The sequence below is a fragment of the Dasypus novemcinctus genome, chromosome 10 (assembly GCF_030445035.2).
Source record: "Dasypus novemcinctus isolate mDasNov1 chromosome 10, mDasNov1.1.hap2, whole genome shotgun sequence".
NCBI classification, from domain to species: domain Eukaryota; kingdom Metazoa; phylum Chordata; class Mammalia; order Cingulata; family Dasypodidae; genus Dasypus; species Dasypus novemcinctus.
Window position 1 is genome coordinate 22,478,011 of NC_080682.1, and position 72,089 is coordinate 22,550,099.

Sequence of the window (72,089 nt, forward strand, 5' to 3'; positions counted from 1 at the left end):
ATCATTTGCAAGCTTCTTTAGAGTGGAGGTCATGTCTTTATACCAGCATTGCCTTTATTAGTTGCTCAATAATTTAGCTTTAGAGACCCTTTGCATCTAAGAAGAGTCTATTGCACCCTAACTTTCAATGCTGCATCTCTTATGGCACTGTAAGACTGACTACCATGTGAATTCACAAAATTCTCCACGGAGATTATACTGTATCCCTACTTCCCATGGTTCCTATCCCAGGGGAAGGAGGATATAAAATCACATGTCTGGTGCCTCTTTAAATAACACACAACCTAGGATTGAAAATGGGGTTTCTGCTTATTCTTGAACTCTCTGGGTTGTCCTGCCTCATAGGCTGGGGCTGACCAAGCCTGACCACCTATCTCATGCACAATCTAATTATACCTCTGTGGCCCACGTCTCATTCTACCATTCTAAGAACAATCTAACAAGAAAGAATTCCCCATGTTCCTACAGGACTTTCAAGTATTCTGCTAGGGTTTTTATATTCTGTATTCCTTAGTGCCATGTGATCTCTTTGTGCCATGTGATCTTTTTTCCAACCCCAGTCCACACTCACACTAGACAAATCTCAATCTGATTTAATTTATAAAAGTCTGTTCCCATAAAACAACCAATTCACACTTAAGATGAGAGTTTATTTATCAAATTAATCTTCATTGTATGCACGTTATAGTTCAGACTTGTGTTGATAAGAACCTACTGTATTCTCCCTCTAGGGTACCAAAAAGAAATAAAACAAAAACAAAAGGTAAAACTTTTAAACAAAATAATGCATAATAATTCAATTTTCTGAATTGCATGAGAGGAAACAACACATCTTTTAAGTATTTGTTTCCCTTAGCATACACCACAGATTATATGAAACTTCATTGTACTGAGATGCAAATTAAAGTAAGCATCTCTTCAAAGCAGTATAGATCATTTAAATTATAAAAGTCAGAATCTAGGCTATATAAGTTGATACCTATTTCTTATTCTGAAGTGTAAGGAAGAATGTTATAGTAGATTAATCATCTATATATTCCAGGCATTGGACTCAGCAATTCACATTCATTTTTAAATTTTATCTCCAGAGTCATCCTTGAGGCAGGCATTAAAATTGCCACTTAGAAATGAAAAAGTGGAGATACAGAAAGATATAGTGAAATACCCAGAGCTGCATAATCAGTGAGTCACAGAACCAGGAGTTCAATTAAGACTGCCCTGCCTCTTTCCATCTCCCCATGCCTTTTTCACTGAGACTTCTCTCCATAACTCAGGCCACATAGTTTCTTATTGTACACATAGCCCTTGTTGATGGTGGGGCCAGAGGTTGAGCAAATCAGATATTTTGTAGAGTCTTTCAATTCCCTTCAAGAAGATCAAAATACTAGCTACCACAGGGGACAGAAGAAGGATGTTTAATGGTGATTGGGAATGTGGGACTGAAAATTCATTCTCCACTGGGTCCAGGTTTCCCAAAGGTGAAGGAGAGATATATGAAAAATAAGGTGATCTTCTTAGTTCAGAAGGAAGAAATTAGTCAACTACAATGAAATGACATCAGGGATACAGTGCCCAGAGACTAAAGAACAAGATATATATCTTATTAATAATAAGTCAGGATGTTTCCTCAAGAGCCCAGTATAGAGACCTTATAATTAGAAATAACTCTGGGCAAAATTACAGTTGCACTACAGGAACCTACTCTATAGTTTGAAGTGTATTTTATCCGGCTGTAACAAATTGGTCTACTTAGCATTAAAGAAAAGTAAAAGAAAGAAGACATCTCCAGTGCATGCAGAGATGCAGAATAATTTTCTTAAACCTGGGAAAATGTAAAGGGTTTCATTTGTAAAATGCACGACTTCCTCTAAGGTCCATTCTAACTAAGGTAACTGTTTAACCTGCAAGAATTAGACACAGTGTGTTCTCGGAAAAAGTGAATTTTTTCTGTTTTTGCTTTTTTTGTGGAGAATACAGGCATTGAACAGGAACAAGCAAAAGGAACAAAGAGAACTCAAGTATTTAAAAAAGGTAAGGAAAAGGTATAAAGAGTGATGTCCATTTAACTTCCTGACACAAAGAAAAATATCACAATTTTGTTAATTTACCTAACCTCCCATCGACCCAAAGGTCCAAGAGCACTGGGTGGTTAAAAATATATATTGAATGAAAGCTCAGACCATTTTTAATCTTACAAGATTTGTGAGACATTAGGAGTAAGATGAGCAGCAGTAAAAAATGTTAAGCCTTTTTGAAGCATATCTCCAGAAATTACACGACTATTTTCAGGAACTCACAGAAAATGAAAACTCATGTCAAGAATTTCTGCAGTAGAGGGTTCATTGCAAACTCAGTAGAAGAAGATATATTGCAAAGAGGCAGGGATTATCTTTGCCAGAAGAGAGGGGGGATGAAAACCCGTAATTGACAGCACCAGCTTCATTAATAATGCTGATGAGGCAATGTGAGTTCTAGAAAAGACAATTTTCATCAACCGTGATCATGTTTTCATTCCAGGAGATATACAGCTGTATTTTCTGTGACAAAATATAGTCTAGAGTATCACTGGAGCTCTGAGAATTAGAATATCAAGTGCTCTGTGTATTAATTCTCTCATACTTTAATTGAGGGTGTCATTCAAAATGATCTCAAATGTTAAGAGACTTGAAGTATATTTCCTGGGAATGAATTCAGATTAACTTTGGGACTTTAGGAAAGTTAATTGTTTTAACTTCTTATTTTAGTAACACCTGTATGACTCAGAATTTCCTATACTATTTTCAAAGGTAAAATTCAGTAGTATTAATTACATTCACAATATTGTGCAACTTTTCCATCACCTCAAGTAGAAACTCTGCACCCATTAAGCAATAACTCCTCAACCCTTGATAGTCTGTAACCTACTTTATATCTCTACGAATTTACTTATTCAAGGTATTTCATATAGCAAGTTAATATTTGGTACTTCGCATTTCCTATCAGCCAAGAAGGGATAAAGCGCTGTCTATCCCACAGGATTCAAATAAAATAATGCAAGCAAAATAATCATCAGACTGTCTGGGGAGCATAAGAAATACTCCACACATTTTAGTACATTTCAGTGTTTCTTTTTACTCATTGCTACCTTTCCTTTTGTGTCTAGCACATGTCTGAAGGATTCTGTCCTTTTTACTATTTCTTATTGTATAATACTCTCAGGGAAACTTTCTGGTTGGGGATGAGAGAAGAATTTATTTTACTTCTTTTTCATTTCTTCTAGCAATGATATTCTTTGTGAAGTTTGAATATCAAAATAAAGTACAGGAGGTAGCTTGTATATCCATGCCAGTGAAATTCAGGGAGGGTGTTTTAGGTTCCTATTGGGTTCCAGCAAATAACATGCAATGCGTTTGCTTAAATAAAGGGAATTTATTAGCTTGCAGTTTTAATACAAGGAAAATATCTAAATTAAGGAACCATCAAGATCATGCTTTCTTCCTGAAGACTGGCTGCCTGAGATTACAAGGCACGGCACATGGTGACATCTGTTGGTCTTTCCTCTATCTTCCTTTTTTCCTTGACTCAGCTTCTTCTTATGGCTTTCTCTCTGTGTGTCTGAACTTTATTCTCACATAAAGGACTCCTCTAATAGAATTAAGACCTATCCTGGTTGAGGCGGAACACACTTTACCTGATTAAAAGATCTGAATTACATTGGGTCCACACCCACAGGAATGGAATAAATTTCAGAACATGTTTCCTTGGGGACATGTAGTTTCAAATCATCACAGAGAGAGAGACATTGTGGTGTTGAAGAACAGCATCAAGAGATTTTTTGGGGGGAATGTAGAATTGTGTGGCCACTATGAAAAGTAGTATGGTGGTTCCTTGAACTGTTAAATATAGAATTACCATCTGTCACAGCAATTTTTCTCCTAGGTATGTATCAAAAGATATTGAAAGCAGGTCTCAAACATGTACACGATGTGTTTTGCCATGAGAAGGCAAACATGGCATTTTGATGCATGCTATAACATGGATGAACATTGAAAACATGATGCTAAATCTGACCAAGTCATAGAAGAAGACTCTAAGATTTCACATATATGAAATATTTAAAAATAGCAATTTCATAGAGACACAACATAGATTTGAGGTTATCAGGGATGCATAAGAGGAAAGGGGTAGTTGTTACTTGGTGAATATAAGGTGTTTACAAATTTTGGAAATCCACAGGATTTTACTGTTTTGTATTTTTTTCTATATATTTTGATGGTGGTTAGGTAGGATGGACTTAGAAACATGATTCTACCTTTACCTTGGCCTTCAGTTTTTACAGATTTTTTTTAATCCCCTAGGCTACTCAGTTCCTCCCATTGCTTGACACTATTAACTTTGTTAAATTTTAATATTTTTATTAATTCTCTTAGTACTGCAGAGAAATACTCAGTGACCTGAATTCACACCCTCATTTTTCTTCAGAACTCTCATCTAAAAGGGTATCTTAACGTATCATTTAAATTATTTTTCATATATGATTATGAGAGTCATATCTTAAGGATAAGACTTCATCATTATTCAGTAAATGATTAACATCAGAAGGGATGCAGTTTGTGGAGAATTGATATTAAGTACTTGCTCAAGAAAATTAGTCAGTACTCAGATATAGGGCTTGTCACTTTAACATCAAATTCAGCACTCTTTTAACTTTATGCTGTAGAATATTTAAGTGCATATATCAGTATAAATTGGCTTATAGAACCATCATGTATTCATCTGAACAAATGTCATGTTCTATCTTTCCTCTTACCCCAGCTCAAATGATCAAATATATGAAAGAGTCTCAAGGCAGGAATCAAACTGAAGTGGCAGAATTTATTCTCTTAGGACTCTCAGACAACCCAGATATACAAGTTATCCTTTTTGGATTGTTTCTGTCAATCTATATGGCAACCATGGTGGGTAATTTGGGAATGATCATTTTGATTATGATTTATCCCTCTCTCCACACCCCCATGTACTACTTTCTCAGCAGCCTTTCCTTTGTTGATGCCTCTTACTCCTCTTCTGTGACTCCTAAGATGCTGGTGAACCTCGTGGTTGAAGATAAGGCCATTTCTTTCAGTGGATGTGCTGCCCAGTTCTACTTTTTTGGCTCCTTCCTGGGCACTGAATGCTTCCTGTTGGCCATGATGTCATATGACCGCTATGCAGCCATTTGGAACCCGCTGCTCTACCCAGTTCTCATGTCTGGGAGAATTTGTTTTTTGCTAGTGGCTACCTCCTTCCTGGCAGGCTTTGGAAATGCAGCCATCCACACAGGGATGACTTTCAGTTTGTCCTTTTGTGGCTCTAATAGGATCAACCATTTCTACTGTGACACTCCACCTCTGCTCAAACTTTCTTGCTCTGACACCCACATCAATGGCATTGTCATCATGGCTTTCTCCAGTTTTAATGTCATCAGCTGTGTTATGATTGTTCTCGCTTCCTACTTATGCATTCTCATTGCCATCTTGAGGATGCCCACATTAGAGGGGAGGCACAAAGCCTTCTCTACCTGTGCCTCCCACCTCATAGCTGTCACTATATTCTTTGGGACAATTCTCTTCATGTACTTGCGCCCTACATCTAGCTACTCAATGGAGCAGGACAAGGTTGTCTCTGTCTTTTATACAGTGGTCATCCCTATGTTAAATCCTCTTATCTACAGTTTGAAAAATAAGGATGTGAAAGGAGCCCTAAAGAAAATCTTACAGAAACACATACCATAAGGCCATGCTACTTGTCATCCTGTTATGTAGAAGAAAAGACCATTTTTAATTAATTTTATCATTACTGCTTAGTCCCCAGGCATCTTAAACACATACACATGGGCCTAACTGATGAATCAACAGAGTAGGTGGAACAGAGTCTAATAAATCATTAAAACATTTGGAATTTGGCTGACCTGGGTTTAAGACACAACTTCAATATTTAGCTCTATCAGATTCAGTTATATTATATATAAATTGGTGTCTTTGGTTGGGCTCCAGACAAACAGATTCTGAGACAGACATTTGTATGCATGAAGTTTTTTGGAGAGTGTACAGAGGAAAAACACCTATAAAAGAGTGAGGGAAGCAGCACTGGGCAAAAAATGTTGAACTGTGATGAATTTGCAACAGAGGATTCAGGTCAGCCCATGTTGGGCTCTGGAGCTGGTGCAGTCCTTCAAAGAGTCTCAAATTGTGAATAAAGGATCAGTTATTTGTACCTCCACAGTGGCCAGGTTCGAATGTGGGCTCCCTTCTTTGAGGGAGCATAATCTTTGGCAAGGCAATTCCTTTCAGTACTAGCAATTCCCAAAGAGGAATTCAGCTGTGAACCATTAGCTGTTGATATACCTGGTAGCTGTGGAAATAACTAATTCAATCCTGCAATCCTGGAAAGCAAATCTGGTCAGTGTACTATTAATAGAAACAACACTTATTACACTCATATGGATGCATCAAAAAGCATCAGAAAAGATACACGAAAGCATCTTATCAAGCATTATAATCCTATGAAAACCATGGCAATATTGGAGGAATAACTCATTGGCTTTGTGAATTGAACTTTAAGTTTTTATCTTTCCTCCTCTGATGGTTGCACGTAGTTGAATGAATGAACTGAGACACAAGTTCTGGTTGAAATGACAAGGATCATATTTTAAATGGAACTCTGAACTTTGGAAGCAAAAGCTGGTCAATGCTGAAACATTTAGTTTAATTCTATGGTCAGTTGTTTCCGGGCAATGGAATACTCATGAACTTCTCTGGATATCTAAGTTACCCTTCAGACTATAAATACCTCACTGGAGAAAGTGTAGTTCAATTACCTCAATGAAAAGCAAAAGGCATATTTTAATTGTGGAATTTTAGCATATTTCAGAACTTAGACTTTTTAGTTGCTTTGCCGACACTAAATATCAAGAGAAAGACTGCATCCTAATAAGACAGAATTCCCTTGAATTCAGAAGCAGCCATTTATACTCTTTGCTAAATTAATTTACTATCTTAATTTTGTTGATTTCCCAATGCTAATTCCTTGATAAATAAATCTATAAATTTCACTGTTGAAAAGAAGAAAACTTGTGTTCCTCTAGAAACTAATAAATAAAATACAATTAAACTAATAAAGAAATCTTCCTATTTTCCAAAGAATATTTCTTAAGGTAAGATGTTATCATTTATCTTAAAGTGTTCAGACATATAGAGTTTCTGAGAGGACTCAAAAAACTTTCAAGCAATTGATATTACACATCTTAAATTGAATATGTCTGAAACACTGCTTTTAATGTTACTGAATAAATTGTGAACACAGATTCTATTTTAAGATGAAAGATGTGGCAGTTTGAGATTATTTATGAATCCCCAAAACAGAAAGATTATGCCTAAAAACTAATCTTTTCCTCTGGGTGTGATACCCTTTGAATGCTTTAGACTCAGCTGATGTCTCTTGATTACATTTCCTGTCAAGATTAGGGCTTTGATTTGACCACATCAGTAGGGTGTAACTCAGGCTGAGTCTCCACTTCCTTTGTGGGCTGATAAAACCAACACCCACTCAAGAAGAGAGAGAGATCTCTGTCATGTTTGATCCTGGGGCCCTTGGGGGACATAAGCCATTTGCCTGATAGTTTGCACTGCAGGAGAACAGAGCAGCTAAGCAGGTGAGAAGGCCCAGATAGAAACGAGCCCTATGCCAGAGACTAATTCAGAAGTCCTGAGAAACCAGGTAGAGACTGCCCACCAACTTGCTTCAAAACATAGCAGTTGACTTTGGTAAGAAAGTACCTTTTATGGTATGTTGAGCTGGACTTTCCATGGCCTTTGGGACTGTAAACTTTTACCCCAAATAAATACCCTTTATAAAAGCCAACAGATTTCTGGTACTCTCTATCAGTACTCCTTTGGCAGACTAAAGCAGAAGGGAGTTAGAATCATAAGAAACAGAAAAAGAATTTTATAGAATATTTAGCATGTGTATATTTATACATACATGAATATATGCATATATTTATTCCTGAATATTTGTATATGCACATAAATAGGTGAGTGTGAAAAGCAAGAATATTTAATCAATTTTATGTATTGTGTCAAAACACTTGGGGAAATGTAATGTCTATTTGTCTAATGAAAAAGTGTTAGATAAACTAATTATAAGATAGCACAAATTGAAATTGCATAAATTGAAAACTGATCTACACTTTCAGTCTTCATCTTGTGCTTTAGTTGTGGTAGTTTTGTGACATTGCAATAGTTATTTAAGATTTCTGAGGACAAATTTTCATTTATACAGCACAGGGGATTCTATCTCAGTTCTTGTGTGTTGTGAATAATCCACAAAGGATGATAAATTAAATGTCCACTTGCAATGCCAGGCATGTGGGAGTACTCTAAATATTCTCTGAATCTGAATCTAAATTATAGAAATGAGTGTTAGAAAAAATAAACTGACGGCCTCCCTCCTTAAAACACGCACAGACACATGCATACTCCCATACATCACATATAGGATCATCTATATCATATAGAATAGTATTCCAATTATGCAAAATTATGTTCATATGCATATATAAAAGAATGTATTTGAGCATGTATATATACACATAAAGTGGAGCATGAAAAGAATGACTACCAAATTTTAAATATGGTTATTTTGTGGGGTGGAATTTTAGTTAATTTTCAAGTTAGGAATATGAGTTAAATCACTATTTGTTTTATCATTATTATTATTATTCCTGGAATAAAGAAAATGCTCTAAAATTATTGAATAATAAATGCAGAAGTATGTGATTATACCAAATACTGTTGATTATACACTTTGGATGGATTTATGTTTTATTATATGTATCCATAAAATTTATTTGTTAAAAAAGATGATTATTTGCTGATGGCTCAGGTTATAGTTAGCATTTTTTAGCAATGAAGTATTTTTAAATAAAAATATTTATATTGGGAAAAACTACATCTAAGATTATTATATTGGGGAAAAATACACTTAATGTAAATAATGGACAATAGAGGTGACTATTTTAATAATCAGCAACTGTAACAAAGGTAACTACAAGGAAAAATAGTAAATTATTTTTTACAAGTGCTGACATCAGCAGTAACAAATATTCCATACCAATGCAAGGTGTTGGTGGTAGAGTGGTGTATGGAAATCCTGTATTTCATGCAAGACTGGTTTGTAAAGTCACAATTTCAAAAGGGGGGGGGAAGGAACTTTAGGTCATATGCATTACTAAAATAAAAATTTAAAGATAAAATATAAGACTGTACAATACAATGATCCTTATAGTAGACAATGGACTATAATACAAGTATAAGAATGCTCATTCATGAATTATAACCAATGTATGACAATAGCACAAGGTGTTAAAAATTGGGTGGTATAAGGTGAAAAATGCACCTAATGTGAACTATGGGTGATAGTTAATTGTACTATTTTAATAATCATTCATCAGTTGTAACAAAGTAACTACTGTTTAAAAAAAATACAATATAAAAAAGTGTTGTCAACTATTCTACACCAGTGCAAGTTGTTGTTGATGTGGTGGAGAATGGGAATACTGTGTGTTTATGCATGACTGTTCTGTAAAACCACAGCTTCTGTAATCAAAAAATAAAAAGACTGTTACATCAATTTAAGTGAAAGATGATGTTGGCATGGGTCACAGTGGAGGATCTGAGATGCTGTTGGTTTATATTTTAAAAATGTAGCCAACAGAATTATCTAATGAGTTGGATATGGAGTATGTGAGAAAGTGAAGAGATAAAAGTTTCTCCAATATTTATTTGTTTGTTTGTTTGTTTGATTGTTTTCATCTCTGCAAAAGAAAACGTAAATTTGTCATTGAATTGAAGTGGGGCATGATATAGGTATAGCAGAAGTTGGGGATGATGAGGAGGTCAGTTTTGGTCATGTTGAATTTCTATTTGATACCTTTTAGAGTTGTGAGTAATCAATCAAATACATGAGTCTAGAGTTTGGGAAAGCAGTCATGACTGGAGATATAAATTTAGGAGTTTTAAATAAATAGATGGTATTTAAAGTCAGGGACTAATAAGATCATCAAGAGAAAGACTGGAAATGAGAAAAAGAAGAGGATAAAAGAATATGCTTTGAGGTACTCCAACATGAAAATGAGACAGTAAAAAAGGAATAGGCAAACAAGACTGGTAGAAGAAAAACTCAGTGCAATGTCTTGGAAGAAAAGAGAAGAAAGCCTTTTAAAGAGAAGTAAACAATCAAGCTGCCATATACCACTGAGAGGTCAAGAAAGATGAGAGTAGACTACTGGATTAAAATGTAGAGATGATTGGTAACTTCAACAAGTGCAACTTGAATGTAGTGATAAGTTGAAAACTTTATTGGAATGGAATTGGAAAGTCAAATTGGATAGAGCAAATATGTTCAACTGTTTCATACACTTTATTGCCAAAGGGAACAAAAAGGAATGGAATGCTACAAGGCAAGGGCGATTGGATGAACACACGTTTTCTTTACCTAAAATGGATAAAAAGCAACATGCTGGTATGCTAATTGGAATGATCCAATCCAAATAATATAACGTTGTTCAAAATAGTTGGCGAGAAAGAAGAGAAGAGGAAGGATAGGAGGAGGAGAGAAGTGAGGAAAAGGAAGGGAAGAAAAGGGAAAAGGAAGGGAAAGACAGAAAGGAAAAGACAGAGACAGTAGAGGAGAGAAAAGGAGGGATTTGGAGGGGAGTGGAAGAGGAGAGAAAAGTTGAGAGGTAGGGTAATGTATAAATAATCTAAGGTCTCTTCATCAAAGACCTTTCAAGGAATTTGGCTGTTTTTTATTGGCAATGAAGAATTTTAAACAGCAGGATGAAAGGATCAGAGTTACAATTTATAAAGCAAATTATATTATTCAGGCTCAGATTGTGAGGGAAAGGCAGCATGACCCCTGATGTAAGAAAATGCACACATACACCAAATGTACATACAGACTCCTTTTTTTTTTAGCATATGGTCTTTTTTTTAAAAGATACATAAATCACAAAAAAATGTTACATTAAAATATAAGAGGTGCTCACATACCCCACACCCCAAACCCCCACTCCTCCCACATCCACAATCTCCCTCATCATTGTGGCACATTCATTGCATTTTGTGAATACATTTTGGAGCACTGCCTCACCACATGGATTATAGTCTACATTTTAGTGTGCACTCTCCCCCAGTACATTCAGTGGGTCATGGCAGGATATCAAATGTCCAGCATCTGTCCCTGCAATATCATTTAGGACAACTCCAAGTCCCAAAAATGCCCGTGCATCTCATCTCTACTTCCCTTTCCCTGCCCTCAGGAACTAAGTTGGCCGCTTTCTTCAGATCAATGCTACAATTTCTGGAGTTCGGTTCCTTGCCAGTGGGCCCTTTCTGGGAATTTGTGTTCCTGAGTGTGATGGAGTTGGACTGAGATGTGAACTTTCTACACTTTTGCTGAACTCATGGTTGGTGCTAGGGTTGGTGTATTCCCAGGAGACTTCAATCTCTGGACTGGCCATGTGCCAGCTGAACCATGAGCCTTAGCAGAGTTGCAATTCCTACTCTCCAGTTTGTTGGACTTGCACAGGTCGGCTAACATGGAAGTGAAGATGGTCAACCACCACACCAGGGAACTGAGAGTCCCTACAACTCCAAGCAGGAGAATCGTATCCATCAACCATGGATCTAAGACCTCTCTCAGTATAGAGGTGTAGCAGACATCACCAATCCAGGGTCCACAGGATGGAAGAATAAAATATGGATTAGAATGAACTTACTGGTATTCTATTATAGAACTATTGTGACTAATAATGGAATAAATCGTAGCAGATTCCTTTTTAAATAAAATGGGTTGCTCTGTTTTTTTAAGAAAATTTTTCTTCTTCTGAAAGAAAATAAACAAGTTCAATACACATGTTCTCATTTAAAGCATGGATTGAACTACTTGCTATTCCTTATGTTTTGGGTATACTTTTCCTTGGTTTCTTTGCTATTCCAGCAAATGGATCCTCCATTCTGAAACAAAGGTGTGAGAAACGATGCAACAATGACTGAATTAATTTTCTTGGGATTCAGGGACCATCCAGAGGTACAGTGTCTCTTTTTAGCGTGTTTTTGGTCATCTATATGATCAATATGGTTGGAAATCTCAGCCTGATCCCATCAATTAATCAAATTTGATTATCTTTTCTGGATAACTTGGCCCTAGTCGACTTCTCATTCTCTCCTATCAATGTCCCTATTTAGCTGGTAAATTTCTGGGTCATTTCACTTAATGAATGGCCCACTTAATTCTCCTTGTTTGTTTCCATTGCTGGCATTGAGGGCTTCCTGTTGATTGTGATGGCCTATGAACTTTTCATGGCCATCAACAAGCTGCTCCTCTACACAGTCATGGTGTCTCTTGAAATCTATAACCTCCTTGTGTTGGTTACATATCTTGCAGGTTTTATGAATGCTAACCTTCACACTGGCTTCACCTTCCAGCTATCTTTCTGTTGCTCTAATGTCATCAACCCTTTTTTTCTCTGAGACTTTGTCCCTCCTGAAACTCCATTGTTCTGACACACATGAAAATGAGATTGTGAATTTTGCTTTTACTAGTTTTAATGAACTTAACTGTCTCCTGACTATTCTCATTTTTTAATCTCTACATTCTTATTATCATCTTTATGATTCATTCTTCTAGGGCAATTGTATTCATGTACCTGCACCCCAACTCCAGATACTTGATAGACCAAGGCAAAGTGGCATTTATATTTTATACTGTGGTAATCCCCAAATTGAATCCTCTCATCTATAGTCTGAGCACCAAGAAGGTCATACTTCTAAAGGTAAAAATTTTAAAACAACTTCTTTTTATTCTTGTACTTATAATCATCAAAATATGGAATTTTAGGACTCATACTTAGAAGTATGACCCTGTCTCCATTCTTTACAAGGTTTTTTTCTGGTAGTACAGGTCTACCAAATGTCCTAGATATATTGGGGCATGTAGTTGGTCTGTATAAATCCTGTTATTCCACAGAACCTAAATACCAGAAAATAACCAAAAATCATATTTCAACACTTTGTTCATAGGGGTTGTAGAAGTTTGATATAGTTATGAATTCCAAAAATTGGTGGTGGACTATGTTTGTAAACTGGTCCGTACCTGGGCATGATTAAATTATGATTAGGGCTCTGATTGGGCCATGTCATTAGGGTGTTGAATCGCCATTCCTTGGTGAGGGAAGTAACTTAAGCTTTACGACCTGGTATCCATAAGTTCCTGCCCCAAATAAACACCCTTTATAAAAACCAACTGATTTCTGGTATTATGCAGTCCAGTATAAAATTAGCTGGAAGAGAGAATAACACAGAATCCAGAGGACTTTCTCCAATCTCCTCCCAGTCTGATGGCTCCTTGATTGAATGGTGGTGAAACTGTCAGAACAGAGGGATGAATTTCCCCAGGGCACTAATACAAATCTTAGAGACTGTTCCATGCCCCAGTGAACCAGAGGCAATTATCAAAATTTAATTTTGGTGGTGGTCGTGCTTATGTCAAGTGCTTCTAACCTGGGCAATTAGTCTAGATTGCCTGGGGAATAATGGGAAAAAACTATGGGTAAATCTAGAGGATGACAGAGGAAGAAAATCAAGGGTTTTGTAAAGGAAGTTTCAGGAATTTAGAAAAGACGTATTCTTCACAATTCATGAGATAAAAAGTGTCTAGTTGTTTGACCATTGCATGCCAAACAGAGTAAGCATGAATACTTGAAGAGCTAGAGCAAGATCAATGTACTTTTCCTAATATCTTGGTAAATATCCACTCTTATCTGTTTTTGGGGTACCACAATTTCACTGGCACATGTTTAAGATTTTCATTTTATTGGATTGATATTTTCTTGGCTGGGCTATCGCCCCAAATAACTTAGAAATTTTTTCCAGAGACTGACCACTGACGTGGAAACATAAATTGTTTCCAACTGATTGGTAGTGGATAAAATATATTAGTCATGACACTACTATATCCCTTAGAAATACAAAAAAAATTATCCAAATAGAAAGTAGTCAAATAAAATTACTTAAAGGAATAATCTTCCTTTTGGTTACAGCTTATGGGTTTGTTTGTTTTTTTGTGTGTGTGAGAAATGAAGCTCAAATCTATAATTTTATCCTCCTTTACTTTGCATTTTACATCATATAGTTTTCCTGCCCTCCTTTATTGCTTCCCCACTGGTTGCTGTACATTCTTTTTTGGGAAAACTTCTCAACCTTCAAAACACAGCACAAATATTATCTCCTCTATGATTGTTCAACTTGGGAAGTCCAAGGGAGCATCAGGGAAATCACACTAACTGGTTCTATAGGTATGGTAAACCTAAGGAATTTCTTAGTCATGGAAAAAATCATAACAATATTGTGTAATGCCTCCTTACATCAACTGAGACCTCCTTGGAAAGATCAACCTTTTTATATCTACCTTTATATACCCATGCTTTATGTTAGATGATCAATAAAAATTTTTAAATTAAGAAAGAATAATTCTTATTGAAGGCATGGGGAGATGGTAGATGGAACAAAGTGTTCCACGAGCACAATTTTGAAAAGTAAATGTTAGAAATGAATGTCCTCTTATATAGGGTTGTGTGAACTGTTGGATGTTTTATTCTTTTTAATGCTAGATGACTTATGATTTTTAAAAAGTAAATGCTTTAATATACATGATATTTCAATATCCTATATCTTCATTTTACATAACGTAAATATACTTTCAACAATTTTCAACAGGTCTTTTTCACTGAATGGACAAAAAGATGATTCAAACTAATGTAGGTATGGAATTAGGACTCAGTGCCAGACACCAGCTCCTTCTCTCTCTTCTTCTTACTATCTCTTTTCTTTTCATTTCCTCTTTCCTATTTTTGAGAGAGCCTAACAGAGCCCTACAAAAGCCACAGCCTTCCCAGTAAATCCAAGGGTCTGCATTCTGAGGAGCAATTTCACAGGTTTAAGAATAAGTAGGGAAAATACACTTCACTGAAAAAATCCATCCAGAAATCAAAAAAAACAAAAGCTCCAGAATGGGAGCAGAAGCAGTATCTACAGTTGCAACATTATGCTATGTAAAATGTCCAGACCCATCAAAAAATTATGAGACATGCAAAAAACAGGAAAGTATGACCCATTCACTGGGGGAAAGGATGGGGCAAACAGAAACTGCCTGAGAGATGGACAACATTAAAAATTCAAAAGAAAAACTTTAGAGTAGCTATCATAACTATGTTTGAAGAAAAAAGAAGCCATAATGAAAGAAATAAAGGAAACAAATGTTTACAAGTTCTCATCAAATCTAGAATACTGTTAAAGACATATAAACAATAAAATAAAGAGAACCAAAAAGAAATTCTGGAGTCAAAAAGCACAATTACTGAAGTAACAAAATTCATTGATAGGCTCAGAATATATTTGAATTGGCAGAATAAAGACTTATTGATGAATACAGAATATGCAAATTGAAAAACAATGAGATAAAGGCAGAAAAATGAACATATCCTCAGATAAATATTAGACGTGAGCAAGCACACCAACATATGCAGAATGGGATTACCAGAAGAGAAAGTTGCAAGGGAGCAGAAATAAGAAATAATGAGGAGCAGAAAAGATGTGGCTAAAACATTTGAGCTCCTGCTTCTCACATGGGAGGTCCTGGGTTCGGTCCCTGGGTGCCTCCTAAAAACAAACAAATAAAAATAAACAATAGGCAAACAAACAGAAAAAACCTACTCAGGGTAGCTGATGTGGCTCAGAGGTTGAGTTCCAGCTTCCCACATGCGAGGTCCTGGTTCAATCCCTAGCCCCAGTACCTTTAAAAAAAAAAAGAAAAAGAAAAAGAGGAGAATCTATTTTTCTCCAAAATAGTTATAGATTTCACTTCTAAATTTAGGCTTATGATATTATTCATATTACCATTGGAGTATTGAAGCATGGTGTAATATAGGCATTAATGTTGATTTTTTCCTTTACAGATACACAATTGTTCTTGCAGCACTATTCATTAAGATATTTTTGTGCCTCTGTTCAATTGATAACTGATTATATATAAATAGATCTGCATCTGAGCTCTCTATTCTGAACCATTAATCAATTCATTTTCCCTTAGGCCTATCCATTGTTTTGATTCTGTATCTTCATAGTAATTCTTGAAATTAGTTAGTGTAGGTCCTCCAACTTTGTTCTTCTTTTTCAAAATGTCTTTGGCTACTTTAGGTCTTTTCTATACTACATTTTAGAATCAGGTTGCTAATTTTTGAAAAAAAAAAACCTAAAATTTTGATTGGGATGGTTTGAAGCTATAGATAAGTTTAGGAAGAAGTATAATCTTAATAATATTGAATATTTCAATCTACAAGTATGGAATACATAGCCAATATTTATGCATTCTTTAATTTATTTTTATAGGGGTTTTTGGTTTTCAGTATTAGCTCTTGTAAATTTTATTATATTTATTTCTAAGTAGTTTATGCTTTTGATGCTATTTTAAATGTTTTTTAAAATTGTTGCTATTAGTTGATATTTGCCTTTTATAGTTATATGAGATTTACATATGGCTTTGTAATAATCTGACCTTACTAAGTACAGACTTAATTTATATCTTGTAGATTTTTTATTGGGTACTCTAGGTAAACTATCTTGGCAACAATGAATAGTAATATTTTATTTTTTCCTTCCCAAGATATATACCTTTTTTTTTTTTTTTTTTTGCTTTATAACACAAGCTAAGATTCTGGTTCAATGCTGACCTTGCAATTACTTTTAAAAGAAGCCAGTTAAATACACCAAAAAATAGGTAAAGATGTAACAAGGCTAGTAGGGTATAGCCAACTATGTGACCATTGTGTCATCTCTGTAACTAAAGCCAGTAGGTGTCCTTCTAGCAACACACATCAGCCATTGCAAGTGATGTAATTTGATATTAACTAAGGAATGCAATGTCTTCATTCATAAACTCACCAGAGCCCACTGGAGGCTTGTTAACAAAAATAAAATGAGAATGTATAAAATTATTATTTGCGTTAGGTACCTATACATATGTAAACTCTGGACATTCTAATGTTATTCATTTCTATATAAATAAATTACATCACTTTCTTACATGTGGACTTCAAATCATTTCATTAAAATGAAAAATCTGGATTCACTGCCCCTCTAGATGTGAAATACCAAATGCACTAATTTTGCCTACTTATTCAGTTACTATTAAGCCTGTCTTTCTTGTTGGAAAAGTAAGTGTATAAGTTGATATTATATTGTTTTGTGTTTATGTGTTAAAGTACATCAGAAAATAATTAAATTAAAAAAATAAATGCTCAGGATAATTTTTCTTCAAACCATAGGCTATCTCCCTGTTTAATGGAGAATGAAATCTTCAAGTATTTGCTTATTATGCAAAACAAGGAGCCTCCACATTAAGAGTCTCAACAATAAGGGTCACCAACTCTAAAATCCTACAAGGAATTTCCATTTTGCAGAAATATTTCCTACATAAATATTTTATTTTTCATTTTTATTACTTTATTTGTGTAAAATACCAGAAAGAATAGAGAAACATTGAGATAGAGCAATCTTTCCCACTCAGTTTGAGAATACTTTTGCGACTACACTGAAATCTCCAATTTCAGGGGTTGGTAAAAGGTAATTTTTTTTTTAAGGTACTGGGGCCAGAGATTGAACCTCTGATCTCCTATGTGGGAAGCCGGCTGTCAATCACTGAGTCACATGAGCTCCCTTGAGTTGGTTTCTTCATTTGTTTACTTGTTGTTTTTTTGTTTTGCTTTTAGGAGGTATCCAGGGACAGAACCTGGAACCTCCCCTGTGGAAAGCAGGCACTCAATCGCTTGAGCCACATCCACTCCCAACAGTACATTTTAATATTGTCATATAACTTCATCTCTGACTGATTTCTCACAACCTAACCCATCATTTGGAGGCCTGCCAAAATGAGGGAAGCCCCTATCCGCTCCCCCGCATCCCCCGCCACCGTCTTGGTCAGACTACACTTTGATTCATTCATTTCATTGACTGAGAATTGACTTAGTACTATCAGTGCCCTCGAAGACACCAGAAGTAATAGTGTCTCTTTGTCCTTTACACTCTAACAAATGCAGAGCCAACGATTATTCAATTATTCCTTATTCTCCTTCTAGCTCTCCTCCTAAGTCATCGATTTTATGAATGAAACTAGCACTAGGATCTGGATTTGATTAAAAGCATGCTGGTAAAATTAATGCTATAGGGCAGTCTAATTCAGTGTAAATCCGTGATGTTCATCCTAAAAAGGACTTTCAGATTTGACCAGTATTTATCTTTCCTTCCACTGATGGTGTTACTCTCCTGCTGTAAACACTATGTCAGTCCCTTCCTCTCCTCAAATCTCTTACCAACCCCACTGCCTTACCTCTCTCATTCCTTAAATGACCTCTTGTCAGTGTTGAGAGAGAAAAAATTGAAGACTTCTGGTGGGAATTCTCTCATATCTACTAGAATAAATATATGACATACCTACACATATTTTCCTTCTTTCATCCTATTGAAAGTGCTGCCTAATTTCTTTATCTATGTTAAAGATCCATGTATTCAAGTACCGAGCAGAATACACAAATATTAAGAAGGGATTTTAGCCTCAAAGGAGAATCTAGCCCCTTAAAACATCAAATTAAAGTTATGCCCTTGAGGAACAAAGAATATTTTAATTGGTTCTTTAGAATTATTCTTAAAATACTTTAGGGAATATACATAAAAAATACATTATAAACCCACTGACCTTCAACTGGTAAAATTTGAGTAAGTCAAATTTTATAGGTAGGTCAATTATTTCTATATTTCTATGCTAAAAAGTACAGATTGTTCTTTTGCATGGAGATTAGTGTTACACCAATGTAGAAAAAGAAAGATTATTTTCATCAATTGCACTTGATTTTTCTGATCATGTATTAATAACTTATTGTATTAGCAAAAATCAATTATTATATTCAAGTTTTTTTTGTTGATGATGTGACAACTAAATAAAAAGTGACCTATGGGACAATTCTCAAAGAGTAATTATAGCTGCATCTTACTTTCACATTGAATGACAAGAGATGCTAGAGCTGGAATCTAAGGGAGAATTTTAATTTTATCTGTGCTTTCCTAAAGAAGCAATTTTATGAGTGCGTGACTGATGCAAAAATTTGCGAACAAAAAATCACAACAATCTTCCCAGATACTTGCATGGAGTATTTACTGTTAAAATATTGCCTCTCAGAAAGCCCTTTTCTGAATGTCTTCAAACATCCTTAACTACACTCTTATCCAAACCTTGAGTGTAAATGAATAAATGAGTGACTCAATTTACAGAGACAAGAGGACAAAATAACCATATTTTAAGAGACAAATTTATATAATGCAATGATTTTTAAATGATATTAGTATGGGGAACAATGGTTTTTAAGTGAAAAGGCTATACTGAACATTTATCTATTATGCTAATTTGTATCTTATAAACAGGATGTCAGAGCTGAAGGGTCCTCAGAGATCACCCTCTTCCTTTGTCCCTTTAAATGATGCAAAACACATGCTGCTTTTAATATCAGATTACCTTTTCCTTTAGACATTTTTTCACATGAAATTTGAAAAAAAAATTAACATATATGGAGTTCTCCAAGAAGACATCAAATTCTGTGAATGTATGGATGCATGCAAGTGGATGTGTGGATGCATATGGCATATATGTGTTTGCATACCAGGGTGCGTGTATGAAAGAGAGAGGGATAAAGAGTGAGTTTGATACAATTTCTTCCATTGCTATAGTCACAATAGCTCTATAGTAGAATACTAGTAAATCCACTCTAATCCATATTTTATTTCTCCACCCTGTGGACCCTGGGATGGCGATGCCCACTCCACCGCTAAATTGAGAGAAAGAGAGGGAAAAACAGAGGCAGAAATACAGATAAAACAGAGATAGTAGGTGAAAATGTTTTGTGTAGATATTCTAATGTACACGTTGAAGAGAGAGCAGAATTAATCCATGGCTGAAGAGATCGGATGAGACGATGGTAAAATGGTTGGGGTGAAATAAGGATTGGATGGAAATCTCACAGTCCTGCTATTTTCAGTTTTCAAAGGATGAGAAAATGTCCCAATCAAATCACACTACAGTGACTGAATTCACTCCGTTGGGACTCACAGACGACCCAGTGCTGGAGAAGATCCTGTTTGGAGTGTTTCTGGCCATCTACCTAATCACACTGGCGGGGAATCTGTGCATGATTGTGTTGATCAGGACCAGTTCCCGCCTCCACACTCCCATGTATTTCTTCTTGGGCCACCTCTCCTTTGTAGACCTTTGCTACTCCTCCAATATTACTCCAAATATGCTGTACAATTTCCTCTCAGACCAAAAGACCATCTCTTATGCTGGATGCTTCACACAGTGTTTGCTTTTCATTGCCCTGGGGATCACTGAGTTTTACATCCTTGTTTCAATGGCACTGGATCGTTATGTAGCCATTTGCAACCCTCTCCATTACAGCACCAGAATGTCCAAGAACACTTGTATATTTTTAGTCACGGTCCCTTATACGCATGGCTTCCTGAACGGACTCTCTCAGACACTGTTGACTTTTCACTTATCCTTCTATGGTTCCCTTGAAATCAATCATTTCTATTGTGCTGATCCTCCTCTTCTAATGTTGGCCTGCTCTGACACCTCTGTCAAAGAGATGGCAATGTTTATAGTTGCTGCCTTTACTCTCTCAAGTTCTCTCGTCACCATTCTCCTGTCGTACCCTTTTCATTTTTGCAGCTATCTTGAGGATGCGCTCTGCTGAAAGCAGGCACAAAACCTTATCTACTTGTGGTTCTCATCTGGCAACAGTAAGCATATTTTATGGAACTCTCTTCTGCATGTACTTAAGACCCCCAACTAAGAAGTCTGTAGAGGAGTCCAAAATAATTGCAGTCTTTTTTACTTTTTTGAGCCCAATGCTGAACCCATTGATATATAGCTTAAGGAATAAGGATGTGATCCATGCCATACAACAAGTGATCAAGGGAAATCTCTTACATAAAATTGCAATTTAGTAGTCTTTCATTTGAGGTGACAAAGTGCTGTTATATGTTATACATTATCGGACTACCTATTACGCTAAGGTCATGATTTGCTTATTATCATAAACTCTGTTTGATCTTTTTATATAATTTCTTTTCAAAATTAGCAACTTCAAGAGAGACTGGCTTAATAAAAAACTTTAGTATTTAAATTTGAAATGTGTTCTTTGGCCTAGGTCCTCAGGAAATTAATTAGTTTGTATCCATTAATTGTGATCATTAATGATAATTTAATATCCTTACTTAGGGGTAAATTTTATAACTACCTTAACTTAATGCCTAATGAGAACATTGGAAATCTAGACTGATACCCAAGGTATAGTGACTAGTTCTACACTTTTTAAAATGATGAAATAATTTGTACTCCAATGTGTCATATGGAAAAAGTCACTTGGTAGCCTGACTATTCACTAGAATCACCTTGGGAAATTTTTAAATATATAAATATTCCATAAGTTTAAACTTTCTACCTGTTTCCCTTAAATTAACATCATGGATATTCTGATAAACTTTTTATCCATATGATTATATTGCTATTATCCTCACTTTTCAAAATAAATTTTCCATACCTGCTTATGAGCTCCCAAGGGCACAGATTCAATTCAATAATCAATATAGTATAATGGTATTCCAGGTATTTTCAGTGTAGTGGTCTTGATATAATCCTAATTACTAAGAGACAATAGGTTCTAAGAATTGGCTTCTGCAGACATGTAAATGCTCTAAAGCTGTATACATATGAGTAAATACATAAATATTTTCTGTAGAAAACATGATGTTTACCCTGGTTCATAAGGCAGTCTATGGCTCATTCTCTTTTAGATAAGCCTGATTCAGGACTTTAATAGTTCTTATTACTTCTAGCAACAAAAGCAAAAATAAGGAAGGCAATATAAAGAAACATGCAATTACCCCCATTAATCCATGCCTTATTAGTCAACCTGATGCCGGCATATTAAATCACATACATTTACTCATTATTAAGTTGTCTTAAATGTTTTATATTTTAATATTGTACATTCTGATTTTTTAGTACTACTATAGAATGCCCATGTAGAATCAACTACTGTATTTACTGTAAGGTATTCAAATGATTTTCCAGAAAATCCTCTGCAGTTTTTGGAAATTTGAAACCTATTCTCAAATCTTCCCTGATTGAACAAGGTTGGGCTTATCAAATTCCTATTTTTTTCCTCTCATTTTTTTAATTATCTTTTTTTTTTAAGATACCTAGATCACACAAAATGTTACATTAAAAAATATAAGAGGTTCCCATATATCTTAGTCCCTGATGTGAGCTATGGGTGGGAGGTTCTTTGTCTCTTCAGAGATAACCTTAACCTAAGCTGTCTGTCCTGACTTGTGGGTGTGGGATGGTGACAGGCTGCAGCCCTGCCCTTGGTAACTATGGCAACGACTCCAGTCCCAGGAAACAGTTTATCAATGCAAATTCTATAAACTTTAAATATTCAGGGAAAATGCAAACCAAATGTGCTAAAAGCTTATCGAGAATGTATGAAGTCCAAACTAAAAGCTTATCTAGGATGTGGAAGATATATATGCTAATTCAAACCTATTGAGCACTGAAACAAAGAACGATTTAGCCCTTCCTCTGTATAAAAGGAACTCAACATTCTTGTTTGGGGCGGGTTTGCAACAGAAAGCTCCTGAGTCTGGCCGGCCATCAGTAAACCATTTTTCCTTCTCAAAATCATTCCTGAGTCCCAGCCTTTCTATACGCAAATAATTGAACCTCTCTCAAATTCTACAACATCATCACACCCCCCTTCCACTCTTTCCACCACAACAACTTATTTCATAAGTGTGGTACATTCACTGCATTTGATAAGTACATTTTGGAGCATTGCTACACAGAATAGATATAGTTTATGTTGTAGTTTATACTCTTTCCCTAGCCATTCATTGGGTTATAGCAGGATATAAAATGTCCTGCATCTATCCCTGCAATATCATTCAGGACAACTCCAAGCCCCCAAATGCCCATATCACACCTCTTATTCCCTCTCCCTGCCTTCAGCAACTCCTGTGGCCACTGTTTCCACATCAATGATATAATTTCTTCCATTGCTAGAGTCCCAATAATTCTATAGTAGAATACCACTAAGTCCACTCTAATCTCAAATTCCTATTTCAAAAACAGTAAATGAAAAAGAGAAAGGGTGATTTCTAGGTGCCTAGGACATAATATTTAAATTTCAGAGCTGTTTGCTTGTTTATATATTTGCTTAGTTTTGCCTTTGATAGTAGGATAACAGGAGAAGTTGATTTCAAAGAGATAACAATGAAGCAGAAGTGACCACAGTATTTACTGTGGTAGAGTCCTTTGTTCTACATCATTTAGTCCATGTAACATTCCTTATCTTGAAACCAACTTCCCTTTTTGTTAAGGAAGAGTTGTGTTTCCATTCTTTGCAACCATGATGGTCTTACACCCAAATTTATAATCCTATAAAATGTATATGAAAAGTAATCTTTGTTTTACCTTAATAACTATATGTTTCCTTTTATTTTTGTCTCCTGAGAAATATTGTGGCTTTCAGAAGACACATTTATACTTAATTTTGGTAACTCTCTTAACCCAAATGGTTGATCTATTTACAGTCTCTATTTTCATCCTATTTATATGCTTCTATTCATGATTTTTAAAAATTTTTGAATAATCTTTGTTGAAAACCACCTCAGAAGTTTTGTAGAGATAAGATAGAAAATAAACCATGAAAAATAATTAAAATTGCTATAGATGGTGCTTAATTACATTATATATGTTGCTTAATTAGAGTTTTCCAAAGTCACTTAGCTACTAGATAACACAAAGGTAAGTGCTTTGGTTCCAAATTCTCTTCTCTTTCTAATATCACTGCAGTGGCTACCAAACTCAACAAACTGCAAAGGCCAGGCTGTATGTTTTGGGTGAGGAAATGATCCAATTATTGCTAGGGATGAAATTACGGTGCTTTGCCAATGATAATAGTGATTTTTTTTCTAACAATAACTGAGATGTATATTCTCTGGTATTTTAGGTTAACATTCTAATTGTGTGCATTGTAAGTAGAAATATTTTACTGTTCAATGAAAAAGTGCATAATTTTGATATATGGTAGTTCTTTTACAACTACATATTATTAACATTTTCCAAATTCTAACTGCATTAGGTTCATTATAAAGAGTTAGAAAATAGAGGTAGAAAAGAAGAAGTAAATTTATTTATCTTAAACAAATGAATTGTACATATTTGCATTTTATCACATTGCTTCTTAACACATTGTTATGTGTACATATGTTAATATAATTACAAATACAAAATTGGGATCAAATGCCATATGCAATTTTAACTTTTGTTTTCACTTCATAGTGCAGTCTCTTCATTTTCATACACAGTAAATATTTTATGTGACACAATATTTCAAAATTAGACCATTCTAAATTTTAGTTAAAAACAGTACATATTGAGTGTAATAAAAAAGAAATTGAAAAATATTGAAAGACATAGAACAAAAGAAAATTTCACTTATAAGTACTTATAGATAGGTACTCCAGGCACTTTGGGTATTTAATTGTAATTGGTTTATCTTCCAAACCATTATTGTATCATATCAATATATCCTATTATTGTTACAAATGACTTAGACCTTTTTGGATATTTCTCTAATTATTCCTGTATAGAGGTGGAATTTCTAATTTAAAGTTTTGTACATTTTTAAAGCTCTACTTAAATTTTTCTACAAAAAAATTATAGCAATGAATACTTATATATAGTAATGATTGTGACTAACCATTTTACTCTACCTTTATCAATATTGGAAAATATTATATAAAATTATTTGCTGCTTTGTAGTCTCAACTGAAAATTCTTAGGAAAGGATTATGATTCTGTTTCAATTTGAGCAATATAATATTGAAATATGTATTTAACATAAAATATATACTAGTTTGATGATTACTTTTTATGTTCCTTCTGATAATTTGTGAAATGGAAATACTTATATTTTTATTGAGAAAATTCTAAAATTTTTAAAAATGTCTTCACCCTGATATTAGAGAAGCATACATCCATGTTTTTAGTTATTTTTCATGGTCATATCTTAGAAGTATATCTTTATTTCTTCTGGATAAAATTTTGTGGTGCATAATGATGTCTTATATAACTCTTTCTCTTGCATTTTTAACCAATTTCCTCAGATTACTTATTAAGCAATCCTTGGTTTACCAAGTGACTTGTGAATTCACCTGTATTGTACCACAGGATAGTCCATTTCTGACCTGTAATTTCTGTTCCAATGACCAATCTGTATATATGTTTTAAACTGAATTATTATAATTAGTGTATATTTAAAATTTGTTTCAATTTCTTGTAGAATATTCTATTTCAGTATTCTTCTTTTTCAAATTTATCTTAGAAGACTGCAAATCAGATGTTTTTTACCTATCTAAAAGTTTTAAACCAGAATTATTCATATAATGGTTTAATATAGAAACTATATGTATATAAATGTATGGTTTTACATGAAATACATATACATTGTAAATTATTGGAAAATATGAAAACAAATAAAAGATTTTTAGTATGAAGACTATTATTCTAGCCATGTCTCTGTACATCTAATGGGCAGACTTTAAGAAAAACTCTGGCATGTTAATACTATGGATTTACTTGACACTTTTATGTAATTATTTTTACACCACAGTGTGCTTCTATAATGCAACACTTTTTTCCAACAAAGATCTCTAAAAACAGAATCTTACACCAAACTAACCTGATTTTTTCTCAACAACCATTTCCCTAAGACAACAGAAATGCCTAGGCAGATCCCTCAAAGGGAGTAGTCATTTCAAATGCTGAAAAACATATGGTGTCTAATCAGAACTAATATAGCTATTAACCCATTCAATGATCAGAAGAAAAGTTCTCTGAGTTTGTTGGTAGTGGAAGAAATCACAATAGAAAAGTTAGTCAAATTTGACAATACAAGTATTTAAACTTAATAGGCACCCAACTATTTTGCAAAGTATTTACCACCAATAAAATAAAGTGGTAAAATTATTAAGATATGGGAAGCTCATAGAAATAATTTAAAGCACTAAATTTCTGATACATAACAATGTTAAAGGTTATGAATATAAAATTGATAAAGGTGTCAAAATTCATGTGTAAAATATTAATCATCAAAATATGAAGTGATATTGTTTTTAATGTTTCTACATTTAAGAGAATTAAAAAAGACTGGCACTATTATATATTAAGTATCAAAAAAAGATTAATACAGTTTTTCTTGGAATCTATTGAACATAATATTTTTTTAAAAAATTAAAAATATTTGTACAATTTAATCAACTATTCTGATTTTAAGAATCTGACAAAGATCATTTAATGAGACCATACAATATTTGTCCTTTCATGCCTGACTTATCTCACTTAGCATAGGGGGTGCACAAAAAAATATACAAGAATATGCTATGGGCCATAGTTATTGGTAATAGTCTGATCATGTTCTTTTATAATCTGTAACAAATGTTCCAGAACAATGTAAAGCGTTGGTGGAGGGGTGATGTCTGGGAATTCCATACATTATGAATTATTGTTTTGTAAGCTCACAACTTCTCTAATAAGAAAAGAATCTGCCAAAGATAGAAAAGAAATTTGGGTGAAGATTTTCATTGTATTGTTATTTTAAAAACTGAGTGAGAGAAAGGAAGCAAGTAATATACGATATACAACCTGTAGTCCTCACTTTGTATGGTACTCTGTTAACAAAACCTGTCCTTGTTTTGCACCATTTTCAGTTACCATGGAATGGTGTAAAGGGAGTGCAACCTGCATTTAATAACCAGGAATACAAAGCTCCTGCTGGATAGAAGTTGGCTGTAAATGATTACTAATCAAGAAAGGATATGATGTTTGTGATCATAAAGTAGTGTGTGAACATTGGGTGATGCATATTTGAATTAAAATGTTAGTGATCAAAATGAAGTTTTGAAGTTCACAGCCAAAAAATCAAAAAATATTTTTACATAGTATTTTATGAAGATAGTATATTACAAAAATAAATACATGTTATGGTCAACTTTGTAAAATAATAGGATTAATGAGAAGTGAAACTACTTTTTCATATCCTTGTGCAAATTTTTCAAAATGAACAATCACTGCTTTGCTAAGCAACAAAAAAAATAAACAAAAAACTGCAGAATAAGTTCAGATTTTAGGACATATAATAAAAGGATGTTATTTGTTAAAACTGGTACCTTAATATGAAAGTAGGAAAAAATGGGTAGTTACAAATATACCCTATATTAATATTGAGCTGGATGGCCATTCAAGTTGCTTCTAATTACCTCCTGTTATTTTCCCTTTATTATCATTGTGTGTCTTAATAGTTTGGAATTCTTTAGGGCTAAACATATGATCATTTGTCTATTAGGTGTGGGGAAAGGGGGCAAGTCACTGTCAATACCACTATCTACAATCTCTTGATGTGAAACACCAAACTTCACTTTCATGCAGAAGTATACTTTTTGGAAAAAAATTTACAGACAATAATTGTTTTTCTGAGCTTAAATATGACCATCATTGTAGCATAAGATGGCATTAGAAAGAGAATAAATAAATGAATGATGAGTTGTATCCTTTTATCCAATGGATATTTTCTGTGTTCATGTTACATCCCTTAAATTGATGCATATGAAAGGAAAACGGAAAACACCAAAGCTATTGATGATGTAGTGAAATTTGGGTACCAATTTCCTAATGCTGGAAAAAATCAATATAAAAATATGTAGGAAGATGCTGTGGAAATCTGTCTTAGTAGAGCATCTTATTCGAAGCAAGAGCATACATTTATGAAGATTTTCCTACAAAGGAAAAAAAAACCCAAAATTGCCTAAATATTTTTAGTGATGCAATAAAACTTGGCATATAAATATTGAGCTCTATTATTCATTTAAGAAAAACTTAATTTCATAGATAAAGCAATCTGGAATGTATTTAGGTTAAAATTTAATTATGAAACACTGTAACAAAATTTTCTTGCATATCTGAGAAGTAGTTAGGTTAAAATACTATATGGGTAAATAAAAAGTAGATTAAAGTTAAAATAAAATAAATAGTATGTGGGTAGAGAAGAATTGGAAAGTAAATTAAATAAATTTAAAAAACACCAAGTGATTATTAATGATATTGTAGGGTGAAAATACTAAAGTCCCCTCAGGAAAGTTAGAAATGGAATCTCCAGTAAAGAAATCTCTTTTGATTAAAGAAAAGTGATGAAACAAATTATCATGCCATAAATGCATATAAAATATTAGTTTTTGTTGAAATATTACACAAAAAAATATAAGGAATTCCCATATGCCCCACTCCCCACACCTCCCACTCTTCCCCACATTAACAACTTCTTTCATTACTGTGGTACATTCATTGCAATTTATGAACACATTTGGAGCATTGCCACTAAAAATGGATTATAGTTTACATTGTAGTTTGCAATCTTTCCCACTCAATTCTGTAGATTATGGCAGGATATATAATGGCCTGTTTCTTTCAAAGAGAAAATTTGTTTTCATCAAATGAAGCTATGTAATATATCATATGAATGTAATTCAGTTTCTTATTCAAGATAAATTTGTAAATCACTTTACATTTGCTTATAAGAATAGATAAGAGATACTCAATAGTGATGGCCAGGGAGTATAAATTAGGATTTCTTTGCTAAATAATAAGGTGAAAATGAGTTCTTGAGTAATATTAAAAAATGTGGCCTTGCATTATCAGAAACAGAAGATTTCTGCTGCTGTCTTTCCTATCAATCATCACTTTACAGTCATTATTTCCATTTGACTCTTACTTGGTTCTAAGCTATGCATATATGAAAGATGTTATTATGACTATTCCAGAGAATAACATTTAGGTATTATAGAACCAAGGCGGCAGATGCTTTTTGATTGTTTTTGAAATTCACTATTTTGGAGATGACTACAGAAATGAAAGTTTTCTCTATTTTGCCAAAGTTTCTCATGAAGACTGTTCAAAGCCTGTTCTCCCATCCTTACACTTCAGACTGCAGGTAAATGGATTCAACATGGTACTCACAAAAAATATGAAACACTGCTACTGCTGAGATCAGCTCAGCAATAGGTTGGCTTGAAGGGAAGGCAACACAGAACTTCATGAAATAAAGGACGGAGAGAAAGACACAAGAGAGGAGATAAAGATGGGACCAGGGGACTCACAGCTTCTGGAACTGAGAGCCTTAACCCTAGTTTCCACATGTTACTTATTGGAAACTACTGAGCAGCTGTTTGCTATCAGAACTGCAACATCATCTACAATAACAGGGAACAACTGCAACATCTACAATAAGGAACAACTGCAGCACGTACAAAAAGGAACAGGCCATACAAAGTTCAAATACAATCTAAACTCTTTTTCCCACATGCTACAATTTTCTCTTGTTCCACAGACCGCTCATTTGCTGATCTCAGATTCATGCAAGAGAGGAATATGGTGACAGCTGTCAGATGGGAGCCACAGGAGGAGACATCTTTGTGCAGCCCTTCACTGGAACAGACCCTCATAATGGTGATGAAATGAGAACAGGGGAAATAAGGATTATGAGCAGGGAAGCTTTGAGGTTGATCCCCAGTGAAACAAATAAGGTGGTTTGCTTTATGTAAGTGTCAGAGCATGTCAATATTAAGAGGGGTAGGTCGGTACAGTAGGAATGGTTGATGGTGTTGAATCCACAAAAGTCCAGGTGGGAGGTCATCAAACCCACTATAGAACCCATAGGTAGGGGAAGGTGACCAAACAGTTGTAAACTGGCCTGGATATTGGGTTGCCCTGCTACAGGGGATTGCAGATAGTCATGTACCAGTCACAGGTCATGGCACCAAGCATGTAATACTCTGTAAGAACAGGGTCACACACAAAAAATAAAACCCTGCAGATCAACACCATTAGCTATCAGGGCAGTGCAAATCAAAACCACAATGGGATACCATTTCACACCTATTAGAAAGGCTGCCATTAAAAAACAAAATAACAAGTGGTGGAGAGACATATGTACACTCATTCATTGGTGATCGCAAAGTAAAATGGTACACCCCCTGCTGAAGACAGCTTGGCAGTTCCTCAAAAATCTAAATATAGAACTACCATATGACCTGGCAATCCCACTATGAGGTATATACTAAAAGACTTGAAAGCAGGGGTTCAACCAGATATTTATACATCATAGTTCACAGCATTATTCACAATTGTCAAAAGATGGCAATAACCCAAATGTCAATCAGCTCTTGAATGGATGTCTACAATGAAATACTTTTCAGCTGTGAACAAGAAATCCTGATGTATGCGATAATAAGGATGGACTTGAAGACACCATGTTGAATGAGATAAGCCAGACACAAAAGGACAAATATTTTATGATCTCACTGAATTGAAACAATTAGGATAAATAAAATCATAGAGTCAGAATCTAGAATATGAATTGCCAGGAGCTGGGCTGGTGATAGGGAATAGGAAGTTAAGACCTAAAGTGTACAGGGTTACTATTTGGAATAATGGAAATGTTTAGGTAGTAGATGGGGCTGATGGTAGCCCATCATTGTGAACACAATTAACATCACTGAAATATTTATTTGAATATGATGAAAAGGGGAAATGTTAGACTATATATGGTAACTAAATAATTTTTTAAAAAAAAACCCATGGATCTATGCTATACAAACAGGGACCCCTAGGATAAATCATGGGTTTTAGTTAATAGTACAATTATAAAAATGCACTATCATCAATTGTAACAAACATTCCACATCAATGCTAGGTGTTATTGGTGGGGTGGTATAAAGGAATTCTGTATTTTATACATTCTTCTGTAAACCTACAACTTCTCTAATACAACATAAATAAGTAAAAATAAATTTTATAAAAGAAGAAATTAACACGTTGCCAAGCACCCAGCTTTAGGAAATGTTTTTTCTCAGATAAAGATAAAGGTAACAAGGCATCTGAGGAGAGACATCAGTGGCATAAAAAATATCCACACGAGCAAATGTGTGAGGAAAAAGTACGTGGAGGTTTGGACCTGGGAGCTAATCAGATTAATAAAATCATCCCACAGTTTCTGGTCAGAGAGATGAGACAAACCAAAAGAAATATCACAAAAAAGGATAGAGTGCATTTCTGTCTGACTAGCTAGTACTAGAAGAAAAACCTTAGTTGCTTCATACCATTGCATTTGGGAATTACCTTCATCTTCATATTTTCTTTTAAAGAAGAATTTGCCAGATATAAAAAGAGAAATAAGTAATATGCAGCCCAAGAATAGACAAAATCAATGAGCATTAAAGCACATGGGTTTTGAAAGGAGAAGAACAAAAATATTTCCCTTAGACTTAAAAGAGTTACAATAGGTGCCATCATGGTTTTAGGTGCTGATCAAGGTGTGTAACACATGTGAACAGCAATTTTGATGTCCATGTACCATATTCTGCTGCCTGAGTTGTAACTCCCAGCTTAACTCTGCTAACACATATGGCATTTACTTTAGCCCATTAGTGTCTTTAGTAAGGCCAAGGAACCTGGGCCACTGATGCTCAAGCATGCCCTGCACCCATTGTCAGATCATCATACAATACTTGAGGGAAAGGGCTAAGTGGGTGATTCTGGCTCAACTAAACAAATTGCTACCAAAGGCAAACCTCCTGTAAGTTGGGAAGTGTATCCTTCCTGAGAGTTCTAAGTCTCAGCCTGGGCTATACATTCATACTCATTCAGTCGCTTTCATTTCCCACTTCTCTAACAGCAGTGGAACACTCCTAGTCCTTGATGTCCTGTTCTTCCCAGCTCCTTCATACTCGATTAACAACTGAAAGTCTGGACTGGACTGTTTCTTCACCTAATTTCTATCTTTTATCTCACATCTCTCTGCTTATCTCACAAAAACCCTCATTTATCCCACTGCCATTCCTAAACACCTTATATCCAAACCATAAGAGGTCAGCTCAAAATTCAAAATATTTTGTAGTGAATCTCATAACCACTTGTCAACACTTCCTCTTGTGCCAATCAAGTCAAAGATAAAATAATCTCTTCTCCAAACTACTGCAATGTTCTCCCTTCTTCAATACATTAAAGAATTTATTCAGTGAACACCAGCCAGTGATCTTTCATAAACATAAAACATCATGTTGCTGATGAAAATGGCCCAAGTCTTTCCATTACTTTTTTTGGTGATGATTTCCAGTTATGTTACAGAACTGAAAGTGTGGATCTTCTTACCCTCCAGATGTGAATTACCTAATGTTCTATTTTGTATCTGTTGATTCATTTAATTTAAAGCCAGTCATTTCTTGTAGGCAAAGTAAGTTCATAAATTGAAAAAGTATTGTGTTGTGTTTCTGTATTAATGAATATAAGGAAATTACTGAATTAGAAAATAATAAAGAAGAGTTTTCTTCAAACAAGAGCTATCATCCTGTTTTAAGGAGAATCAAATCTTTAGGAATTTACTTATTATGCAAACAAGGGACCTCCACATTAACAGGTCAAGCAATAAGGGCCACCAACTCTAAAATCCTACAAGGAATTTCTATTCCATAACAAGATTTCAGGCAGAAAGATTTTATTTTTCTTTCACTTTATTGCTTTGCATAAGATATCAGGAAATAAAAGCACAAACATTACAATAGAGCAATCTTTCCAACTCAATATGAGAAAACTACTATAATAAAGCTCAAATATTCAAATTTCATGGGTTAGTAATAAGGAACTTTTTAATATTGACATACGGGTTTTTCTCTGCTGATTTTCTCACAACTTAACCCATGAGTTGAAGGTTTGCCAAAATTTGGGACTATACTTTGGTCTGAAACAGTGAGTATACCAGTAGATGCGAACAAGTGAAAATGTCTCTTGGTTCTTTTATCCTCTAACTAATGCAATGACAGATAAAATACAATTATTCTTTATACTACTTTCAGGCCTCCACCTAATCATTAACTTTGTGAATGATCCTCATTCTCAGTCCTGACTTTAAGTAAAAGTTTGATAAAGTAAACTCAATGGGTCAGTCTTGTTCAGTACAAATCCATAATGTACTTCCTTACAAGGACTCTCAGATCAGACCAGTATTTAGTCTTCCTTCCCCTGATTATGTCATTCTCCTGATATTAAGATGAATTCAGATCCTTCCTCTCTCATCAACCATACAGGCCTACTTCTAGCACTCTTTATATGACCTCACTTCAAAATTTAAGTTCTGATGGGAACTCTTTCACCTTGACTAAAATAAATATAAAAACTCACCATCACATATTTTCCCTTCTGTATTCTTGAAAGTGATCCCTAATTTCTTTGTCAATGTTAAGAATCCATGCACTCACATATCAAGCAGGATATACAAATATTGGATAGGGATTTCATCCTCAAAGGAGAATCTAGTACAACAAAACATTAAATTAATATTATGCCCTTGAGGTGCAAAGGGTATTTTAATTGCCTCTTTAGAATTATTCATAAAACACTTTAGGGAAAATACCTAAGACATATATTATCAATCTTTCTAGCATCTGACAAAATATGTAAATCAACTTTCACAGGTAGGACATTTTCTCCTTTTGTACACTAAAAATTTCAGCTTGTTTTATTTTATGATTAGTATTCCAACAATGTTGGAAAGAACAATAATTTCATCAGTTGCACTTGACTTTTCTATTCATATATTAATGATTCATTGTATATCTAAATTATTAATTATTATGTGCAATGTTGTTCTACTGTATGTCTGCCAGCTAAATTAGCAGGTGCCTACAGTGCAGTCCTTGAAGAGTATTTGCATCAAAATCTTATATTCACAATAAATGAATGCAGAAAGAATGGCTAGAGCTGGAGTCAAAAGCTATATTTGAACATTATCTGTGCTTTCCAAGACAAGTATTTTCATAAATGGGTTAGTGAAACAAATAATGAGGACCACAAAATCCACACTCTTCCCAGATATTTGCATGTTTTATATACTGTTCAAATGCCACCTTCTCAGAAAGGCCTTCTTTGAACGGCTACTTTCAAGCATCCTTAAATAACAACATTTCTCTTCAAAGCACTTGAATCTACCTGACATTTGGTTTTTTTTTTAATTTTTTCTATTTGTTTGATATCTGGCCCATCTACTAAAATATATGTGCCAAAATGTTGGGACATTTTCTTCACTGCTGTTACCCTAAATCCTAGCCTAGAAGAAATCTGACTTTGGATTATAAATGAATAAGTGCCTGTCTCAGTTTACAAAATAGGACAATGTAGCAATATATCAAGGGATAAATTTAGATATTTCAGGGTTTTTTGAAAGAAATTATACCATAGAAATATGAGTTTCAAATGGAATAGATGTACTGAACATTTATCTTCTAATTTGTATTTGAATAAATCATGTATGAGAGCTCAAGTGCCCTGAGATCAAAACTTCACTTGTCTAATTAAATGATGTAAAGGGCATGCTGCTTTTCATCTAATTTTCTTCCCCTTTTGACTTTTTTTAAAACTTTTTTCATGAAATTAGAAAAAAATGCCAAAAGTAGAATTTCCATATGTGTATGTTTGTGTGTGTGCAGGGGTGGGGAGGGGGGAGAGAAAGAGAGAGAGTGAGTTTGTAACAGAGAGGTGTAAGAAAGAAATCTTTTTCTGGAAGGAAATAAGGCTCACCCGATTGTGGAGAAGAAAAGAATTTATTTTCAAACTTGCAAGAAAGGGGTGCACAACCAGAAAATGTGGCTGGTACCCCAAACAAAGAAAAATGACACAATTTATATTCCTAAGGCTAGCATGCAAGCCCTTCCCGTGTTTCTCCATAGATTGAATCTCTTAGAAGTTACAACCTATTTGAGAAGATCTAACTTTCCCAAGCAAAAATTTGTCATTAACCGCTTCCCCCATCACATTCCAGCCATTTTCGTTTTCACCTGCTCCCCTTTGCCAAATAAGGAATGGAATTTAGTGCCGAATTTGTATTGACTTAGCTCTTTACTGGGCTTCTTTTTACTGCCTATAGGAGTGGCTTAAACTGGTTTCCTTTGTTTCTGCTTAACTGGGAGTGGGAGACTGAGTCAATAGGTGGCCGGGTTACATTAATTCATATTTTTTTTCCTTTATGTGAAAACTAAACTAATCTTCATTTCTTGCGTTTGCTCCTCTTACTTTTAAACTGTTTTTAGTTTTTACATTTCCATTTTTAAAAATTTTTAAATGCTATTTTACACTCTTTATCATAAGGATCTCCTTTTTTAAGGGGGTACAGATTGTTTTGCCTATACTGTGTGGGCATTTGTTTGGCTAGGGCATTTTAATGAGTTTTAACTAGCTCTTGGGCACATGGAATGATACAGCATCCAGCTGTGGTAAGCACCCCAGCTGAGATCATCAGGGAAGTTAAGATGGACAGTGCAAACCCTTTCCATTTTCTAAACCAATTTTTAAGCCATTCTATGAGTGATTTGCTAATGCCAGAACTCTCTGCTAATTTCTCAGATAAGGCTGTTAGGCCTTGTCAAGCTTTAGTGATAGTTCCATTAGGGGCAGTTTATTGAGGATGAATGTACAGCAACTACCTTTAATCATAACACAGACTCCCTCTTTTCCAGCTAGCATTATATTTAAGGACATTCTATTTTCCCATGCCATTTTATTAATAGCATTTCATTGTTTTGCAATTTCTTTACTTGCATTTCTGGTGTAATTAATAAATCTCTGTTGATTATAATAAATATAATTAATCCAGTTTACATTTTTATTAATGGTGACCCACCAGAACAACAATGACTTAAACCCAGCTGCTACCTGATTTTTAGCCTTAAATTTATTTTTTTTTGATGAGGGAAACCATTTTATTAAATGTAATTGTGAATAATAATGAATAATTGATTCAATAAGTGAAAATTATAGAAATTTAAGAGGAAAAGTAAGCATATCATCTTTTTTTAACTTTTTTCTTTTTTTAGATTAAAGGTAATAGATCACAAGGAATGTTACATTTAAAAACATAAAAAACAACAACAACATAATGTTGTAGAGAAATCAGGTGTGCGCGGTATCGAAGGCCAGGACACGAGAGTACTGAGAAGAAGTTGGTTTATTTTGACCGGCCGGGCTCGGCCGACTCTCGTCCTAATAAAAACCGAGCCCCGAATAGAATTTTGTGTTCCCTTTTATACAAAAAAGATATAAGGGTAGGGAGTTAAATGGTGCTTTTGTGGAAGAAGATGAGTTTCCTTGTTAGTTGTTTGAGTACCAGATAAGTTTTTTATAGTACCCCCATATTTTAGGTGAGCTTGAATTAGCATATCGCTCACATCTCAGGTGAGCTTTAGCATATAGCTCACATCTCAGGTGAGCTTTAGCATATCCCTTACATCTCCGGTGAGCTTGAATTAGCATATCTTTCACATCTCGTCTGGAGGCAACCCTAAACACATTTGTCTTACATCCTTTTTGAACAGAGACTATAGGGCCTATATTACTTATTTGGCCATCTTGGGGACTAGGTACTCTTGGAAACAAATTTGAATTTATGCACAAGCTATATCAATAAGAGGTTCCCATATAACCCACTCTCCAACCCCCACCACATCATTTTTGTAAATTGTCTCCTCGGAGAACTCTTATATTGTTTCAATAGATCTGCTCATTAAAAGAACCAAGTAAACTTTTTTTCTCTTTCCCTCCCTAGGATGATATTTTTGCTTTTTTGAAAAAATGCCAAGGTGAATGGGATAGCCAATTGGACTAGAGCACAGGTTTTGCCCCACTGCTCAGATAGTATTGGTTGGAGAACACCCTTTTCACAGTACCACCACAGGTCTGCTGGAGGTCTGACTAAACTGGAGAAATTGTTAGTATGATTACTGCTTACATTTCACACTTGTGTAAGGCCTTGTGTAAGGCCATAGTTTTAAGGTTCTGGAATCCTTTCCCCTGTCTAGAGAGACAAGCAGAGTGATTCCCTGGGCCCAGACAGGAGGCAGGTATGGCCTTGATATTTCCATTTTTGACCTGTGGGAAGAGAGAGGACAATGTACTACAATTTTCACCAGGAGTAGCATTTTGGAAGAGGAGAACTATGTACTTAAACTCCTTTTCATGCTTTTCCATATCCAGCAGAAAGGATACAATATGAGCTGTGGGCCAGCCTGTTGTACAAGCATAACAGTTGCTTTTGTTTAGACTCCAGACTGTATATTTGATTCATTTTACCCAGGCATTTGTGTCCCCATATTCTATTTCTATTTTTATGGTTTGCTTTAAATCTTTTGCCTTAAGTATCCTAACTCCTTTGGGATTATTTTGAATTGGGGAACTGACCTTTGGTGGGTTTTCCTGTCGTATTTTTGAAGGGTTAGCTGGAGAGGGCGTTGTTGATGCTATATCTACAGGGGAAGAAAGGACTCAGATACGGAACCTCACCAGAGGATTTTTAACTGTAATATTTGCTTCCATTTTATATACTCTATTGACTACTTGGTCCCTGGTGCTGCTCCCAGTTTCTAATTTGTCTGCTTTCTTAATAGTTATTATTACTGGATTGCGCTGAAGACTTTTGCAGTTTGGCAGAGTATTACCTTTATAAAAGGTTATCTTACCCTTTAATGACCTCGAACTTGGTATGACTCATCCTGTATTACAGTCCATCCCTTATACTGAGTAGTTCACCATACATCATCCCAGGAGGGGCAAGGAGGGCTCGATTGTAACCATTCCCCACTGGCTCTGGGCATGGGTATTTATTTTCCTCACTCAGCTATCACTGGTGCTTTCAATTCCCATAGTCTATTACTTGGTAGGCATTAAACTGCACTGTTTGGGATTTCAGACTTTCAATTATGTTTATAACTAATTTGATGGGGCTAGTTGCTTCTAGGGTTTGAAACATCATGGCCAGTAAGATTATTTTTACCTGTAACTTAAGGTTTGAATTTTTCCTTTGGTATTCCGATAGGACTAGGGCCATTGTTGACTAGGACAATACACAGCTTAACCCCCTCTCCTTCCTAGTTATTGTTTTCTCAGTGTGATCTTTAAGGAATCTGGGGCTGAAATTATTTTCAAAGATTCAGACGAAGTTGTTGGGTACTTATCCTTTGGTTCAGGTACTGGTCCTTTTACTCGAGTGTAATGAGTCCAGCCTTTTTCTGCTGTTTGGACTGCTGTTTCAGTTGTTAGTAAGACTTGATAAGGTCCTTCCCAGGTTGGTTGGCGTTTGGACGTTTTTTACACCTTGATTAAGACTCAGCTGCCAGGTTGGTGTTGGAGGACTGCAAATTCAAGAGGCGAAGTCTGAGCCAGCAAACCCCAATTTCTGAGGGATGACAAAGTAGAAGACAAGGCCAGTATATACTTAAAAAAAAAAAAGATTTATTTATTTACTTTATCTATCTATCTATCTATCTATCTATCTATCTATCTATCTATCTATCTATTTCTCTCCCCTTCCCCCCCCCCCCCCCCCACACCCCGGTTGTCTGTTCTCGGTGTCTATTTGCTGTGTCTTCTTTTCCGCTTCTGTTGTTGAAGAAAGAGATCCTGTGACTCAAAGGAGGGGAGTTCTCCAGGCTTCCTAGGGAAGGGCAGACCAAAAATCATTGTGTAAGGAGAAATTCCCGGTTCCCTCCTAGGGGCAGTTTGGATTCTTAACAGAGCTATAGGTAAACATTTAACCCATGGTAATTTGTTTCTAAGACAAACTTAGATTTTTTTCCAAGGTTTGGTTTATTTTTTCACTTTCCCTGAGGATGGTGGGTGCCAGGGTATATGGAAGTTCCATGTGACACCTAGACCCTGCATAATATTTTGCAACACTCTGGATGTAAAGTGACTACCATTGTCTGAATCTATGTTTTCTTCTAACCAATATTGGTGAATGATTTGTTTAAGAATCATTTTTGAAGTTCCTGGTGCTGTAGCTGAAGCAAGAGGGTATGCTTCTACCCATCCACAATAACCAGAACATACTTTAGTTGACCTGTGGGGGCATTTTAGTATAATCAACCTGAATGCTCTGGAATGGTTTGAGGCTGGGCCTCCTCCCCGCTTGCACTTGCTTTCTTAAAACTTTCTTATTAACTTTTTGACAGATTATGCACCATTCACTTATTTGTTTGGCTATAGTATAAAGGCCCATACACCAAAAATGCATGAGGACCAGGTTACACATGGCCTGTACTCCCCAGTGACTCCCTTGGTGCAAAAGTGCTAGTACTTTCCTCATTATTTGCTTATTCAACATCTGCTGGCTGTTTTGAAGGAGCCACTTTCCTTGGCTATCTAAGGTTGCCCCCATTTGTTCTAATTTTTTAACTTTCTTTTTAGAGAATACAGGGATTCCAATTTCTTTGGGGATGGAGAGTATCAGGACCATCAGTTCTAGAGGGGAACAGAGGGAAGCCTTTTTGGCCTTTTCATTAGCCAATTTGTTGCCTTTTGCTGCAAAGGTATGACATTTCTGATACCCATTTATATGTACCACAGATACTTCCTTTGGTAAGAGCAGAGTGGGTAACACTTGTTTTACCAGTTCCACATGGACTATTTCCTTTTCTTTGCTATTGATAAAATACTTTTTTTCATAAATTTTCCCAAAGATGTGGACCACACTAAAGGCATACTTAGAATCTGTGTAGACTGTACCATCTTTTTCCTCTAACAATTTAAGGGCTTGATTTAATGCATACAGCTTACAAGTTTGAGCTGACCAATCATTGGGCAGTCGGCCAGCTTTTTTCACCTCACAAGCTAGTTCATCAATAATAGCAGAGCCATTGCCCTTTTCCTTTCAGGACCCTAGAAACTTATTTACAAACAATTTTTCCCCTGAATGTAAGGGAAGTTCCCCTAGGTTAGGCTAGACTTGGGTTTGGTATTCAATTAAGTTTAAATAATCATGTTCAGGAGTTTTTACCTAGTTGGGACCTTTACAAAGGAAAGAAACTGTGTTTAGACTATGATTAATTGTTATTATTAGCTCCTTTTTTTTTTTATTAGAATTGCCTTATATTTAAGATTTTGGGAATTCATTAACCACCTTTCTGCTTTTTGAGACAAAATAGTCCTAACCTGATGAAGGGTGCTAACAACTAAGGCCCCTCCAAAGGTTAGTTTCCTGCTTTCTTTTACTAAGAGAGTAGTTGCTGCCATGGCCTGAACACACCCTGGCCATTCCTTGGAGACAGGGTTCAGGATTTTGGAAAGGAAGGCCACAGGTTTCTTTTGGGCTCCCTAGATCTGGGTTAGGACTTCCAAGGATGTCCCCTTATCTACTGTAACAAACAGATGGAAAGGACTTTTGAGGCTAGAACAGGGGCTTGCACCAATGCCCGTTTGAGCTCCTTAGAAGCCTTTACTTCCTCTTCCTTCCATTTTAATTTGTCAGACTCCTCCTCCATCAGTTTTTGGTATAACCCTTTTGTTTGGGATGCATAAGAATTTATCCATAAACTACAATATCCCACCAATCCCAAAAATCTTCTTAGTTTTTTTTGGGTCTGGGGAAAAGGTAATTTAGAAATGGCTTGAATTCTTTCTGGGTTTATCTTTCTCCTTCCCTCACTAATGAGATGACCCAGGTATTTGACTTTCTTTTCTACAAATTGTAGCTTACTTTTTGACACTCCTAGCCCTTGATCCCCCAGGATATTCAATAAGCTTTTTTTTGTTTGGACCACTATCTGCCTTTTTTCACCTGATAATAGCATATCATCCACATATTGTAAAAGGGAAATTTTAGATGGGAGTGCAAATTTCTCCAATATTTTTTTCCAGTTCCTGCCCAAAAAGGTTGGAGGATTCTGTGAAGCTTTGGGGTAAAACTGTTCACTTATATTGCTGTTTTTTTCCTGTAGAGGGATTTTTCCACTTAAAGGTAAACAAGTCTCTACTCTCTGGATTAAGGGGACAGGCCCAAAAGGCATTCTTTAGATTTATTACACTGAACAATTTATGATGGCAGGGGATCTTACTAAGAAGAGGGTATGGACTTAGGACTACCAAGTGTCAAACCTGAATGATTTGATTAATGGCCCTTAGATTCTATACCATCCTCCAACTACCATCCAATTTTTGAATGGGCAATATAGGAGAATTGAAGGGGGACATGCAGGGCTCCAACAGTCCATCCCGAAGGAGGCCTTTGGTGATGGGTAGAAGTCCCTGCCTCCCCTTAAGGGAAATGGGATACTGTTTTTGACAAATAACTTCTCCTTTCTTTTTTAATTTGATTTTAATAGGGGTTCCTGCAAACCTCCTTTATTCCCTTCTCTCAGTCACACTTTCTCTTTGATTTTTTTTCATCTTTTTCAGTGAGCATGGCTAAGACTACTTCTATTTGCCCATCCTTTACTTCCAAATCTAAACCCATGAATACTATTAAGTCCCTTCCCAACAAATCACTCCTGGCTTCTGAGATGTACAACAAAGGGCTTACAATTTGATTGTCTGCCCAATAAATATTAGTGGAAGAAAGAATGGGGATCTTAAATCCTTCTCCTTTTACCCCTGAGACTGTAAGGGAGCTGCCAGAGAGTTTGGTTTCTCTGGCAAGACAATTACAGAGGATTGGGCTGTGCCAGTGTCCACTAGAAATGTAATTTCTTTCTGATATGGACCCACTCTTAGATTTACTAAAGCCTCCCAGTGGCCTTTAGAAGTGAGGAGACTCAGACCCCCTAATCCTCAAAATTTTGAGGGGGATTACCTGACTCTCTTTCTTTTAACTTGGGTATTCCTTTTTGAAATAACTAGGCCTCCCACAGTGATAGCACCCTGCAGAGTCTTGCATTTTCCTTGTCCCCTTATCTAAGTAAGCCCATTTTGCATTTTTATTTCACCTCTGCCTATTCCCTCCCTGATTTGTCTCCAGTTCTTTCCTAACCATTTGATCAACTGTGTTTATCATAACCTTTGCTTTCTGTTTCTGCTTTTCCTCCTCATTCTGAATCTAGTCTGGGTCTCTTTTTCTTGAGTCTTTTGCTTTGTCCATCTCCAGCCCTTTTCTTCATGGGAGAATGGAAACATGAATTGGGACTCCACACTCACTTCACGCCATATATTACACATCTCCTGCATGCACAGTAAACCTCAGACTCACCGGAATTTCTGACCACCAAGGTAATACTTAATAGCCTTTGTTCTTACCTTGGTCCATGCATGGAGTCACCTGGTTAACAAGAGACAGATTTTCCCTTCCCTTTTTCTCATCCACAATCAGCAGATCTAAGCGTCTGTTTTCCCGCCTCTTGGCTTCCAGAGGCGAGGCCCGTGGAGTCCAAGACCACTTAAACAGCAGGGTGCGCCTCCCTGTCATTCATGCTGGGGGTCTGCTCTCTGAAGCTTCAGAATCCCAGATAAGGCCCCAAAGCTGTAAGAAAGAAATCTTCTTCCTGAAGAAATTAAGGCTCACTTGATCATGGAGAAGAAAATAATTTATTCTCAATCTTGCAAGAAGGGGCTCACAACCAGAAAATGTGGCTGGCAACCCAAACAAAGAAAAATAACCCAATTTATACCCCTAAGCCTAGCACACAAGCCCTTCATCTGTTTCTCCATAGATTGGATACTTCAGAAGTTACAACCTATTCGAGAAGATCTAACTTTCCCGTGCAAAAGTTTGTGATTACCCGCTTCCTCCATTACTTTCCAACCATTTTAGTTTTTACCTGCTCCCCTTTGCCAAATAAGGAACGGAATTTAGTGCTGACTTGGTATTGACTTAGCTCTTTCTTGGGCATCTTTTTACTGCCTACACGACTGGCTTAAGCTGGTTTCCTTTGTTTCTGCTTAACCAGGAGTGGGAGACTGAGGCAGTAGGCTACCAGATTACATTAATTAATATTTTTTTCCTTTATGTGAAAACTAAATGAATCTTCATTTCTTACAGAGAGAGAGATGGGTAGAAATAGAGTAAAATGGTGAAAAAGGATGAAAATGTTTTATATAGGTATTCTAATGTACTTGTTGAAAAGAGTATATTATCCATGAACATTTATCCATGGCTAAAGAGATCTATTAGACAATGACAAAATGGTGAAATAAATGAGAAATTAGGATTGGATAGGAATCTCACATTTCCTGCTATTTTCAATTTTTGAAGGATGAGGAAATATCCTGACCAAATCACACTACAGTGACTGAATTAACTCTATTGGGGCTCACAGATGACCCAGTGCTGGAGAAGATCTTGTTTGGAGTGTTTCTGGCCATCTACCTAACCACACTGGCAGGGAATCTGTGCAAGATTGTGCTGATCAGGACTGTTCCCCACCTCCACACACCCAGTGTATTTCTTCTTAGGCCACCTCTCCCTTGTAGACCTTTGCTATTCCTCCAATTATTACTCCAAATATGCTGTACAATTTCCTCTCAGACCAAAAGACCATCTCCTGTGCTGGATGCCTCACACAGTGTCTTCTCTTCATTGCCCTGGGGATCACTGAGTTTTACATCCTTGTTTCAATGGCACTGGATCGCTATTAGCCATTTGCAGCCCTCTCTGTTACAGCACCAGAATGTCCAAGAACATTTGCATATCTTTAGTCAGTGTTCCTTATACATATGGCTTCCTGAACAGACTCTGTCAGACACTGTTGACTTTTCACTTATCCTTCTGTGATTCCCTTGAAATCATTTTTATTGTGCTGATCCTCCTCTCCTAGTGTTGGCCTGTTCTGACACCTCTGTCAAAGAGATGGCAATGTTTGTAGTTGCTGGCTGTACTCTCTCTAGCTATCTCTTCATCGTTCTCCTGTACTACCTTTTCATTTTTGCAGCTATCTTGAGGATGATTTCTTCTGAAGGCAGGCATAAAGGCATCTCTACTTGTGGTTCTCATCTGGGAACAGGAACTGTTTTTTATGGAACATTATTCTGCATGTAAGTAAGGCCCCCCAATGAGATGTCTGTGGTGGAGCCCAAAACAATTGCAGTCTTTATGCTTTGTTGAGCCCAATGCTGAACCCATTGATCTATAGCCTAAGGAACAAGGATGTGATCCCTGTCCTCCAGCAAGTAGTCAAGGTAAATCTCTTCCACAAAATTGTAGTTCAGATATCTGTTCATTTGAGGTCTTTGATAACATAGTTACTTCCTCCAAAAGACAAACCTATTACTCTAGAGTTATGATTTATCATCATGAATTCTGAATGACCACTCTAGTTAATTTCTCCTCAAATTAAAATTATGAAGACAATTCATTTTAATCAAAACTTTAATATTTAAGTTAAAAATGGTTTATTTGGCAGGGATCCTCTGAAAATAAATTGATTGACATCCATGAATTCATGTAATAATATTTTATTTATTTGGGGATAAATTTTTACTATATATCTTGATGGTTACAATGAAAATATATCTTCTCTGAAATTTATGGCTCATAGATCTTTAGTGAGATTCAAGATAAAATGTTAGTTTTGGACATTTGACAAATATTTTCTACTCCAATGTGTGTACAGAACAATATTTTAAAAATTGCTTTGGCAAATTTTTAAATATTTGAGTTAATCATTGGTTTAGGTTTTCTATAGGTTTCCCCCAAATCCATTTAACAGACATCTTTTTACCTTTTATCAATATGATGGTCCTCAGTTTTGGAAATAAACTGACAATATCTACTTATGAGTTTCCAAAAATAATGATCCAATTCAATCACTAATATAGTATAATGGCACCCCAGGCCTTTGGTAAATGAAAGGTGTAGTAGCTCTGATATAGGGTTAATTTACTATGAGTCAAGAGGGTTTATTAATTGGATCTGTAGATCCAGTAATACCCTGAAATAATGCACAAAGTAGTAGAGGCATTGGAGGACAAGACCGAAGTTTATTTTTGTTCATAAAGGGGCCTGTTACTCCAAAACTTTAGGAAACATTGACTTGATCTACCTGGCCCAATAATCACCAAAACTTCCATTGAGGAATAGTAATAGTAAGGAAGGATATATACAAAGATACATAATTCATACACATTTATTCATGCATTGTTGTCAACAAGATGATTACATATTGGATCATATATATTTAAGCTTTATTAAATTGCTTTAAATGTTTTGCATTTCATCATTGTGCACTCGTAGCATGACTATAAGAAATGCTCATGCAAAATCCACTAGCATTTACTGTAAAATGTTCAAATTTATTTTCCAGAAAACTTTTTAAACTGTAATTTTTATAAAAGTGGTCCCCATCTCTTAATCTTAGCTGATTGTACATGACTAGACTTATCAAAGTCTTTCAGAAGCAGAAACTAAAAAAGAGAGTGGGTATTTTCTAAATGACTAGAATACAGTGCTAAATTTCAGAGCTGTCCACTTGTTTATTTCTTTGGTGTTGTCTATGAGAGTTAGGCAACAGGAATAGCTGACTACAGGGAGATGACACAAGAGTTTATAAATGAGTTTCAGAGGGTATTGATAGTGGTGAATTCTTGCCTCCATCTCCTTTTAGAGACTACCATCAGTTAGTCCATAGAAAATTCCCTTTTGTTTTTGTGGATGAACAGTTGTGTTTCCACCCTTAGCAATGAGAATGGTCTAATTGTTAAATTTATAATTCATTTGAAAAATGTATTTTAGAATCAGTGTGAAATGTACTCTATGTTTTGCTTGCCTAACTGTGTTCTTTCTTTTATTTTCTAATGTTGAGAAATAGTGAAGCTTTCAGGAGTCATATTTAATCTTATGATTGGCAACCTCCTTAACTCAAATGGCTGAACTACTTACAGTCTTTCATTTTAAAATTCCACGTGTTTACTTTTATTTATGATTCAGTTTTCCCATTGTTTGAGTCTTTGGGTGAAAGCAACCTCACAAACTCTGTTGAGATAGGATTGAGGATAAACTATCAAATAAAAATCACTATAGATAAATTTAATTATGGTTTAGCACCTCCTTTTATAAAACTATTTATTTTTAAAGGAGCTTTAGATTATATACATGTTACATCGAAATTATAGGTGATTCCCATATACCCCACCCCCACCCCTACACTTTCCCACATTAACAACATCTCTCACCAGTGTGGCACAAATTGATGAAAACACATTGAAGCATTGCTACAAAGCATGGTCTAAAGTTTACATCATGTTTTACATTTTGCCCTGTACAATTTTATCGGTTTTGGCAAACTTTATAATGGCTTGTGTCCATCATTTCAATATCATGCAGAATGATTCCTTTGTCTTGAAAATGCCCATGTTACACCCATTCTTCTCTCTCCCACTCCTCAGCTCTGACCACTGTTTTTATATCAATGTTATAAGTTCTACGAGTCTGCTCAGTAGACTTAGGTCATACCAAGTTCTTCCATTACTAAGGTAATATTAAGTCTATTTTAATCTGTAGTTGCATTCCCCCTTATGTTTGTTCATTCCTCTATCTTGAGAATTTTGGGATGGTGATGACCACTCTGCTTTCTATTGAGAGAGGCTTAGATCTCCTGGGGCAAATGGACTCTACTCACATTCCTGCATCACCATCAACCCCCTTTACTGCTAAATTACTGCATTCCACCTCATCAGGGGTTTTGCCCAAATTGAACATCAGCTTACACCAGTCTACTTAATTCCTTTCAACTGATGACATATCTCCCACATTAATAGGCTTATTTTACTCAACAAAAGTTCTTCAAGATCTGTCCCTGGTATTGCATGTGTCAATACTTCATTCCTTCTTACAGCTGAGTCATATTCCATTGTATGTATATACGATATTTTGATTATTCATTCATCAGTATAACTATTTGAATCCTTGCAAGTGAACCTATAAAGAATTATTAGTCCCTTTTATAACATTCAATAAATGATGGGTGACAATATTTTAGATTAGAATGCTATACAGTCTTTAAAATGTTTTTTTATGAAATTCCCTGTCAAGGAAATGACAAATCATTTTACATAATATTTTTTGAAATAGGTTACTACAATATATAAATATATATATATATATAGTAATCAATTTTGTAAAAGAGTAAGATTAAGGAAAGCAAGTTTTATATCTATGCAAAATTTTTCCATACTGAGCAATTATTGTTTCTTTTGCAACAACACCAAAAAAATGCTCATTATCAAGATAGTCCAGAATTTAGAATACAAAAATGAGTCTTTATTAATATTAGCACTTGAATATGAACGTAGGAAACAACAGGGAGAAAAAAAAAAAGCTCTATAACAGCATTGAATTCTGCACCTGAATAGTTTTAAATTATTTTTAAAACTAAGTTTTAAATAAACATATGAAAATTTTTTGAGTGAGAGGTAAGTCATCGTCAATACCTCAATCTACACTCTCTTCATCTTGAAAACAAAATTTCACTTTCATTCATAAATACACTTCTCCAAAGAAAGTTCCTGGAAATTAAAGTCCCTCCTCCCCTCAAACGTAAGCATTAACATCACAGTACAATATAATAGCATCAGGTAGAAAAATAACCTATGGAAGCTGAGTTCCCATAAATGTTATAAGATGCATAAATGTTTTCTGTGTTGGTTTTATATCTACTAAGTTGTCACATTTACAAAATGAAAATAAAAACTTCCAATATTTTGAGGATATAGTGAAACAAGAGTACCCACTTGTTAGTTCGGTTTCACACATTTCCCCCATCCCCCCCCAAAAAAAAACATTGCAAAAAGATATAAGAAAAAAAATTGTGGAGAACTATTTTAGTAAAATAATTGATAAGAAGCAATAGCTTTTATTTATGAAGATTTCCATATAGAAAATGAAAAAGAATGAAAAATTGCTCTCAATGATGTAACAGACTGTTGCAAATTATTAATACTAAATTATTTTATACCATTAAGTGAAAAATTAATTTCAAAGAGTTTAAAGCTATCTGGAATATGTTTATGTTACAGTTATCTGTAAAATGCTAAAATCAAATTTTATTGCATATTAAAGAAGGTGTTGTCTTAAAAAAGTTTGTGTTAAATGAGAAATGGAAGGTAATAAATTTTATTAATAAAATTAAATAATTGTTAATGTAATTTAATAGTACAATTTTATAAACCCTTTCACCCATAAGAAAAATTATAAATTAGAATTGGCATTTCCCTTTAAGAAGGGAATCTCTTTGATAAAGAAATTTGATGAAACAAACCATCCTGTCATAAACACAGGGAATATATTAGGTTCTTATTTAAAATATTAAAACATATGGTTTTAAATTTACATAATGTACACAACAAAAATTGCAATGAAAGTGTAGTGAGAAAAAAAATCTGCAGTTAGAAATAAGTTTCATATGAAAAGTTAATCTACTTTCATTAGAGGAAAAGGTATATCACATGAATGTAAATAATTTTTGTGTTCAGAAGAAATGTATAGGCCAATTCACTTTGCTAATAACAGTAGTTCAGAGAAGTTTAGTGTGATGGCATAGGGAATGAAACTAAAGATGGATTTGCTATGTCAAAAGTTGGAAATAAAATATTGAGTAAGAGTAAAAACATAACCCTAATTTATCAGAAGGAGGAGACTTATGCTATTGTGTTTCCTATCATCACTTCACATTCATTATTACATTTGCCTCTCAGTCACAAACTATTCATCCATGGCTTTATTAAGGACACTAATGGGTAAGTCAAATCCCATATGTGTTAGCAGAGTTAAGCTGGGAGTTGCAAGACAGTCAGTGCAGAATGCATGGACCTCAGAATCTCATTTTCAAATGCATTGTCCACCTGGATCAGCACCTCAAACCATGATGGCATCTATTGTAACTCTCCTATCGCTGAGGGGATTCCTTTTAAAACCTCTCATTTCAAAACCAGTGTATTTTAATGCACATTGATGTTGCCTATTCTTGGACTGCATACAATTATTTCTCTTTTTATATCTGGAAAATTCTTTTTCTCTTATTAGAGAATATGAAGATGAAGATAGTTCCCAAATGCAATGGCACCGAGACAACTGAGTTTATTCTGCTGGGATTAACCAGCAAACAAGAGCAGCATTTCATTCTTTTTTTGGTTTTTCTCCTAATTTACCTCATCACTCTGACTGGAAACTTTGGAATGATTTTGCTGATCATAATCACTTCCTGGTTGCAAACCCCCACGTACTTTTTCCTTACCCATTTAGCTTGTGTGGATATTTTTTACTCCACTAATGTCTCTCCTCAGATGCTGGTTAACATCTTATCTGAGAAGAAAATGATTTCCTATGCTGGGTGTCTGGCACAGTGTTTTATTTTTGTGACCCTGCTCCTTACAGAATATTTCATGCTTGGTGCCATGGCCTATGACTGGTACTTGGCCATCTGCAATCCCCTGTAGTACAGCGGCCGAATGTCCAGGCCACTTTGCATCAGCCTGGTCACTTTCCCCTACGTGTGGGGTTCGATGGTGGGTACACATAAAGCCATTGATGATGTAGTGAAACTTGGATACCAATAGCCTGATTGTGTAAAAAGCAATACAAAAATATGTAAGAAGAATGCTGTGGAAATTTATCTTAGTAGAACACCTGTCAGAAGCAAGAGCTTATATTTATGAAGATTTTCCTACAGAAGAAAGAAAAATTGTCTAAATGTTAATGATACAATAAAATTTGGCATATAAATATTACACTATATTTTTCATTTAAGAAAAACTTAATTTCAAAGAGTATAAAGCAAGCTGGAACGTGCTTATGTTAAAATTTAACTATGAAATACTATAAAAATGTTCTTACATATTAAAGAAGTATTTATATTAAAATAGTATGTGGGTAAAAATAAAAAAGTAGATAAAAAATAAAATAATAAATATTATGTGAACAGAGAAGAATTGGAAGATAAAACAAATAAATTTTAAAAACACCAATTAATATAGTTGTTAATGATATTTTGGGTACAAAATATCAAAGGCCCCTCAGGAAGAAAGGAAAGTTAGAAATGTAATGTCCCTTTAGGAAATCTCTTTTGATTAAAGAAAAATGATGAAATAAATTGGCATGTCATAAATGTATACAAAATATTAGATTCTTTGTTGAAATATTAAAATACATATGGTTTTACATTCATGATAAGTTTTCATCAGGAATGACCCAGGTATGGTGATGGAAATATCTGGAGTTAGAAATATGATTCTTTTAAGAAGAAAATTAGTTTTCATCAAATGAAACTGTGTAATGTATCACATGAATGTTAATAATTTTCATGTTCAAGAGAAATTTGTGTATCACTTCACTTTTCCTGATTAGTATAGATCAAAGATCTTCAATTGTGACAGCCTAGGGAGTAGAAATTAGGATTTCTTTGCTAAATAATAAGGTGGAAATGAATTCTTGAGTAATACTAAAATGTGTCCTTGCATTATCATAAACAGAAAATTTCTGCTGTTGGGTTTCCTATCAATCATCACTTCATGTCATTATTTCCATTTGACCCTTACTTGGTTCCAAGCTATGCATACATGAAAGATGTTATTATCACTACTGCAGAGAACAGCGTTTATGTAGTCTCAAAGGGGCAGGTACATTTTGATTGTTTTTGAAACTCACTATTTTGTAGATGACTAGAGAAATTGAACTTTTCTCTATTTTGCCAAAGTTTCTCATGAACACTGTTGAGAGCCTGTTTTCCCATCCTTATACTTGAGACTATACATAAATGGATTCAACCTGGTACTCACAAAAATATGAACATTGCTATAATTTTCTCTTGTCCCACAAACTGCTCTTTTGCTGGTCTCAGATTCAAGCAGAATAGGAACATGGTGACAACTATCAGGTGGGAGCCACAGGTTCTAGCGTGCAGCCCCTCACTGGAAAAGATCCTTATAATGGTGATGAAAATGAAAATGTAGGAGATGAGGAAGCTATAAGGTTGATCCCAGCTGACACAAATAAGGTAGTTTGCTTTATGTAAGTGTCAGAGCATAACTTAGAGGGGTGGGTCAGCATAGTAGGAATGGTTGATGGTGTTGAATCCACAAATGAACAGATGGGAGGTCAATATTACCTCCATCGTACCCACCATAGAACCCCACAGATTCGGGAAGGTGACCAAACAGATGAAAACTGGTGTGGATATTGGGCTGCCATATTACAGGGGATTGAATATGGTCATGTACTAGACACAGGCCATGGCACTGAGCATGTAATAATCTTTAAGAAGCAGGGTCATAAAAATAAAGCCCTGAAACTCAACACCATTAGCTATCTGGAAAATTCAGATCAAAATGAGATACCATTTCACTCCTATTAGAAAGCCTACCATTAAAAACGGAAAATAGCAAGTGTTAGGATGCAGGCATATGTACATTCATTCATTGCTGATGGCAAAGTAAAATGGTGCAGCTCCCTTTAAAGACAGTTCGGCAGTTCCTCAGAAATCTAAATATAAACTACCATATGACGTGGCAGTCCCACCACGAGGTATATACTAAAAGGCTTGAAAGCAGTAATTCAACCAGATATTTATACATCAATGTTGACAGCATTATTCACGATTGCCAAAAATGGCATCAACCCAAATGTCCATCAGCTCTTGAATGGATGCCTGCAATGAAATATTATTCATTAAGTTTCCTTCTTTGTATAGCATAGATCCACAGATTAAAAAAAAATTATTCAGTTACCATATATATATGGTCTAACATTTCCCCTTGTGATATAACATGCATTAACAAGGATGAATCTTGAAGACATCACGTTGAATGAAATAAGTCAGACACAAAAGGCAAAATTTGTTATGATCTCACCAATTTGAAATAATTAGGATAAGCAAAATGATAGAGTCAGTATCTAGAATACAGATTACCAGGGGCTGGGTTGGTGATAGGCGATAGAAAGTTAAGGTCTAAAATGTACAGGGTTACTATTTGGAATGATGGAAATGTTTAGGTTGTAGATGGGGTTGATGGTAGCACAACATTGTGAACACAATTAACATCACTGAAATATATATTTGAATATGATGAAAAGGGGAAGTGTTAGACTATATACATGTAACTGAATACTCTTTTTAAAATCCATGGATCTATGCCATACTAAGAGGGAACCCTAATTTAAATCAAGGGCTTTAGCTAATAGTACAATTATAAATGTGCACTCTCATCAATTGTAACAAATATTCCACAAAAATGCTAGGTGTTATTAGTGGGGTAGTGTACAGGAATCTTTTTTTTTTAATGCATTCTTCTGTAAACCTACAACTTCTCTAATAAAACATAAATAAGTAAAAATACATTTTATAAAAGAAGGAAATAATACTTTACCAAGCATCCAGCTTAGGAAATGTTTCTTCTCAGATAAAGATAAAGGTAACAAAGCATCTGAGGAGAGACATAGTGGCATAAAAAATATCCACACAAGCAAATGTGTGAGGAAAAAGTACGTGGCCATGCCATGGTTTTTGTCAGGGTGATGAGGCAAATCAGTAGAAATGACCCAAAAAAGGATAGAGTGCATCCTTGGCTGGCTGGCCATTACCAAAAGAAAAACCTCAGTTACTTCAGTGCCATTACATTTGGAAACTATCTTCATCTTTATATTTTATTTTAAAGAAGAATTTGCGAGATATAAACAGAAATAAATAATATGCAGCCCAAGAATAGGCAAAATCAATGAGCATTAAAGCATACTGGTTTTGAAAGGAGAGGACCAAAAATATTTTGCTTAGAGTTACAAGAGTTACAATAGGTGGTATCATGGTTTGAGGTGCTGATCAAGGTGGGTAATGCATTTGAAAAGCAATTTTGATGTCCATTCACCATATTCTGCTGCCTGAGTTGTAACTCCAGCTTAACTCTGCTAGCACATACGGCATTTGCCTAAGCCCGTTAGGGTTCCTGATGCTCAAGCATGCCCCCCACCCATAGTCAGATCATGACACAATACTTGAGGCAACTGGTTCAGTGGGTGATTCTGATTCAACTAAGCAACATTGCTACCAAAGGCAAACCTCCTATAAGTTGGGAAGTGTATCCTTCCTAAGAGTCCTAAGTCTCAGTCTGAGCTATACATTCCTACTCATTCGGTCTCTTTCATTTCCCACTTCTCTAACAGCAGTGGAACACTCCCAGTCCCTTGGTGTCCTATCCTTCCCAGTTCCTTCACACTCAATTAACAACTAAAAATCTGGACTGTTATCCTCACCTAATTTCTATTGTTTATGTCAGAATTCTACTCTTATCTCACAAAAATCCTCATTTATCCCACTACCATTCCTAAATACCTTACATCCAAACAATGAGGAGGTGAGTTCAAAATTTAAAATATTTATAGTGAATCTGAAAACCACTTGTCAACACTTCCTCTTCTACCAGTTAAGTCGAAAATAAAATCATCTCTTCTCCAAGCTACTTCAATGTTCTCCCCTCTTCAATATTTTAAAGAATTTATTCAATCAACACCAGTCAGTGATCTTTTATAAACATAAAACTTCATGTTGTTGATGAAAATGGCCCAAGTCTTTCCATCAGTTTTTTTTATGATGATTTTCAATTATGTTACAGGACTTAAAAGTGTGGATTTTCTGACCATCCAAATGTAAATTACCTAATGTTCTATTTTGTGTCTGTCCATTCATTTAATTTAAAGCCAGTCATTTCTTGTTGGCAAAGTAAGTTCATAAATTGTAAAAGCATTATGATGTGTTTCTGTATTACTGAATATAAAGAAATTACTAAATCAGAAAATAATAAAGAAGAGGTTTTTTTTCAAAGAAGAGTTATCCTGTTTTAAGAAAAATCAAATCTTTAAGTATTTATTTATTATGCAAACAAGGGATCTCCACATTAACAGGTCAAACAATAGGAATTTCTATTCCATAGCAATATTTCAAGCAGTAAGATTGTATTTTCTTCCTTTTTATTACTTTATTTGCATAAGATATCAGGAAATAAAAACACAAACATTACAATAGAGCAATCTTTCCAACTCAATATGAGAAAACTACTATATTAATGCTCAAATATTCCAATTTCATGGGTTGGTAATAAGGAACTTTTTAATATTGACATATAGGTTTTTCTCTGCTTATTTTCTCACAACTTAACCTATAATTTGAAGATTTGCCAAAATTTGGGACTATACTTTGGTCTGGAAGAGTGAGTAAACCAGTAGATGCAGACAAGTGAAAATGTTTCTTGGTTCTATTATCCTCTAATGCAATGACAGATAAAATACAATTATTCTTTATATTACTTTCAGGCCTCCACCTAATCATTAACTTTATGAATGGTCCTCATTCTCAGACCTGGCTTTGAGTAAAAGTATTTTGATAAAATAAACTCAATGGGTCAGTCTTTTTCAGTACAGATCCATAATGTCCATTCTTAAAAGGATGCTCAGATTGGACCAGTATTTATTCTTCCTTCCACTAACAAAATCAGATCCTTCCTCTCTCATCAACCATGCAGGCCTACTTCTAGCACTCTTTATATGACCTCACCTCAGAAATAAAAAGAAAATCTGAAACCTTCTGATGCGAACTCTCTCACCTTTACTAAAATAAATATAAAAACGCACCATCACATATTTTCCCTTCTATATTCTTGAAAGCCATCCCTAATTTCTTTGTCAATACTAAGAATCAATGCACTCACATATCAAGCAGGATACACAAATATTAGGCAGGGATTTCTTTCTCAAAGGAGAATCTAGTGCAACAAAACATCAAATTAATATTATACCCTTGAGGTGCAAAGGATATTTTAATTGCCTCTTTAGAGTTATTCATAAAACACTTCAGGGAAAATACGTAAGATATACATTATCAATCTTTCTAGCATCTGACAAAATATGGTAAATCAGCTTTCGCAGGTATGTCATTTTCTTTATTTGTACACTAAAAAATACAGCTTGTTTTTTTTCTTTTGTGATTAGTATTTCAACAATGTTGAAAAGAACAATAATTTCATCAATTGCACTTGACTTTTCTATTCATATGTTAGCGATTCATTGTATCTCTAAATTAATTATTATGTGCAAAGTCGTTCTGCTATATGTCTGCCACCTAAATTAGCTATGGCCTATGGAGCAGTCCTTGAAGAGTATTGCAACAAAATCTTATATTCATAATAAATGAATGAAGAAAAACGGCTAGAACTGGAGTCAAATTTATATTTGAACATTATCTGTGCTTCCCAAGACAAGTATTTTCATGACTGGGTGGAACAAATTATGGGACCACAAAATGTACACTCTTCCCAGATATTTGCATGTGTTATTTACTGTTCAAATGCCACCTTCTCAGAAAGGCTTTCATGGAACAGCTACTTTCAAGCATCCCTTACACACCAGCATTTCTCTTCATAGTGCTTGACTCCACCTGACATATATTTTTAAAATTTTTTTTATTTGTTTGATATCTTGTCTCTCTACTGAAATATATGTGCCAAAATGTTTGGGGATTTGTTCACTGTTCTTACCCTAAATCTTAGCCTAGAAGAAATCTGACTTTGGGTTATAAATGAATAAGTGGGTGTCTCAGTTTACAAAATAGAAAGGACAATGTAGGCATGTATCAAGAGATAAATTTAGATAGTTCAGTGTTTTTTGAAAGAAATTAAACCATAGAAATAAGGGTTTCAAATGAAATAGTTGTACTGAACATTTATCTTCTAATTAGTATTTGAAAAATTAGTATAAGAGCTGAATGTCCTGAGAGATAAAAACTTCACTTGTCTAATTAAATGATGTAAAGGGCATGCTGCTTTTCAGATCTAATTTTCTTTCCCTTTTTACTTTTTTTTACTTTTTTCCATGAAATTTGAAAAAAAATATAATTTCCATATATGTATGTTAGTGTGTGTGTGTGTGTGTGTGAGAGAGAGAGAGAGAGAGAGAGTTTTTAACAGAGAGGGAAAGACAGGGGTAGAAATAGAGTAAAACAGTGAAAATGTTTTATATAGATATTCTAATGTACTTGTTGAAAAGAGTAAATTATCTATGTACATTTATCCATGGTTGAAGAGATCAATGAGACAATGACAAAATGGGTGAAATAAATGAAAAATTAGGATTGGATAGAAATCTTACATGTCCTGCTATTTTCAGTTTTCGAAGGATGAGGAAATGTCCTGCCCAAATCACACTACACTGACTGAATTCACTCTGTTGGGACTCACAGATGATCCCGTGCTGGAGAAGATCCTGTTTGGAGTGTTTCTGGCCATCTACCTAATCACATTGGCAGGCAATCTGTGCATGATTGTGCTCATCAGGACCAGTTCCCGCCTCCATACTCCCATGTATTTCTTCTTGGGCCACCTCTCCCTTGTAGACCTTTGTTATTCCTCCAATATTACTCCAAATATGCTGTACAATTTCCTCTCAGACCAAAAGACCATCTCCTATGCTGGATGCTTCACACAGTGTTTTCTCTTCATTGCCCTGGTAATCACTGAATTTTACATCCTTGCTTCAATGGCATTGGATCGCTATGTAGCCATTTGCAGCCCACTCCATTACAGCACCAGAATGTCCAAGAACATTTGCATATCTTTAGTCATGTTCCCTTATACTTATGGCTTTGTGAATGGACTCTCTCAGACACTGTTGACTTTTCACTTATCCTTCTGTGGTTCCCTTGAAATCAATCATTTCTATTGTGCTGATCCTCCTCTTCTAATGTTGGCCTGCTCTGACACCTCTGTCAAAGAGATGGCAATGTTTGTAGTTGCTGGCTTTACTCTCTCTAGCTCTCTCTTCATCATTCTCCTGTCCTACCTTTTCATTTCTGCAGCTATCTTGAGGATTCATTCTGCTGAAGGCAGGCACAAAGCCTTCTCTACTTGTGGTTCCCATCTGGCAACGGTAACTATATTTTATGGAACTCTCTTCTGCATGTACTTGAGGTCTCCAAATGAGAAGTCTGTAGAGGAGTCCAAAACAATTGCAGTCTTTTATGCTTTTTTGAGCCCAGTGCTGAACCCCTTGATCTATAGCCTAAGGAACAAGGATGTGATCCATGCCTTCCAGCAAGTAGTCAAGGTAAATCTCTTCCACAAAATTGTAGATTAGATAGATATCTGTTCATTTGAAGGCTTTGATAACATAGTTACTCCCTTCAAAAGACAAACCTATTACTCTAGAATTATGATTTATCATCATGAACTCTGAATGACTGCTCTCATTGATTTCTCCAGAAATTAACATTATGAAGACAGATCATTTTAATCAAAACTTTAATACTTAATTTAAAAATGGTTTATTTGGCAGGGATTCTCCAAAAATAAGTTGATTGACATTCATGAATTCATGTAATTACTTAATGTTTTATTCACTTGGGGGTAAATTTTTACAGATCCTTAGTGTGATTCAAGATAAAATGTTAGTTTTGTACACTTTATTTTAATAAAATATTTTCTACTCAAATGTGTGCAGAACACTATTTTAAAAACTGCTTTGCCAAATTTTTAAATATTTGAGTCAATCATAGGTTTAGGTTTTCTCTAGTTTTCCCCCAAATCCATGTTACAGCCATTGTTTTACCTTCTATCAATATGATCATCCTCAGTTTTGAAAATAAACTGACAACATCTACTTATGAGTTTCCAAAAGTAATGATCCATTTCAATCACTAATATAGTATAATGGCACTCCAGTTCTTTGGATAAATGAAAGGTTTCATAGCTCTGATTTAGGGCTAATTTACTAAGAGTTAATAGGTTCTATTAATTGGCTTTGCAGATCCAATAATACCTTGAAATAACACACAAAGTAGTAGATGTGTTGGAGGACAAGATCAAGTGTTTATTTTTGTTCAAAAAGGGTCCTGTTACTCCAAAATTTTAAGAAACATTGACTTAATGCACCTGGTCCAATAATTATCAAAACTTTCATTACAAGAAAATAATAGTAACAAAGGATATATGAAAAGATACATAATTCATACAGATTTATTCATGCATTGTTGTCAACTAGATTATTACATATTGGGTCATATATATTTAAGTTTCATTAAATTGCTTTAAATGTTTTGCATTTTATATTGCACACGTAGCACAATGATAAGAACTACTCATGCAAAATTCACTAGCATTTACTGTAAAATGTTCAAATTTATTTTCCAGAAAATTTCTTAAACTAATTTTTATAGAATTGGTCCCCATAGATTAATCTTAGCTGATTGTACATGACTGGACCTATCAAAGTCTTTCAGAAGCAGAAACTAAAAAAGAGAGAATGCGTTTTCTGAATGAGTGGAATGCAATGTTAAATTTCAGTCCTGTTTGTTTGTACATTTCTTTGGTGTTGTCTATGATTGTTAGGCAACAGGAACAGCTGACTACAGGGAGATGACACAGAAGTCTATAAATGAGTTTCAGAGAGTATTGATGGTGATGAATTACTGCCTCTGTCTCCTTAAGGGCAGCACCATCATTTAGTCCATGGAAAATTCTCTTTCCTTTTTGTTAATAAACAGCTGTGTTTCCACCACTAGCAATAGAATGGTCTAATCGTCAAATTTATAATCCATTTGAAAAATGTATTTTAAAATTAGTGTGAAATATACTTTATGTTTTCCCTGCCTAACTGTGTTCTTCCTTTTATTTTCTAATGTTAGAAATACAAAAGCCTTCAGGAGACAAATTTAAGCTTAGATTTGGCAACCTCCTTAACTCAAATGGTTGAAGTACTTAGAGTCTTTAGTTTAAATTCAATGTGTTTATTTTATTTATGATTAAATATTCCCATTGTGTGAGTCTTTGGGTGAAAACGACCTCACAAATTCTGTTTAAATAGGATCAAGGATAAACTAATGAATAAAAATCACTACTGATAAATTCAATGTTGGTTTAGCACCTCCTTTTATGAAACTATTTATTTATTTATTTTTAAAGGAGCTTTAGATTACATACGTTACATCAAAATTATAGGGGATTCCCATATACCCCACTCCCCTCCCCTACACTTTCCCCCATTAACAACATTTCTCAATAGTGTGGTGTATTTGTCAAAACTGACGAAAATGCATTGAAGTATTGCTCCTAAGCATGGTTTAAAGTTTACATTATGTTTTACCCTTTGCACTGTATAATTTTATCGGTTTTGGCAAACTGTATAATGGTTTGTGTCCATTATTTCAATATCATGCAGAATGATTCCTATATCTCAAAAATGCTCATATTACACCTATTCTTCTCTCTCCCACCCCTCAGTTCTGGTGACCGCTGTTTTTATATCAGTTCTACAGGTCTGCTCAATAGGCTTAGGTCATATCAAGTTCTTCCATTACTAGAATAATATTAAGTCTACTTTAGTCCATAGTTGCATTCCCCCTTATGTTTGTTTGTTCTTCTCTCTTGAGGATTTTGCGATGGTGATGACCATTCTGCTTCCTACTGAGAGGAGTTTAGATCTCTGGGGGGAAATGGACTCTACTCACATCCCTGCACCACCATCAGCCCCCTCTACTGCTAAACCACTGCGTTCCACCTTATCATGGGTTTTGCCCAGACTGAGCATCAGTTTACTCCAGTCTACTTCCATCCTTTCACCTAACATATCTTAGCCTATGTGTGTGGAAGCCTATTCCACACTAATAGGCTTACTTCACTCAACAAAAGTTCTTCAAGATCTATCCCTGGTGTTGCATGTGTCAATACTTCATTTCTTCTTACAGCTGAGTCATACTCCATTGTATGTATATACCATATTTTGATTATTCATTCATCAGTATAACTATCTATTTGAATCCTCTCAAATGAACCTATAAAGAATTATTAGTCCCTTTTTTTTAACATTCAATAAATGATGGGTGACAATATTTTAGATTTGAATGCTATACAGTCATTAAAATATTTTGTTTTGAAATTTCCTGTCAAAGAAAAAATCGTTTTATATAATATTTTTTGGAATAGGTTACAAAATAAATATATATGTAATAATCAGCATTGTAGAATAGTGAGATTAAGAAAACATAAGTTGTATATCTATGCAAAATTTTTCCATACTAAGCAATTATTGTTTTTTCAGCAACAAAAACAAAAAAAAAGTTCATTACCAAGATAGTCCAGATTTTAGAATATAAAAATGTGTCTTTATTAATATTAGCACTTGAATATGAAAGTAGGAAACAACAGGGAGGAAAAAACCTGCTCTATTACACACGTTGAACTCTGTACCTGAATATTTCGAAATTATTCAGGGGTAAAGATATGGTTATTTGTTTGTCACAAGTGAAAGGAGAGTCATCATCAGTACCTCAGTCTATACTTTTTTCATCTTAAAAAAAATTCTACTTTCATTCATAAATACACTTACTTCTCCAAAGATATTTCCTGGTAATTAAAGTCACTCCTCCCCTCAAGCATAAACATTATATCACAGTATAATACAATAGCATTAGGTAGAAAAATAATCTATGGAGGGTTTGTAACCATAAATGTTATAGGGTGCATACATGTTTTCTCTGTTGATTTTCTATCTACTAAATTATCACATTTACAAAATAAAAATAAAAACTTCCAATACTGTTGAGGATGTAGTGAAACAACAGTACACATTTGTTGGTTTGATTTCACACATTCCCCCCACAAAAAGCATTGCAAAAAGATGTAAGAAAAGAAATCATGGAAAGCTATTTTAATATAATAACTGACAAGAAGCAATAGCTTTTATTTATGAAAATTTCCATACAGAGAAGGAAAAAGAATGAAAAATTCCTCTCAATGATGTAATAGAATGTGGCAAATTGTTAATTCTAAATTATATTATGCCATTAAGAGAAAAGTTAATTTCAAAGAGTATAAGGCAATCTGGATTGTGCTTATGTTACAGTTATCTGTAAAACACTAAAATAAAATTTTCATGCATGTTAGAGGAGAAATGGAAGGTAATAAATTTTATTACTAAAATTAAATAGTAAGTAATTGTTAATGTAATTTAATTGCACAATTATATAAACCCTTTCAGCCATAAGAAAAATTATAAATTAGAATTGTCATTTCCCATTAAGAAGGGAATATCTTTGACAAAGATTTTGATGAAAAAAACCATAATGTCATAACACAGGTTTTAAATTTACATAAAATTCACATAAAAAATGCAATGAAAGTGTAGTGAGAAAAAAATCTGCAAATAAAAATAGGAGTTTTTTTATGAAAAGTCAATCCACTTTAATTAGAGGAAAAGATGTACGATATCACATGAATGTCAATCATTTTTGTGTTCAGAAGAAATTTATAGGCCAATTAATTTTGCTGGTAACAGTAGCTCAGTGATGTTCAGTATGATGGTCTAGGGAATGAAAATAAGGACCAATTTGCTAAGTCAAAAGTTGGAAATGAAATATTGAGTAAGACTAAAAACATAACCCTGATTTATCATAAGAAGAAGACTTCTGCTCTTGTGTTTCCTATCATCACTTCACATTCATTATTACCATTTGATTCTCACTCAGTCCCAAACTATGCTTATATTGCGATTTCAAGATCTGCCTTCACACATACCAAAGTGTGGGACAGGACAGATATTTTGTATTGATTTTGATATTTATCTTCTTTTTAATTGGAAAATTCCAGAAATTGAACTTCCATCCTTTTTACGAAGACTTCTCAAGAACACTCTGTTCAAAGCCTGTTTCACCTCCTTATTTCTCAGAGAGTAAATGAATGGATTTAGCATGGGACTCACAAAAATACAAAATACTGATACAATTTTCCCTTGTTCCACAGACTGCTCATTCGCTGGTCTCAGATACATGCAGAATAAGGACCCATAGAACATAGTGACAGCTGTCAGATGGGAGCCACAGGTGGAGATGGCTTTGCGTTGTCCCTCATTGGACCGGATCCTCATAATGGTAGTGAAAATGAAAATGTAGGAGATGAGAATGATGAGTAGGGAAGCTGTGAGGTTGATCCCTGCTGACACAAATAAGGCGGTTCGCTTTATGTAAGTGTCAGAGCATGTCAACATTAAGAGGGGTGGGTCAGCACAGTAGAAATGGTTAATAGTGTTGGATCCCAAAAAGGACAGGTGGGAGGTCAATATTACCTGCATTGTACCCACCATCGAACCCCACACGTAGGGGAAAGTGACCAGGATGATGCAAACTGGCCTGGACATTCGGCTGTTATACTGTAGGGGTTTGCAGATGGCCAAGTACCCGTCATAGGCCATGGGCACCAAGCATGTAATACTCTGTAAGGAGCAGGGTCACAAAAACAAAACACTGTGCCAGACATCCAGCATAAGAAACTGTTTTCTTCTCAGATAAGAAGTTAACCAGCATCTGAGGAGAGACATTAGTGGAATAAAAAATATCCACACAAGCTAAATGAGTGAGGAAAAAGTACATGGGGGTTTGCAATCGGGGAGTAATTCTGATCAGCAAAATCATTCCAAAGTTTCCAGTCAGAGTGATGAGGTAAATCAGGAGAAAAAACAAAAAAAGAATGGAATGCAGCTCTCATTTGCTCGTTAATTCCAGCAGAATAAACTCAGTTGTCTCAGTGCCATTGCATTTGGGAACTATCTTCATCTTCATATTCTCTAATAAGAGAAAAGGTATTTTCCAGATTAAAAAAAGAGATATAAATTATATGCTGTCCAAGAATAGGCAAAATCAATGAGCATTAAAACACACTGGTTTTGAAATGAGAGGTTTAAAAAGATTTCCCTTAGAGATAGAAGAGTTACAACTAATGTTATCATGGTTTGATGTGGTGATCCAGGTGGACAATGCATCTGAAAATGAGATTCTGAGGTCCATGCATTCTGCATTGAATGTGTTGCAACTCCCAGCTTAACTCTGCTAACACATATGGAATTTGACTTACCCATTAGTGTCCTTAAAAAGGTCATGGAATCTGTGCTCCTGAGGTTCAAACATATCCCCACCCATAGTCGGATCATGACACAAATGCTTGAAGGAATAAGTTCATTGGGTGATTCTAGGACAACTAGACATCATCGCCACCACAGGCATACCTCATATAAATTGGGAAGCATAATCTTCTTGAAGCTCATTAGGCAGGATAGGCATAGTCTCAGTTCTTTGTTCTATATACATTCAAACTCATTCAGTTACTTTCCCATTTCTCACTTACTCCCTAGGAACAATGAATCTTTCCAGTACCATGGTATTTTGTCCTTCCCAGTTCCTTCATACGGATTAACACTGATAAGTTGTACCATTTCCTTACCTAATTTCTCTTATGTCACAACTCTCTTATCTCCCAATATACTCATTTATTTCAATACCTTTCCCTTACACCTTGCAGCCAGACCATCAGAAAGTCCGGTAACCTTTACCTTCAAAACATGATATGATGAATGGGAAAACCACTTGTCAACACTTCCTCTGCTAACAATGAATTCTAAGAGAAAATCATCTCTTGCTGAAGTTACTGCAATGTTCTCCCTTCTTCCACACTTGAAATCCTCTTTTGGCCAACATCAGGTATTGATCTCTTATAAACATAAAACAGGTTAGTGATTAATTAAAATGGTCCAAGTCTTTCCATCAATTGGATTTGGGCTAAAATCTAAACTCCTTACTGTCATCTGTAATTGCCTATATGATATTTTCCCAGCTACCTCTTCAAACCCCTTTCTTACCACTTTCTTCTTTATTCCTTCTGCTCCTGTCACATTGATCTTCTAGCTGTTCCTTGAACAGGCTCAGCACATTCCCACCTTAAAGCTTTTGTACTTGCTGTTTCCTCTACCTAGAATTCTCTTACCCCAGAACATTGGATTACTCCATTTTTCATTTCATTTGTATCTCTCTTCTGATAACACTTCCTCATCCCAAAGTTTCCAGTCAATTTGCTGTCCACCTGTCTAAACTACCTCCACTCCAAATTATTCTTTACTTCTGAAACATGTTTTATTTTTGTCATGTCACTTATCACTTCCTGCCATTATTATCTATTCATATGATTGTTGTTTGCCCTCTCTGATTAAAATATTAGCCACATAATGGCAAGTAATTTATTTGTGCCACTCAAATGAGTGCCTGAGTCATAGTAGATACTAAGCTAGAATCACTTGAATGGATGGAAGAATCGTGAGGTAACTTTGCCAATGCACAACTATTGCCTTTTCATTGTATGAGGACTTTGCAGCTTTCTGATTTAACCAGGGGCTTCATGGACGTTGAGGTTCTATGAAAACTCATAGCAACCATATGGGAAATGTACAGGAGGGAGCACATGTGGAGAGATAAAGACCGATTAGGGCTTTGCTCTAGTACCACAAGCTGGTTATTATGGTGCCTGATGCAAAACTTCAGTAACTTATGGTTAGAAAATGCAGATTAGATTGCTAGAAATTAGGTCAAAGTTCACTTAGGACTGAAGTAATAAATTACCATTAATCTTCACAAATTTTTTTTTTTAAACCAGGAAGACAGAGAAGGTTGATCTTCTAAAGAGTGCCTATACAGCTTTATCAAAATCACATGATCAAAAAGCTAAAAGTTAACATTAGATCAGTGGTTATCAACCCTGGCTTCTTACTGGAATCTGGTAGGGAACTTTTAATAACGCTGATGACTGGATTTCAGCCTGGCATAGCTGGGTCAGACACACACTGGTATTTTAACAAGTTTTCACATAATTGTAAGTCACAGCCAGGCAATTGAAATGACCTAGTTTAAACCAAATAAAAGTGTTGCTTTCACATAGTTTTCCCTCTGATAGCGTATGGTTTTCCCCTAACGAACAGTTTCAAGATGTTTTACCAAAGTCCTTCCTGCCCCTAATTACAGAACTTTGCATACAGAAAAGTTTTCTCCATCAGTTATATGAGGAAAAGTCCCAGCCTCTGACTTTAGCCCTTAAAGTTTTCTGTTGCTTTCAAAAATTTATAAAGAAATTTTCCTGACCTCCTTCATGAACCTATCTCAAGTTTCCTTGCACTCAAGAAACAGGAGAGAAAAAAAGAAAACTTTCTTACTCATGGTCATAGCATCTTATTATTACACACAGCACCAGGGTTTGTTTTCAGAAGACCCATGAAGAAACACAATTTATTAAATTGGAACTTTTGTATTGTTATTTTTCAGGTAGTGGGCAGGAGTGGAGAAGTCCGGTATTTTCTTACTGTATCCAATTGCTATGATAAATTCCACACAAAGGGTTGGCTTAAACCACAAGGATTTATTGGCTCATGGTTTTGAGGCTAGGAGAAATCCAAAATTAAGATACCACTAAAGTCTGTTAAAGTCTGGTGCTGGCTGCTGGCCATCCCTGAGTTTCTTCGGCTTGTATTCCTGCCTCCTGTCCCATGGCAAAATCCCTCATTTCTTCTCTTGGGTTTCATTGACTTTTGGCCTCTGGCTTCTTTCTCCCTGTGGCTTTCTCTTTATTAGGTTTCAGTTATCTGGATTAAGATCTACCTTCATTCAGTTATGCCACATCTTAACTAAAAATAGCATCATCAAGAGATTCTGTTTACTAGGCTCATACCCACAGGAACTTGGACCAAAATTAAGAACATCACTTGTCTAGGATACACAACCCAATCTACCACAGGCAGTGAGGCTCAGTGTCCTCATCCACACTTAAGTGCTCAGGCTTTATAAAAGCAGGCAAAATTTATCTGTTTTGAGAATTTTTCAGATGAAGGTTCATGCTATGACACACAATGATGTATGCTTCCACAGATAAGTCACATTCCCAATTTTTGAGAATTTCTGCTCCATTTAGCATTGCTTTCTCTTGCAAGAGAAAGGCCAGTTAAAAAATGGATAAAATATGGACTTTAGAAGATAATTAATAATTAAATGTATAAAAGAAACTCCAGTTTAAATAATAGAATTATTGTAAAGAACGCCAGTATGCACAGAATAGGGGAAGATTTAAAGTTCTCTATACAAGGCAGAAAATAAAAGAGAAACAAAACCCTCAGATCTAGAGAATCTTTTTTGTGTGAACTTTAGACCAAAACGTCAAACATTTAGTCACATTTGGTGAGCAAGTTTGAATAGGACCTGAATATAGTGGAGAAAAATTTATTCTTCTTGACCAAAATGACATGAATCTGTTCTGATGGTGGTGGAAAAGGTTCATTTAAATAATAAGGGAAGTATCATTATGAACTTTCTGAGCTCCCTGTGAAGCTTAATATGTGAGTGTACCCTAAACCATGGATTAGTTCTAGCAATGGATTTGTAGATAAGATAAGGGATGGTTGAAGGACTGACCTGACCTAATATTGACCTCACAAATCACCTGCTTGCTTTGTCAGAGTAAGCCTGGTATCTGTCTGCCTGTTGTTTTCACTTAATGTCACAATTCTTACAATCACTACTAATTCAGTTCCATGTTTGATGACAGGAAATAAAAAATCAAACAATATGATAGCCTTGTCTTATGAGTTCCTGATTTTCAAAATCTTCAGACATACCTGTGAAGGTTTAGTGTTTTCTTAACTTCTGCAAAGGTCTCAAACGTGGGAAGATTTATACCTGAAAGGCTAACCATGAGACCCTCATCCCTGAAGCATTCATCATGAAATCACCCATGAGACATCATTATTCCTCCCTTTGGAGGTATTTACAAAAGTCACATTTGAATGGGTAGAATCCTAATTTATGAGATAATCATTAAATGCACATAGTATCACTTGATAAATGCAAAAACACACCAAAAATGTTTTAAACTGGGATCAAATTATCTTTTTTCACAAGCCTCTCCTGTTACTTTTACCAGAACTGTAGTTGGTGCTGGGGTTTAATATATACCCAGGGAATCTGAATCTCTGGACTGACCATATGATAGCCAGGCCCTGAGCCTCAGCAGACTTCAGCTCGTATACACTCTGGGTTATTGGACCTACCCTACTCAGCTAACATGGAGTTGAAGAAGGTCAACCACCACACCATGGAGCCAAGAGTGCCTACAACTGAAAGCAGGAGGATTGCATCCAGCATCCATGTGGAATATAAGACCCCTCTTGATATAGATGTGGAGTGGACACAACCATTCCAAGGTCCACAGGATGGAGGAATACAATATGGATTAGAGTGGACTTACTGATATTCTATTCATGAACTAATGTGATTAGTAATTTAAGAAAATGTGGCATTGGTGTGGAGAAAGTGGCCATGGTGGCTTCTGGGTGTGGGGAATGGGAATGGGAGGAAGAGATGAGATGTGGAGGCATTTTCGGGACTTGGAGTTGTCCTGGGTGGTGCTGCAGGGACAGTTGCTGGACATTGTATGTCCTCCCATGGCCCACTAGGTAGACTGTGGGAGAGTGTGGGCTATGGTATGGACCATTGACCATGAGGTGCAGCGGTGCTCAGAGATGTATTCTCCAAATGCAATGAATGTCTAATGATGATGGAGGAGACCGTTGCTATGGGGGGGAGGAGTGGGGGGAGGGGGTGGGGGTAAATGGGGACCTCATATTTTTTTAAATGTATTTAAAAATAAATAAATAAAGACAAAAATAAATAATAAAAAAATATAAAAAAGAAAGTATTCGTGTCTCCATAATCACAAAGCATTTTCCATAACAATGGTTATCACCTACTCAGATGGAATAGTTTTCCTTCCACTTGGTGCTTTTCTTTGCCTTCTTATGGCCTTTGCCTCCTTTTCTTTCTTTTCTGTTTCTTTTATTATACCATAAATTCTCTGAAGACAGAATTAATGTCAGTTTAATCTTGGTATCTTCTGTAGATATCTGAAAATTTTAGGTGCTGAATTAAGGTTTAATGATGAGATAATGAATGAATAATTAAATGACACTGGATAGAGATTGTAAACCTAATGGCTTTTCACATAAATAGTGAGTGCTTTTCTCATAATAATCATTTCTTCTTATCTATTAGATGCAAAATACAGGGAATCCATTTTTAGATTCTGGGATCTATTTTCAAGATTGGTTTAAATTAAATTAGTTCAAGTGGATGTATCAACAGGGGATTCCAGGCATGTTAATAAGAATTATGGGAGAGGTTTAAATGACATTAGAGGGAAATATTTTGGAAGACATTTCAAGTTCCTCTCCCTATACCCTGGCAAGATCCTGCATCTTTTGGGTGAATGGAGGTTGGAGAGATCATGAAAAGGATCATTGCAATTAGAAATTTGAATCCCATGTGTCCCCTTCTTCTGTATGTGACCGCAGCTGGTCATGTAGGGAAGGACTGAGCAAAAGTTTATCTAGCTACTCTGAGTAATTTCAAGTCAGAAAAAAAGGAAAACAACATCAGAAGTCTAAGGTAAATTCTCAAATACAAATTTATCTGCAATCTTGTTAGCAATTTTACTATTTGATTCCTACTTTCAGTCTGCAATTAATTCAGGATCCCAGAGGAGGCTCATTCAGTGGCTCCTTCAAACTCTATCAATGGTAAACCGAGAAATATCCCAAAACTTTAATTTAAAAAATCATGACAATAATTATCATTCCTGCTAAAACAGCTGGCACATTAATTGAGTAGCTACCATGTGCTGCTTTGGCCTGTTCAGGAACCCAGTATGAAATAAAATTCCACTCAGATGCTTTAGCTGAAAATAACTTAATGAAAACATAGAGAATGAGGCAAGGTTAAGGAAATAAACCAATGAAGGAGAAGCACCTGGAGGTCAATTGCAAATATTGTTTTTTGCAATTTCCACCCCAAGTCCTGAAGGGACAAAGACAGTGGATAGTTCACCAGAGCCTAGGGAGAGCTGGAAGGGGAACAATGTTCCTTGCCACTTTCAATCCCAACATACAATTTGGGCACAGTTCTCCTTAGAGGGATGCACTTATTCTAGCATCTTCATAACGAAGCAGGAACAGAATGAGAAAGAAATTGAGCAACTCCTCTCTGCTTCTCATGTCTAAAATCCTTTTAGCATCTCCCAATATCATACTCACCTGGAAACTACTATATCTCCAGGTACACAGAGCAAGACAGAGAAGAATAGCTTTGGGCTGGAATTAGGAGGCACAAGAGGAGAATCGCCAAAACACCTATAATATCCATAAACAAACCTATGTACAATTTTTTCTCTATAAAGTCTAAGGTTCAGGGCTCAGAATCAGTAAATACTTAGTCCAAGTACACCAAAAATTAAATGATCTTACAGTGATTTTTGTCAAGCCCTCAATATTAGTGGATGCAACTATGAACCTTATTCTTGCAAAATTGAAATTTAATGGTTACCATAGCTTTCAAGGAGAGGGGGAAGGAAGAAGAGGTGGAACACAGAGCATTTTTAGAAAATTGGAATTGTTTTGCATGATTTTTCAGTGATGGCTACAGACCACTATACATTATGTCAAAACCTAAAAAAGTACACTGTGCAAACTATAAATCATAATGTAAACTATTGCCCATAGTTTGGAGCAATGCTTCAATTTTAGTTCATCAATTGTAACAAAAGTACCATACTTGTGTATGATGCTATTAATAGGGGAAAATAAATGTGAGAAGGCAAAGGGATGGGGATAATGGGAATCCCCTTTATTTTTAATGTTATATTTCTGCAACCAAGAGCTTCCTCAGGGATAAAGTGGGGAAAAAATACACTGGAGAAACATACTGAAGAATTTGCCAGTATACATAAAATATAACAGATCTTATGGTGATGGAAGGTACAATGCAAAAAAAATTGATTTGTTTTGGGGGAGATTTTGGATTATAGAAAAATTAGAGCTATGGAAGGGGAGGACCACTGGTGCAAGGTGTCAGTGGTAGGGGATTATGTGGAGAAGGATGCACCTGGGGCATGTCTCTATGGAATATGAATCTGTTCATGTGGTCATGGGGTGTTATCTCAGTGGATAGAAGAGTACACAATCACCAAAAGAAATTTTAAATTCTAATGCTGGAGGGTCTTGTTACTCTCTCTAATAGAGGGGCAAGAATCTCTAGAGTGCATAGCTCATAGCAAAATAACAAAATAGGACAGACCAATATGAGAGGCCCTTGAGAAGAATGCTTGTACTTATGAACTTTATTCTTGTAAAACTGAAACTTAACCTTATAATATATATTGCATAAGAGTTACCTCCTGAAAATCTCCTTGTTACTCAAAGGTGGTCCCTCTCCAAGCCAAATTAAGCATTTAGCTCACCACTATCCCCTCAGTGTGGAACATGAATCCTGGGGATTGTCCTCCATGGCACAGAGGGATCACACTAAGCACCAACTATTGATTCATTTGTAAAAAGATTTTGACCAAAGACGGAAATGTTAAGTACAAAGGACTTTTTCATGCTAAGAGATTTCAAAGTGGTTTGGGAGTCATTTCAGAGGTTACGTTTATATATGTCTCAAGAGGATCACTCTGACTGACCCAGTAATTAGTGTCTCAAGTAAGGGTTATCCTGAAGCCTCTAGAGACACATAAACACAATAGACAGACCAGACAACCCCCAGAAATAGGCACCCCATTGGGGAGCTTTTCCTTGGAATAAATGCCAACCTGTCTCCTCAATGCATCAGTATTAGACTCATGTACACTTTTCCTACACATGGTTCTTCTGTCTCTTTTATTTGAACCTGCAATTAACACTATGCCCACTAAATGTATGTTCCAGGGACTTAAATCTTCATTTGTTCATGAGCCCAATGAGCCCTGAATGTCAGAAGAGTTGCAACCAACACTTACTCTCCAGTTAATCAAACTCACACGGGACAACTTACAAAAAGATGATGATGGATAAAAACCCAAACCAAAAATCAGGGAGTATTTAAACTGTAAGCAAGACAGTTCCACCCATCTGCCCCGTGGGATCTAAGCCTACTCTCAGTCTTAAGCAGTGTGGGCATCACCATCTCAAAATTCTCAAGATCGAGGAATGAACCCACAAAATAAGGGAATGCAACTTTGGACTAAAGTAGACATTATTAGTCTAGTTGTGAAAGAACTTGTAACATTGATATAAAGACAGTGGTCATCAGAGGTTCTGAGGGGAGGGAGAGGGGAAAATAAATGTAACATGGGGCATTTTGGGGACATTAGAATTGTTCTGCATGATATTGCAATGACAGATACAAGCCATTATACATTTTTTCAAAATCTGTAAAATTGTATGGTGCAAAGTATAAACAATAATGTAAATTAAAGACTATGCTTAGTAGCAATGTTTTAATATTTGTTATATCACTTATAACAAAAATACCACACTAATGAAAAATGTTGTTAATGGGTGAAAATGTGGGAAGGGGAAGGGGGGGGTGTATTGAAATGACTTTTATTTTTGATGTAACTTTTAAGTAATCTGAAACTTCTTTAAAAATGAAGAAAATAAGTAAGAAAAATTAATTGGTCTTTCAATTGTTTTTTAGAATCCAAAATTTTATCCTTATAGCATACCTATTCTTATGTCAAAAAATATCGAGACTTCTAAGTGTAAATTAAAATAAACAATGAATCCCATTACCTCACCATTCTTAGGAGATTTAATTTTCTAATGATATTTGAGAGTGGGTAAAAATCATGTCCTCAATGAGTTTGGGATTATCAGAAGATTAAAAGGTAGTAGGTGTACATAGTGAGAACAAGTTTCCTGCCAGAAATAATTGAACCGTAGGGATTTGCTCCCTATGTGATAATTTGGCTATAAACACTTCGGGTTCTTCATGTCTATGATGTCTCTGGGAAACCACACTCCTTTCTTAGGTAGGATTTAGACATTTTTTAGATTTGAAATCTAGAAATAAATTTTGAACAAGTAAACGTGAAACTTAAGACTGAAGTTCATATTCTGAAGAATTAATAAATACCTCTATTAAAATGAGTAGCTTATTATGCTCTATTTTAAGAGTTCAGTTATTTATAAATGTATAGTGGAGTGATATTTACTTAATGGAAAAGGAACTAGATATAAGAGAAAATCCATTCTATCCACAATTATTTACTATCTACAATTGAGAAGCACTGTTCCTAGGTTCTGCCAAGGTCACAACTACAGATGAGACAAAACCCTTGACACTAAAGATTCTGCACTTTGATGATGAATCTTGTCCTGGACTAGATTTCACTTTGTCACC

At 35.2% G+C, this 72,089-nt stretch overlaps 2 protein-coding genes and 3 pseudogenes across 2 annotated transcripts; 4 read left to right on the plus strand and 1 right to left on the minus strand.

The window, feature by feature from the left end:
* Positions 1-4,745: 4,745 nt before the first annotated feature.
* On the plus strand, positions 4,746-5,753 carry LOC101413018 (olfactory receptor 5AP2). Its single transcript, XM_004471056.2, has one exon. The coding sequence runs from the start codon at positions 4,746-4,748 to the stop codon at positions 5,751-5,753; it is 1,008 nt and encodes a 335-aa protein (XP_004471113.2).
* Positions 5,754-20,182: 14,429 nt separating this feature from the next.
* On the plus strand, positions 20,183-21,131 carry LOC101427684 (olfactory receptor 5M10-like; annotated as a pseudogene).
* An 18,429-nt stretch (positions 21,132-39,560) lies between these two features.
* Positions 39,561-44,292, plus strand: LOC101412154 (olfactory receptor 5M10-like; annotated as a pseudogene).
* An 11,917-nt stretch (positions 44,293-56,209) lies between these two features.
* Positions 56,210-57,157, plus strand: LOC101411269 (olfactory receptor 5M10). Its single transcript, XM_004471055.1, has one exon. The coding sequence runs from the start codon at positions 56,210-56,212 to the stop codon at positions 57,155-57,157; it is 948 nt and encodes a 315-aa protein (XP_004471112.1).
* A 4,476-nt stretch (positions 57,158-61,633) lies between these two features.
* On the minus strand, positions 61,634-62,375 carry LOC101410842 (olfactory receptor 5M5-like; annotated as a pseudogene).
* Between the last annotated feature and the right edge of the window lie 9,714 nt (positions 62,376-72,089).

Bases quoted from the DNA above. Each gene is read 5' to 3' on its own strand.
- LOC101413018 (XM_004471056.2), top strand. From the start codon at position 4,746: ATGTATTCATCTGAACAAATGTCATGTTCTATCTTTCCTCTTACCCCA.
- LOC101411269 (XM_004471055.1), top strand. From the start codon at position 56,210: ATGTCCTGCCCAAATCACACTACACTGACTGAATTCACTCTGTTGGGA.